The sequence below is a fragment of the Channa argus genome, chromosome 15 (assembly GCF_033026475.1).
Source record: "Channa argus isolate prfri chromosome 15, Channa argus male v1.0, whole genome shotgun sequence".
Taxonomy (NCBI): Eukaryota; Metazoa; Chordata; class Actinopteri; order Anabantiformes; family Channidae; genus Channa; species Channa argus.
The window spans coordinates 10,595,257-10,658,293 of record NC_090211.1 but is presented as its reverse complement, the minus strand read 5'-3'; the positions used below and the strand labels follow the sequence as shown (position 1 = coordinate 10,658,293).

Below are 63,037 nucleotides of genomic sequence, written 5' to 3'. Positions count from 1 at the left end.
ATATAACCCTCTCACCTTTTATGCCACAGGTCTCTCCTGCTTCATGCGCTCCCTAAGTTATCAGCCTCCACCTCTCCCCAGCCAAGAATCAGAGGTTGCCGTTCCATCCCTCAAAACACACATCTGCCGCTAACGAAAAATGTGGAGCGATACCCGGGCTACCTTGCTCAGAAAAATGGCCCCGACATTGGCCCCTTTCCCACTGAAAAGATTATCAACCAGTCCAAAGAAAAATGCAGAAATGTGAGTGTGCATCCAGTGTTTGATGTGTGCCCCCCAGCTGACCCCCCCACCCAGATCACCTGCTCACACAGTGCGTCGGATCATCGACTGGGAAGGTTACGGTGCAGAATAACGAACCTGTGTCCTGCGGGCATTAATCCTGGACACTGACCTTATCTGGGACTTCCACCGTCCCCATCCCAACAAACAAGGTGGTCTCTTATATACTGCTCTCCTGCACTACACAGGTCGCCAGGTCGTCTCAGTAACCCCACGGTAGCAGAGTATTCTAGCCTTAAATCTGAATCTCGTTGAACTTAACTTGTTTCTCACCAATTTGTTGTCCCATTCCAGAACCTCCATCCACCCTGTTTTGTTCCGCTCACCTCTTTGGCTCCTCGTCTCCTCAGATCCCTCCCTCGATTTTTAAAAAAATCTTATCCCTGCTCTAGGGTATCTCTTACTGTGGGTCCATTTAATAATACAACACTCTGGGAGTGTGACAAAATGTCCATGATTTCGGTCCCATCAGGTTTTTCTTACTGTGAGCCTTAAAACTAAAAACCCAGCTAGAGGAGTAAACATTCATGAAATAAAAACAACACTATTTGGACCATTCAACCCCCTCCTTCTCACGGTAGGGAGATGAGTTGAACAGCTTAATGGTCAATGGGAGAAAGGGTCTCCTGTGGCGTTCTGTGGAGCACTTGACTGGGATCAGTCTCTGGCTGAAAGTGTTCCTCTGTGCAGCCAGCACACAGTGAAGTGGGTGGGAGGGACTGTCCAGGATTGAGAGGAGTTTGGACAACATTCTCCTCTCAGTCACAACAGAGGATCCAGCTCCTCCCCCTGAACAGAACCAGCCTTGCTTAAAAGTTTGTCCAGTCTGTTACTGTCTTTTTTTTTTTTTTTTTTGTCCTTTCGGCAAATCCTGTGAGTTGTGCGCATGTTGATTTGGCACAGTTACTGTCTGCCACCTTCATATTGCTGCCCCAGCAAACCACAGCATAGAAAATGGAGCTGGCTATCACAGACTCATAAAACATCCACAGCATGGTGCTGCAGATGGTGATGGACTGTAGGCTCCTTAGAAAACACAGCGTGCTCTGTGTTTTCCTGTAGAGTGATGCTGCATTGACTGACCAGTCCAGTTTATTGTCCAGGTGGAAAACAAACAAACAAACAAACAAACAAACAATCTCTTCCTTTCAACTGTTCCCTTTCAGGGGTTGCCCATGCAAAACATTTCAAGAAATATATATAAACCTATATAACCTTAATCCATATATATAGTTTTGTGTTTTAAATTATTTTTTTTATTTATTTATTTTACATTTATTTTGCATATTTGGCAGATTATTTTGCAGTAGCTGTCTACTCAGTACTTCAGTGCAAAGAGGAGGCCTTCTGTGCCATAGACTGTTGTTGAGCCCACCCAGCTATAAGTGAGAATGAGGACTCTGACAGGATCTCCACTATCAGAGTCCTCATTCTCACTGATGTATGTGTGTTTGTGCGTGTGTGTTTGTGTCCTAATAAAGCTGTAGTGATTTCATTTTAATTGAACTCTGAAGTTTCATCCTTTGAGACTGTGTGTACTATTTATAGGGAACTAAAAGATGCACAAAGACGAGACAAGCAAAACCTCCCCTGACAGCCTGTTGTAAATAAAAGTAGCCTCGCATGGCAAAGATCATTCTACATCAAACAGAAATTACTGAAACTTCTTAAGTGGCTGATGATAAGCCTATTTTTACAAATCACAATTTTAGATAAAATGGTTTCTCTAAAAATAAACATGCATTAAAAGATAAAACATTCTAATATACAATTACAGGTCAGTTATCCATATGTACACAGATTAAAATTCCCATTCGAGTACAGCTTGTTTTAAAAACGTAACTCTTTAGGATGAGCCTATCCCAGCTGTCATTGGGCGAGAGGTGGGGTACACCCTGGACAGGTCTATCTCAGGGCCAACACAGAGAGACTACACAGACCACCATCTACACTCGAGTTCACACCTACGGACAATCTACTTAACATGCATGTTTTTGGACTGTGAAAAACCGTTGTACCCAGAGAAAAGGGGAGAAACATGCAAACTCCACACAGAAAGGCTGCAGCCGTCCTCAGTGATGCACTCAACCACCGCGCTTGCAAATGAAGTCATGTTTTACACATATTTAAAGATTTGGAAGAAGATTTAAATTACTGTTTATGTCAGCTGGGTGTGTTTCAAATACCTGTGTTTAGGTGATTTGGATCACAGGTTGTATTTTTAGAGACTATTTAAAGTCTCCACACGATAATAGGTGGCTTTAACACACACACACACACACACACACACACACACACACACACACACACACACAGTCCTTACTCCCCCCACCCAAATTCAGATATTAGGGTCTCTTCTACTGTTGCTCTCCCCCCCCCCTCTCTCTGTCTCTCTGTCTGTGTGTATCTGTGCGTAGCTCTGCAGAACGAAGCAGCCTCAGAGGTGTCTGACACACTCCAGCATGGCCAGAGGCACCGATTTACTGATGCCGCCACTCTCCAACTATTTACTGTAGTAGAGTGTCCTCTGCAAGGAACCTGAATTCATCCTTGAACTCTAACCGATATTTTCCACCAAAGAAGGGTGCAGAGAAGCGCTGTGATTTTACGCATTAAAGTTGGAGACGGCCTCGTTACCTTTACGCATGGCTGTGTCTCGTCTCTTCGATAAATGCTGCTCGGCTTTTGAGAGCCTGTCAGCGCGACAAGAGCGGAGTAAAAAGTGAGCAACGATGCGGGGGACTGAGCTGTTGCTCGGTTACTTTCTGGTGAAAGTTACGGTGTGCGACGCGGAGGGCGATCTGGGTCAGAGCGTCGATGACTTCATGATAGTTACCGGGTTCAACGACTCAAAGGAAGGTGAGAGTGGACTCACAGAAACCCCGCACATTGAGGACAAGTGCCGCGGCTACTACGACGTGATGGGCCAGTGGGACCCGCCGTTCGTGTGCAGGACGGGCAGCTACCTGTACTGCTGCGGCACCTGTGGCTTTAGGTTCTGCTGCGCGTTTAAAAGCTCACGGCTGGACCAGACCACCTGTAAGAACTACGACACCCCACCATGGATGATGACAGGTAGACCTCCGCCTAAAGTGGACGTGTCACTGGACGCAGCCAAGGATAAAACAAACCTTATTGTATATGTTATATGCGGGGTCGTGGCCATTATGGCACTAATCGGAATTTTCACCAAGCTTGGTTTGGAAAAGACGCACCGTCCTGAAGGAGAGAATATGTCAAGGTAGGTTTTAATTTTGCCAGTGTTAATGTTCATTTATTATCGCTATTATTACACACTTGGTTTGTAAAAACATTTAAATGCTTATCATTCTGTATTGGGTCCTGTGATAAATAACTGCAGGACGTAGGCATTCAATCAAAACCATGTAGCAACAGGTTGCTTTGCGAGTCTAAATAAAACTTTGTTATGAAAAACGTTCAGCAGTATTTCAAGTAGGTGATTTTTAACTAGAATGTCAGAGAATAGTAGGATTCAGTGGTACCACATCCTCACAACCTCGGCCTGCTTAGTAGTTCTGAGTTACATATCCTGCCTGCACAACAGTCACATGGACATGTTGACAGAGACAAAAATGTCTTATGATGTAAAATGGGTTGTCTTATGACTTTAGTTGTCAGACTACTGACAGTGATAGTGGTAAACAGTTATACACATTGGGTCCAAATATCCAAGCAGTGCTGTTAAGTTAAATGGACTTGCTTATAGTGTATGTGATATGTTCAGAATCGTGGGGGTTGGAGTGTGTTCCTGTTGTCATACAACACCCTGGACAGGTCACCAGTCTGTGTCAGGGCCAACACAGAGACCCACACAGACAGACAAACATTCCCACTCACATTCACAAAAATGATTTTTTTCTCCAAATCAGCAACATGTACAACTACAACTGCTTAATTTTGCGTTTAAAATGTGTGTGAACATGTACAAACTGTACCCAAACTGCTTTGTGCAAACATGCCTGTCAGAATCAAACGTGTAGAATTTGTTACAAAGGATGTATTCCTCTCCTGGGGCCTGGAAAACAGATTTTGGGCAAAAAAATCTGTCAATAAACAAAATAGACCAAACAGTGTCTCCTCAGTGCAAACAATACAGCTTTTCTATGGTCTAGGGTAGTCTCTAAAAAAAAAAAAAAAGATCAATGGCTTTCAGCATGTCCCTTCAAGGGCCGCCATAGCGGAACGTGTTCCGCACGTTTATTTGCCATGAGTTTATTTTCAAACAAATTTCAGAAAACCATGAATTACAGCTGTTTTACTATGAATTGAAAAAAAAATACTTCAACATCATTTCAATGTGTTGTGTAGTTAGAGGTACGAGACTTTACCATGCTTAAGAGTAATGCTAAGTGTAGTCAGTGCTGAACTTTTAATCAGGGTGTTTTTTAGAGTGTAGAGATGTTCTGAACAGACTCTGCAAGGCAGTTTGAGAAGCGGGCTGACAAAGAGAGGGGCGAGATGCAATATTGTTTAAATAAGGGAATAATGCCGCACATTTTCAGGCAGTCTCTCCAGGGAGTCATTCATAGTGTTGTACTCAGATGTTCACACGAAAAGGACAGAAATAGCTATTTCAAAAAGACAAATTAGAGCGTGCAGGATGAAGTTCAACTGTAACTCTTATTCACCTCCACTGCAATTAGGATGTAAATCTGACATTGGAAAGGTGTGTACAGTATGTATAAGGGGTTAGGTGGGGGGGTTGATACCAAAGCTATTCGAACACCTGAGAAGCAATTTTGAGAGGATGTATTGGCCATTGTATAATGTCTACTGTGACTCTAAGTGGAACTTTGTGTCATTACATAGTGTCGTCAAAGTTACACCAAATTAGAGTTTTTTTTGGACATTTTTTATCTTTGTTTGGTAGTATTAAGTGATGAGCTGGACAGGAGCTGGAAAAGGTCCCCAGCATGACTCCAACCCGTGAAACTGTAGTTATGTGATGTGAGCTATAACCTACCAGCTACCAGGGTGCTCCAGTTACATCACAAATTTTAGATGCGGATTATGAAAGATGAGGATGTTTAGGAGATAATGAACCATTCTTGGGAGTTTGCATAATTAATGAAAGTAAACTAATTGTTAGAATACCCCTTTAAATCATGGACTCTTGCAGAAACATATGGCCTTTACACCAGAAACAGTGTCTTTTCAGTTCCACTATATGAAATAGGTTTTCTGCCTACAGCATTAAGCCCATTGTTTTACGGCAAAATTAGTTTCATAAACAGGGCAGATAAAAAATGCTGACAAATGATATAATTTATCATTTAGGAGGACTTGTTTGTAAAACCTGGGTGCACTGCTGAGCCTCTGAGATTTTTCTTCATGTTTTCAGGGCTCTTGCACATGTGATCCGCCACCCTGCCACAGAACACACGGACAACATTGGCCTTGGCCAGCCCTATGAGAACATACAAACCAGAGTCACGGTTAACAGCCTCCGTAAGTAGCGTGACGGCAGCAGCACACAGCAAGCTACACACCTACACACACTTCACATGACAGAGCAATGTGTCAAAAAGCCACGTCTAGACACTATATCTGTTCATTAATGCTGCTGACAGCTCCTTTAGCTGACCACAACCTGCCCCTGCACTGCAGCCTCAATGACACCATCACAACCAGTTGTAACAGGCACTCATAAATTCCGAGATTTTTCTATCCTAAATTAGCAGTGGAAGCAGAAGTGGCTGACTGAGGCAATTAGTCCTGCCCTCAGCAATCACTTAACATACACACTAATTATCACCAACAACCTTGAGCTCTCTTTCTTAGCCAATTGTATGTAAGAGCCTCACACATTATATCACACTCTCTTTCACTCATTTATCAGCACCAACACCTACACACACCCACACCGAAACACACAGACTAAAGAGTTCTTAATAATGTTAACCTGCTTACTGTCTTCACAGCTACAGTCAATAAAGGTCTCTCCTTTTCCCTCCCACCATCTTTCTCTCTCACTGCAAGCTGAATAATTATGCTATTATGGAATTGGAAATTCATATTAAAAAAGGTTTTACAGACACAGTCAAGAAGCATTTACATGGTAATCTTCTTAACATCTGAAAACCAGTTTTAGCTAAACATCAGTTTTAAAGATTTCTTATCATTTCATATTCAGTGGTTGTATATTTAGTGAATTGTTTACAGTTCACATCCTTAACAGTAGGAGTTAGAAACCAAGGAATCAATAACATCATTCAGAATTTTAAATATTTCCATTACAATTAAAGAGTACAGCAGGTGAATTCACTGACTGATTTGGAGTAGGCCAGTAAGTAGGCTAGTGAGTGAAAAATACCAGGTGTAATCTGTGGTTGGAATGAAAACCTGCCTACAGTTCACGTAGATGATAGATTTATTTGAAATGATCACATCATACAAAGCCTGGCTTTACTTACACAAACCTTCCAGTGATTTCATTAGGTTACTATTGCTGTTTTTGTAATTTTTCACAATTACATTTAAATTAATCCATCCATTACCTATGCCACTGTCACAACGTTTAGATGCAAAACTAAGGGATGGCATTTTGGTAAATTTCTTACACAATTTAAAACCCTGAAATGCTCTCAAACACTAAGAATTCAGGCAAAGCCTTAATTGGCTAAAGAACTCTGAACATAATCAGACAACGCTGTTAAAGACAGGACAGCCACACTGACAGTCTACAAGTGCTCTTGAACTTGTTGCTAAATGTGGTCTTTTTACATGGTTGTCACTGCAAATTTGTATCTTGCTACTCCCCAATATCCCCATTGACTGTATGAAGCAGTATTACATAAGTACCTGTGCTAACATGTTGTGAGCACATTCACATTGCAAAAACTGTTGAACACACTTGTGACCTGATTTCAAATCCCCTTTTCCTGCATAAACGAGTAAACGAGACACAACTGTCAATGATAAGAGATAAAATAACACCACTGTACCATGCAGTACTAAAAGTTTATGTGCCTTTAAGAAAAAAATACACATATTGCACATTTCAGTTATTATTATTAGTTTGTAAGTGCATTAGTGAGTGCATCTTTCTTTTTATTTTGTGACCTTGGGCAGTAAAATCCAGGGCACAGTCTTACAGGAATGCATGGGGGATAGTCTGTAATTGAGTTGGCAACAGCACATGGATGATTGTTTTCTTGACAGCGACACTTGCAAGGTTATAAGGGGTGAGTGGATATTTCTGTCACGTAGGTCTTTCTTGTCCATGTCCTCCCCAGCTGTAGTCACTGTATATTACAGATAATGGAGCAATGCAGTGATTGAAATGCTCTAGAGGGAGCCCATGCTCTTCTTCTGTTGCCGGTCAGAGATAATAAAAATCTGTCACACTGGGCATTGAGCTCTCATCCTCCTTAAGACATCAGTAATACAGATTCTGTGAGCTGGATTCCTTGGCAGCGGGTACTATCATGTTCATGTTCTGCTGGCCATGTGCATGCATGGGGTAAGTGTGAAGTGTGGCCTCTTTTTACTCCAGGCAGTCAGCCATAGAGAACAAAGTCTCCGCTCACTGCCAGCACTCCACTGGAGCATGACAGTCTGTTTCCTCAGTGCCAGATAGAAATGTATTTCAGCTGCATTACCTCTGACAGCTGCTACCAAATGTAGAGTCTACCTCTGGCTCTATTTTCTACCTGCCATATATTGTGTATAAGGAGCTACTATAATTACAAACTGCTTTAACAGCTACCAGCTTTAAATATTTGAGTAGAGACATATGACTTGTTTTAATTTCACTTTTTTGTAAGTTAAATTGACACCAATAACATTGATTTAGAATCTGTATATAAAGTAAGTTATCGTGAACATAAAATGTATACATTCCCAAGGAAATATAAAATGTAAAAATCTGAATATAAAAATATTATTGCCCACTGCAAAAAGACTTTTTTACTTTATAATGTATGTCTGAATTACCAAGAAATGTTTGATCACATCCATTTAAGTGCAACACAACACAATTTAACACAACTATAAGTCAGTGTTTATGTAGATAAAAGAAATTAGCATTTGAGGTTAGATATTGACTTGGTGGGAATAGATTATTTTCCTCAGTAACTTAAAAGTAGGCTGCCTGTAAATAAGAGCGCCTTTCTCCTTGTACCATTTTATTTTAGGGCATACAGCTCCCAAAATACTCTCTTAAATCTTTGATGAGTTCTAGAGAGGTGTCTTAACCTTAACCTTTATAAGTCTCAAGAAGCGGCCTACATTTTTCCAGCAGCTCACACAAAAGCTGGGACTTTGACAACAGTATGAGCACAATTGACACTCAGTCAACACAATGTCAGATAAGCATTAAAGAGGGAGACAAACAGCTCCACACATCGGAACCTCAGTTTAAATTAAGTTTGGCATACTGAAAGTTGCACAGGATGTTAACAAAAACACAGTCTTTATTGATTATCTGCAGTGAAACCCTTTCCCATCTTATCTATTTTATGTGAAAGTAGACATACTGTATTTCTCGAGAACATTTCCAGATGCAGACAGGCAGAAAAAAAACTCCATGTCTTTTAAAAATACTGGGATATGGAACAGCAGTTATTGATAGTTGTTTGAATTATTTAGTTTCAGTGTTTTGTTTTGTTTTACCTTGACTGGAGCATCAGATAAGTATGACCATAATTCATGACCCAACTCATGAGGACATGAAAATAGTTTGCATGGTTGAATAAGTTTATCTAAAGAGCTGCACAGGGTTAAATTTTATGTATAAACATAAATGTTTTTATTTTTCTTAACATTCATATGTACCAAAGAACACTAGATAACAAGCATTAATAGTGTCTTGTTGTGGCAAATAAACTTAAAGTGACTTAATTCACCGTATTACATGGAAGATGATGATCTATTTTGACTATCAGCTTAAACAAGACCACATTAGGATGGCCCACTTACAATGAGTAGTATGAAAGTAAAACAGGTCAACAAGCTCAGATAGCAGGCGGACAAAAAAAAAACACGGATCGTTTGAGTTTTAGAGAGATTTCCTTACTTTTGCTTTTGTATATATTTAACACTGCCACTGTCCATCAGCTATGACACATTGTGTAAAAAGACAAATATTCAGTGGTCAGCAACTATTCTGCCACAAACAGAATAGGTGCCATCATTCCTGATCTAGTTTTGCTTATTATTATTATTTAATGAGGTTTTAGGAAAACAAAATTATCACTGAATTTAACTGGTCATCTGTACATATTCTCTGTTTTGGTTTTAACAACTACAAGTTGTCAATACAACAAGATTATCAAGGAGCTTGTTACCAAGAGAGGCTTCTCATTATACTACCCACTTGTCAAGGTGTGGTACAGTGAATAGATTGCCCAAGCTGTCCTCTGCATCATTTCTTTAGACAGCATTGATAATTTGAGACTTTCCAAACTAATTAGCACAGTAATAAACTTTCTTGCTGACCAGTGGGGAATAAGAGCCTAATTAACCTATTTTCTGTATGAATGATCTGTTTTTAATCAGACACATTCTAAACCAGGGACTGGTGGACTCCACTGAATTGTAAGTTTCTAAACCATGAAGACTGGCAACTACAAAGTATGAGTTAATTGACAAGTTTGTAATTGTTGTTGCTATTTAATGATGCTGGATTCACAGTGGATTAATACAGGAACCTCATCTTAACCAGGTTTACTATAAATAAATCTGTTACATCATGACAAATAACAGACTGAGTCATGGTCTCTAAAATAACCAAGACTAGGTAAATAAGTAATAAGTGAAAGATCAAACCATACATATCAGTGGATTAAGTGGATCAAGTATCAAACAACGTTGCTTCCTACATCCTACATTTTTATGTAGTCTTCACACTGCTGCCTGTAAATTGGTACATTCCATTAAAATCCCCCAATCTAAAGGAGGAGAAGACACTCTGAACAGCTGTTTGCTCTGTCATGCCAGTAGGCAGGGGGCCAGTCTATCTGTTGTGTACCCCTTAATTTACCAGATGTCTACTGTAGGATTAGTACAGTTTTACAAAGAGCAGTCATGACTCTCCAGCTGGGTCCCTAGAAAAACCTACTTAAAGGAAAGTAACACTACCAAGTTTGAGAGACAATTATTCTATATTCACATCCATCTATCAAGCTGATTTATATCGTGGCAAACAGTAAAAAAAACACTCACTGTGATGGAACTAAGCCAATTTAAATAACATAACAAAACAAAAATCAAACAATGGTAGCAGATGACAAAACAATAAATGAAAGAGACTGTTTATCCAGTTATGATTTCAATCTCTTATTTTTTCCATCTTTGTACGTAGAAATCAATATAATAAATACACATTTGAACATATGAGCTCAATGGAGGATGTATAGAGAATTGGTTGCTGCTAAGAGTTAATTCACATCTTTGCACTTAACAACAGTGTCTGAATTTTTGCATTAAAGTCTTGTGTTTTGTGTTCTTTAGATAGCAACCAGATGAACAATGTGATTCAAACATCAACTTTGATTACCCAGCCTTACCTAGCTGTGGGACAGATAACCAGCCCATATGAACAACAGAAGCCTGTGAAGGATCTCAACAAATATAGCACGCTCAAGGCTGTGGGTAAGACATTTTCACAATGAGCCACACTGATGAAAAAGCACTTAGCATTCAACATTTGATCTAATTACAGAGCTCATTATATCCTCTACAAACTATAATATTTAATTAGAGTTTCTCGTCATCATATTAGGAGGAGCGCCAAGATTCACTGCACAAAAAACAACAGGCTCTGCAATCTTAGTATTTATAATGGCAGGTTTAAAGTTTAGAGGATAGAAAATTCATCTTAAATGTCTTATGAAGCCTCTTATATAATCATTGTAAACTTAAATGTGGTTTATTTTATGTTAAACAGGGCTTGCCACAAAACACAAAAAACATGTTAAAAAAATTACAGTAGCTGTTTCAATGCTGTGCCTGTCCTATTTATTAAAAGCATGAAGCACGAAACCGGAAAAATAATCAACTTTAGAATCATGTATTTATTGGAAGTGTTAGAAATGTACCTTTTTATTTTCAAATAAGACCCCATTCAGAATTAGTCTCCATCACAGCTCTTTGTGACACAAACTTTGTCTGGTTATCTATTGTGCACGAATTACAACAGAGAAGAACTAAAAGCATATTTAAAGAGTGATGTTGTTTGTTATTCGTCTTGTGTTAATTTTGGAACCTCTGTAGTCACTGCATAGACAAGGAGCAGTTGAAAGAAAATACCTAATACCAGCAATATACCACCTTTGTGCTAAATGCTTTTTAATCACCTTTTTGTTTTTAGCATCAACAACACTACACAAAACATGTTTGCAGTGTCAAAAAAATAAGTATTTTACAGTAAATCACAAAATCTAACCATTCAAGCCAATAAGAGAAATGATCATCATCAAAGTGTTGTGTAAAAATACTTTAAGCTCAACATTTGATGCTATTGAGCTCAGTAAAATGGGAGTCTTATTATAGATTCTACATGAACCAATGCTGTGTTTGACAGACCTGGACATGGATGGGGTGGCGTCTATCAGTGAGTGTGTAGTAGGTCCAATCACATAAATTAGCTTGCTCTCGCTGTGATTCAGACGAGCAGCAGAAGCTTTTCCACTGCTAATCCACTGAAGTGCTGTCAAACAAACTGATCATTAGGGGAAATAAAAATAGAACAATTCTTAGCTAATGAGACTGGGGACAGGAGACAATCAGGAGCAATCAAAACACAAATGAGCTGGGGCGTGGTGATGGGAGGCACCTACACTGTAGGGTGATACATGGGAGCTTCTGTTCTGAACTGATGAGGGTTTTACTGCTGTGAAGCATATATGAAGAGCGAACCAGAGCACAGACACAGCCTGCTCCTGATGAAGAGACCACATTAAAGGGTATCTGGGCGACATTTCACTAAAAAGTTAAAAATCAATTCCTAACCCTAACTTTTTTCCTAACCTAGACTTATTTCTAACTTTAACCTTGAAAGCAAGTCTTAAGTCTTAAACTGCATCTTGAAAGGAAATCAGAAAGTGTTGACCTGCAAAATGTCATCACACTACATCTTTTACTCTATTTAATATAATGGCTGACAACAGAAAGTCATAATGCGAAAATTAAGAATTAAACATTTACTGGCTTCCTGTAATAGACTGCTAAATTAGCAAACACAATTTGATTCTATTACTGTCCACATCACTTATCACTTATATTTAAATTCAGTAATATGTGTCTCATTTATAGTGAAATGAGAACTTTGACTACCAATAACATGGCCTATCTATTTAAATTTTACAAGGTATTCAAAAAATATTTTATGGGGAGAGTTGCGTCAGAAAACTGTGCCACATCAAGATGCGGTAAATGATCCGCTGTGGTGACCCTGAACTCATGGGATAAGCCGAAAGGACAAAAATTTAAAAAATATTTTATAATAACAGACCATGAGTTGTGTTGGGCTCAAGTTTTTATCTTTGCAATTTTTTTTTCTGAGTGCAGTTAATTATTGAAAAAACAAATATTGAATATTTGTCTGGATTGAAAACCCAACAACAATTCCTGAATATTTTTTATGTGACGTCTTGGGTATTTTACGCATCTAAAGTGTACATGTAAAGTATTTTCCTATTTTACTTAATGTGTTGATGATGTCTGATAATCATATTAAGTTACACTGACCATCCTCTGCACAATGCAATAACGTATAATGGGAAAAATTATTTTGTTTGTGCATTCGTTAGCAGAGAAAGCTAATGACAGCTTCTACAGCAACCGTCGGCAACTGATTGAGATGACAACCAAGGGCAGTCTTCCCATGGAAGCTGTGGAAATGGAGCCAGAGCCAAGTAATCCTTACAGCCCACCAAGACAGCTGGCTGCAAAACAGAATGGACACAAGTACAAAAGCCCCAAGAGCCACAGCCCTCAGTCACTGTCCTATGGCTCCAGCACTGCTGCCAGCCCAGGGGTGTTAAGATCCTGGGAAGGCAAGGACACACTGGGACTCAGACAGAGCTATGGACCAAAAAAACTCTGCATCATTGAGAAGGAGCTGCACACCACTCGCTATATGCCTCCACAACCATATTTCGTCACCAACAGCAAGACAGAGGTGACAGTATGAAGGATTGTCTAACCACGAGGCCTAAGTTGGGGTCTGGATTCAAGGAAGATAAGAACTCTTGTGAGTGGCACTGCAAGAAAGCAACATCGACATGTGCAGTTGAGCATGTGAGGCACAATGTAAAGAGTGAGTGAAGTGTACCGTCTAAGGATCCGAACCAATCACTGTGCTGCAGCGGGGCACAGAGATAAATATATTGTTATTGATATTGATATAATCAAAGTGCTAAAATAAAATATAAATTAATTATATATGTATATCAGTGAGATGTGACATACGCAGTACAGTTGACAATATACAGATATTAGATGACCTGAGTATCACATTAATATGTCTAAATGAGAAAATACTCCTAATTTTGCTGTAGTTCATCAGTGTTAAGTCTGTATTTATTTGGATGAGAAAATCAATTATTGGAACAAATCAATGCATTAATCCACTAGGTGTTGAATCATCTGCAGTTTCTATATATGAAAATTGACAGAAACATGTTTACTAGCCCAAGGTTTAATTTTCAGTTTAACAATTCTGATAAGTATATCACAAGTGACTGCTAATCATTAAGGACACATTTAGGATAACTGATGTTTTGGGAGCGCACAGTGAATTTTTAGACTTGATAAACGTGAATAAATTAGACCCTAAGCTGTTCCATCCTCTCAATATAAACTCTGAAAAACATGGCTTACATTTACACACATCAACTGCTCACACTCAGAGTAGATCGCCATGACCATCACTGACTTGACCAAAAACTGTATTAATTTAAGACAAAACTGAGACTTACACTAAATATTTTTCAGAAGTAAATGTTTCATATTCATTTCCAAAATGTTATACATTCATTTTGGAGGGATTCATAAGCTTGGTCCCTAAGTCAGTATTTATAAAATATACACTCCAATTCCCCCCAAAAAGTTGGGACGATGTGTATAACATAAATACACACAGAATGCAATGACTTGCAAATCTCATCAACCCATAATTTATCCTCAATAGAACATAAACAACATATCGGATGTTGAAACTGAAACATTTTACCACTTCATGGAAAATATTATATAAAAAATATATATACTTTTCAGACAAAGTCATTGCCAACAAACATCCAATTGATACATATATTTCTATGATAATTAGGAGAAGTAGCAACAGAGTGTTGTATTGGTGTAATAGTGCCTCTCATCAGTACCAGCATGTGTGTGACTTTACTAGAAACTGCTGTAGGTGACCCAGTGTTAGAATGGTCATTGGTCATTGGTCCTATTCTTTGTAGGCCCTTATGCCCAAAACAGATTCATCTTTAGCGCATAGGCGGTGGCTCACAGTTTGCATCAATGTGTGCTAGCTAAGTGATTTTCATCTCAGATTTCACATTAAATGCATCTATTCTGTGCAATATTATAATTCAGCCTGGAGTCTACTTGGGAACATTTTGGTGAATGCAGCTGATCCCAGATAATGTACTTATATCAGGGAGGTTGCTAAAACAGGACATAAGACACACTTCAGAAACACTTCCTAATAAATAGTGTTTTCAGGTGAAGTTGATCATTTGTTGCACTGATTTCCCAGCCAAGTAATAAAAATGGATGATCGCGCCTGCCTGTAAGTCTTACTCATGCGTGTGACTACTTCAAGCAGCCAGGGACAAGGCTGCCTTCAAAACTAATACACAAGTGAGAAGTGGGAGCTGCTTGTGTAAAAGGTGTATTTATATCTTCTCAAGTTCAACTCTTACAAAACATAAAATACTGTATAACAAGGGCAGACATGATACTGATTGTTGTATTTGGGTAGCTATTATTATTCTCAGAGATTTCCAAATATGCCATATGCACTATTTCCCAAAATATGTACATCTAGAGCACCAAACTGCCCTTCCACATAATAAACAACGATTTCAGTGTTTCTTTCACAGTCATGTGAAATCTGTTTTTCACAATATTCAAACTTAATGATTAATTCATTTGAGATCTTTATTGAAGTGAAAAATACTGGTACATGTTTCTGTTTTACTAATGCAAAATGTTATACTTATATCATTGTTATTAAGCTACAGTACAACATTTTATACATAAGACCTACTGTGATACCACCAGTTAAAACATAATTTGTTTACACTATTAATTGTTTGCATTAAAGAATCCAGAAGTGAGAAGCAGCACTAAAATTATATTCTATTAAATTTAAAGAAAACCCCCAGTGACCACAGGGCTAATATATATTTCAATATGATAGTTCTTTGTGTCACTGTCAGCGTTAATTATTAGAATGTATATTTGATTATTTAACTGCTCTAAGTAATGTTATCTGTTTTTGTGTATGATATAAAGTTACACTGGTTACCTCTGTTTTACACTTCACATTCTCTAGTTGTCCTGAATAATTACTGAGCTGAGCATTTCAACATTGTTGTTACATTGTGTTGTAAAATATAATGACTGTGATGCCAGTGTCTCATCGAAACATTCAATCTAAAATGCCACTTTCTTGTACTAAATTATACAAAGTTGCAGCAGAGGTTTGGTTCCTTTGTTGTTTTTGTAAAGCATTTCAGTTCAGGTTAGAAGTATCCATGGTTAATTAAGCATTATTTACGTAACTTTGGGAAAGCTCAATGGATGCCTTTTACTGTAATACAAGGACTCTGCTAAATGTTCTGCAACAAATGTAACTTCTTATATTTTAGATATACCATCCAAATGTACTGTAGCTTGCCTTCTCCAAAGGAAGCTATCATTGGCAGTGAGCAAATGTAGCACAATATCAGCTTCATTGGAACAAGCAGGTAAACAATGTGATTATTTATTGGTTCAACTATGGTAGCTCTGTTTTTATCTAAAGAAAAGCATGCAAGCTGCTAAACAGAGGAAAAAATGCATACGAAAGACTAATTTCCACACTTAAGCTGTCTCTATCTATTTTTGGTGCTTGAACTTTAACGTTTTTCTTTCTTTAAAAATTATGAGCTGGTTCTGCTGGACGACCCCGCCAGCACCGCAGCAGATGGTATCATAAAAACAAAGCACTTCAGTGCAGCCAAAGGACCTTTTCCATAAAATTCACTACATTTTATGGGATTTTCTGTTGTATGTACTCTAGCTGTAAAACACAAAAACTGGTATTATACTGTCTCCATTAAAAAAATCTAATAACTGTCTCTTCTCCAGACTTCTTTAAAGCCACATACTTTTTTGTCCTTGATTGACAGGTCAGTTGAAGTTGATGCCTCCTGTAATGCATTAAGACAATAATTGCAGCTGGCTACAGCATACATTCACACGCAGTCACTGCGTCCAATAACTGGGAACTAAGCACAATGATTTTTCTTAGAGTAGACTTAGTACAGAGGCATTTTTGAAGGGGCTGCCCCTCTCGTTTGAGACAGTCAATTTGAAAAAAATATTTCAGGTGATTAACAACAAATTTCATATGCAATTTATTCAATATTTTACAGCAACATAGCTAGAAGGTTGCGGGTTTACATCCCCGACCAACTGTGGCCTTTGTGGAGTTTGCATGTTCCACCTGTGGTTCTTGGTACTCATTGCTGGTTACTGGTACTGGTTTCCTTACACAATCCAAATACATGCCTGCTAGGTTAATTGGTGAGCCTAAATTGCCTGTAGATGTGAATGTGAGTATGAACGATTGCCTTTCTGTGTAAATCTTTGTGTTGGCCGTGAGATAGACTGGTGACCATTGCAAGATGTTCCTCACCTCTCACCCTATGACAGCTGGGATAGAGTCCTAGCCCCCCGCAACCCTAAACTGGATAAGTGGTTACAAATATTAGATTAATAGATTTATTTTAAAGCAACAAACTCCATTATGTACCATTTGTAGAAAGCATTAGACCCGAGGAGGGCAGCCTACTTACTTTACAGTAATAGCACTCTGAAGGGTAATTTTAGTGCACTTTTTTAATTTATGTTTGCACTTTTTGGAGAATTCAATTTGTTTTACACCTGTTACTACAGACGACTTGTGTTTACACCTGTGCTTTTTATCCGCTGTAAAGTTCAGTGTGAACATGCTTTTGAGAGAACTGTCATTTATATGAAAATGCCAGGAGACATTCTTGTTAATTAGCAAATGATGTTCCCTACCACCAGGGTGGTTCCCCCTGGAAATCAAATCAGCATAATAACCTAATTTTAGTCTCTGGTGTCTACAGCAATGATATACATTACTTTTGAAATATGAAATAATGCAGGATTGGACTGTTCAAACGAACTAATAATAATTAGTGTAGACTTAAAGTGTGATTTTGGATACGTACCTTTCTGCAGGATTTTGGACATATGAGCAACTCTGGAGTAAAAACTTTGCTTTGCCAGAAGCTTCTCTTGGAAGAAATCCCCTCTAGAAATGGAAAAATCATGGCAGTGCATGTTCAAGGTCATTACAAGCATTTATTATCCTTACATTAAACAAATTGCCTTCTACAGACAGACGGGCAATTTAGAGTTTTGAATTTCACCCTTAGCCTTAAAATTGGGAAATCTCTTTCGCTCCATAATTCATTTGTATGTTCAAAAATTAGGTTCAGTATGGATACATTTGGCATTTGCCTTGAAATATTTCTCTCGAAGAACACTAGTGGTGAAGAAACCGGAGCTTTCCAAAGCACTAAATCAATGAGGCAATTGTGTTGTTCAGTGCTTTAAAGCATTTGATACTTTTAAATTGGTGACATCTGCTGGTCAAATTCTTGGTATTACATGCAAGTGGGCAAAATCAATAATGAAACATTTGACCAGAATGTTGATCAGATGTATTTATGCTGCCATTGTTTTTTTTTTGTTGTTGTTTAAAACAGTCTGAATTATGAAGTCAGATCAATTTTAATTAGACTGCAACTCTGAAGGAGCAGAATAATTAGTATATTTGATGTTCAAGCAGCCGGTGGCTCAGTGGGTAGAACATCAGTTTAGGTCTCCCGGTTCAAATCCCAGTACAAGCACCAGGTGTGTCCTTGAGCGAGACACTCTCGCCCTCTCACATGCTTTGGCTGCCTAATGCTTCCCTCGAGGAATGGGCTAAATGCAGAGACTAAATTTCATGTGTATAAACATGTATATTTACTCAATGACAATAAAGAGTTTTTGAGATGATCACTTCTCTGATCAATCGCTATCAAAAACAATGTGACATACAATCAACGAAAAATTACTATGGGAAATATATATCCTATAATACAATGAAATAGAGGTCCAGAAGCATTAACAGCCAGAAAAGGCTCTCATTGCTTGAAATTAATCCATTCTCCAAGCCAGTGCGGAGTACCATAGCCCAGGTCATTGTGCCACTACAAAAGCAAGCAAAGCAGCTTGGAGCAAAATCTGAGAGTTTCTAAAAAGGGGCACACAGGGATTAGAAATGTGGAGCCTTTCTCTCAGAGAGATGCCTCCAGAGCAGACAAAGACATTGAGAAATATTTCCTTTTGCTCAAGGCAGGAAGAAATGTCATCATGGTATTTTGGGACAGGGACTGTTTTCCCCCATTAAAAGTCTGTGATACTATGATTACGTTCACAGAAGCATCGCTGCGAAGGTCTCCAATGTTTTTAGCAGCTTGCATGACAAACATTCTGTCAGTAATCTTTAGTCACTGTGTCCCTGCAAACTGCAATTTGGTTACTATTTTCTGTCTTGTTTATGAAGAGATTTCACTGATGCCTTTGTAATATAGATCATATAAATTGAAAGAAATATTTGAGGTCCACATCATCTGTACTATGTTTAGGGATAGAAGAAAAAACATTGTTTAAGTTTATATTTTAAGATCTTTTACCCCCTCCTGAAATCACAACTGGAGTGCTTTTTTTGCTTTATTCAAGAAATGATTATAGTTAATTTCTACAAGCATTTCACTTATTCTCCTGTCTATCATTTTGAGGAAGTCCAAAAGCATTAGCTCTCTTTTTATAACGCAAGAGCTGAAGAATTTCTGTGTTATTTTGGACATCCATCCAATTATTTAATTTTACCCTCACTCAGGGGTAAAATTCAGCTCTCAATTTACCAGTCAATCTATGTTCCAACCCTCAGCTATAGTCACGAACTTTGGGTTATGACTGAAAGAATAGAATCCAGAGTACAACAGGCCGAAATGAGTTTCCTGCGAAGGGTACTGGGCTAAGCCTTAGAGATAGAGTGTGGAGTTCTGACATCCAAAGGGAGCTCGGAGTAGAGCCGCTGCTCCCTCCTGTTGAAAGGAGTAAGTTGAGGTGGTTCGGGCATTTAATAAGAATGCCAGGAACGCCCAAATGGTAGGAGACCCCGTGGTAGACCCAGAACACATTAAAAGGTATTATAACTCCTATAAGGCCTGGAAACGCCTCGGAATCCCACCAGAGGAGCTGGAAATCATGGCTGGAGGGAAGTATGGCTACAAAGATTTGCTTATCCTGCTGCCACTGCGACCCAACTCAGGATAAGCGGAAGATAATGAATAAATGAATGAATTAATATTCAATCTGTGATGCTTGACAAACATCAGATGCACAGTGCAACATGCAGTGCGGAAAGGTAAACAGAGACTACTAACTTTCTTAATGATGCTCTCCAATATATGTGACATTAAGTGGAAATGCAGGAATAAAACCTGGATGATTTGCAAGAAAAACAAATTTCCCAATCATCCATCCCATCCCATTATTAATGTCATACATCCTGAAAAAGGGTCTTCTTAAAATAAATTACACTGCTGTCATCATTGATTGCTCTTCTAATGACAAAGGTGCAGCAAGTGTGGATAAGAAAATGTGTTATGTTAAACTTGATTAGTGTCACGAAACAATGTTAAAGATAATTTTGCCTTAAAAGATAAAACTATCATTGATGAATAGTTTAAGGAATAATTTTAGTCAGTTGTTAAGCAAATTATCCACGATTTGACTGTGTGAGATATTAATGCCTCTTTCTTTCCTAGTTGGGACAGTGCTTAAGTGTTTCACCTCCTTATTAAACAGCTGAGACATAATTTTGCCGGTGGATCATGAGTCTACAGTGACTATTTTAGTTTCCAAATTTCTTTTCTAATATGGCTTTGGGTTCCACCATCAGACATGATTCACATTTCAAATAAAACTAATTTACCTGTATCAGATCGCTAAAACTGTAACATAGGCCCTCTGAGGCTATGCTGGAAATTGCACAAAAATGATTTGTGGCTCATTAAGTAGGACTTATGCAAAAATATGTATGTTAAGAGTAAATGCAAAGGTGATTGATTCAGAGGATGATGATTCTATAAGCTGGAGCAGAGGTAGCGTAACTAACTCAGCAGCTGAAACTTCATAGTGGATAATAACTCAGATGAGTAACATACTGTCCACAGATACCATGAAAAGCAGAGCTCTTAGTTTGGCCACAGTTAATTGATAAATGTCATGCAAAGAGGGAATGATAGCAGACAGCAAGCTGATAAAATGTAAAATCAGATTGGTTTAATAAAGCCTATTCATTTTCAAATGCCTGGCTTTGAACCTTTTAGGTCCTGAGATATAAAAGCAGGATCCCAAATTATTCTAAAAATCTCTGACTTTAAAAATGATAACGACAACACTAGTCTTTTTCATTGTATGGTTTAAATGTATGTATTTTTACTTTAACTCTTTACTTGTCCAGTAGTCTACAATGTTTTGATTTGAATAAAGGATATCGATACCTACTGTATAGTACATGGACTTAAAAAATGTCATATTATCCATTAACCTAATTCCCCCTTTAGTTTTTGTCCATTCATTGAATTTTGACTCACTAACTGGCATACATTATGTGAATGACTGCACTTGGAAATCTCATTTCTTTCTTTTTTTCCCTAAATGACTTATAAATGCCATTTAAGAACAGCAGCTTTAATGCAAAATTTAAACCCACTTGTCAATCTAGAATCTAAACTTCTAGTCATATCTATTGCATTACTTTCTAAGCGTATAAAGCTTAGTATACAAAAGTATACAAAAAATCATGTTTATGCCTGTATAAACCAGGGTTTCCTCTGTTTTTGTTTATATTGTGTATTGTAAGGTTAGTTAGATTAAAAAGCTTATTTATAAGTGTAATGCTGGTGCATTTGAATATTACCTCTTAAGTTTGTTTCACTAGTTGTGGTAAAAACTATGTATAGTGGGAAAGAACAGACACAGCTATAGGAGCTACAAGCTACAGCTATTGGGGCTACAAGAAACAGCTATTAGAGATTTAAGGTCAGCTATTAGAGCTGACAGAAAGAACGGACTACAAGGTAGTGGGGAGCGCAACAAGGTAGAAGTGAAAGGTTCAGTGTGTAGCTGTGGAGGCACACTTTTTAAAAAAAAAATGACTTTAATACCTTTTTCTCACCAGGAATGTATAAACTCTGGATATCATTTTAAGCAGAACCAAGAAAAAATATGGTTCTTGGTTCAGGTGTTGACTCTTAAAGATCCAAATAAATCTCATGACAGGTCAGTGTTACTGTATAAAATGTGGTTTGTATAATTTCTTCATAAGTTATTAGAAAAGTTCAAAGACTTTATAATAAAACCTTGCCAAATGTACATCTGTGTGCTACAATCATTGTCTAAGAAAAGGAACCATTAAAATACTCCCCTCAGGCACAGTGTTATTTTTTATTGACCTACACTATCCACATTTATTCACTCTACTACCCTAAATTTGGAGCAGGTGCCCTGGGCTACACATTCATAACACACAACCATTTTCATCACTTTGGAAAGACAAAGACATTTTTATTTATTTATTTATTTATTTATTTATGACAAACTTAAGACAAATGGCTTTTAGAATCAAAGGTTTTGAGATATTGCAGTAGATAAACAAGAATTGCAACAAGTATAAAATACCTAAATCCCTATAATCACTGTAAAGCACTTAGGTTTTGCATGAACTGTTGTGATTTCACTGAAAACACATTTCCTTGATAAATAATAACAATAATAATAAAAAAAATAATAAATAATAAAAAAACACAGTAGAATTATCACCTTTCTAACAGTTTCAACTTTAAAACTGAAAAATTATAACCTTGTACCTTGTACAGTTCGTGGCTGAGCAGCTATATTACATAGCATTAGGTTGTACAGGTGTACCTAATGTTTTGGCCAGTGAAGCCTCCTTAAGGGGAAATAAACTGTCACAAAGATGCGGCATGGTCACAATGGAAGCACGAAAGCAATACAAGATCTGTTAGTTGAATTCTAAAAAACAATTTAAGTAGTGGGTTTAAAATCTAATCAAAAGCAAACCACATTGAAATTCTTTGAGGGATGAGCAAAATAATTTCTTTGCCTCACCCAATGTCTTTGTGATAGAAACCCATACTGGTAAATGGTAAATGCTTTTTGCCAGAGCCTTCACAATGTTGCTGCTCATTCACCCATTCGCACACACTCACACACCGATGGCAGTGGCTGCCATGCATCTAACCCACCAGGAGCAACTAGGAGTTCAGTGTCTTGCCTAAGGACACTTCGAAATGTAGGCAGGACCCGGGTTCGAACCACTGACCCTGTGGTCTGTGGACAACTGCCTTTCTAGAACATATACTCTACGTACATAAGTGTGGATTTCAGAGCCAAGTTCGATCTATAAAAACAAACAAGAACTAAACCTTTAGAGAGAAGCATGGAAGAGCACTTTGTAGTAGAAAATTGGAAATGAAAAGGTCACTGTCCTTGCTGACAATCAAAAAGTTATCATCAGCACATGAAAGTGAAATGCCACAGACATTCGAGGATCCGCTGACAAGGAATACTGCCAGTACTGTTCCTGATTCTAGTTTGACAAGTCCACTGATACAGTAGATGAGTTTTCCAGCTTTTTCTCATACTTTCATTACTTATGTTTCAATCCGAATGGCATATGAGGACACAAGTAGAAAACAGAGAGACAGCTAATGTTTTTTTTCTACTTAAGGGCCACACAATGGATAAAGATAAATATCGAGGATTTTCTTGAAGGATGACACAGAGAAGATTATCTTCGATTGTGACAAGATGCCTTAAAAAGTGACAAATTCACTCTTATTCGGAGAACCGATGTGAAGTGCACAAACATGCAGAATCACACAAAAGTTATGTTTCTGTTCGATTTGAGAAGCTGTTTCCTAGCATCGGAGTGCCTCAACTTTTTGAAAACATACAGACAGCACAGCTAAAACACAAGCTCCTGAATTTAGATAATAACTGATCAGCAGCATGAATGAATTATGACATAATTATGACAGGATTAGGATGGAAGTGACTTCGCAAGTGTTACTTGAACTTGTGCTCTACTTTTATAACATTCAGCATTGTGGAGAAGAAACTCAGCAGCTTGACACCTCATATTACACAACGATAATTCATAACATGTCATTAGACTTTGATAGGCACTACTGACATGTATATGTTTGGAGTTTGGTCAATATACATTAAGATGTGGGTTAAACTGCCCTAGATCTTTTCACAGCTGTAGAAAAAATTTTAATCTCGCCCTCTGCAATGCATTTACATGACGTGCAAGCCATCTTAAATGATGAGTCAGTTTTATACCCAGTATGTATCTCATAAAAATGTAGCCTTGTACCTTGTACTGTATGTCTGGGCCTTTTGAGTCCACCCATCATTGTGGGTCTGCCTTTTTTACATGAATATAAAGATACAAGACATCAAAAAGTCTCAGTTGAGAACAGAATAAATAAGAATTTTGCCCTTTAATTTAAATGTCTTACAAACATCATTATAAAAAATGAATAAGAGACCTAAAAAAAGCTATGGAGTTTATAGATTCTTGTGATTCATCAATTACTTTTCATCCTCTGAATGAAATCCAGGTCTCCTCTACAATTTAAAACTTCAGTGTGTGTTCAAGTGTGTGAAGTGTCTCTCACTTGTCCTGTTCCAGCTCTTAGAAAGATGCATTGTTTGGGTGTGTCCATCTGTTTTGGGACTTTACACTTGATGTAATTTAGGCATGACAGAGAGGATAGACAGAAAAAATGACTAGAATGTGTTTTAAATGAATTAAAATTCAGTTAAAAAAGAAAAGAAATATGTTCCTCCATAAATGTGTATACAAAGCATCATCATTACTTACCCCAAGCTTTTTAAACCTCAGGTTTACAACAATAGATTGTATAGGTGTTGTTTCAGATTTTTAACCATATGTTTTGATGTTATGTTGTAATGTTTTGAACCAGCTGTGTGGCACACACAACCAACTGCCACGATCAAATGGCTTAACTAGGTCAGCTGTAAGGATTTGCTCTTGTCACAATGATCACAATCAATTAAGAAACAGTGGCTGAGTTCCAGAACTTTCCAGGTGTAGAGACAAAGCCAATGATTTCTCCTATTCCTAGAAAGCAAGGAGTTGAATATGAGCTCTGAATGTTATTAATAGCCACTGCAGGGGTGTTGAGGGTTGTCAAAGGAAGATAGCAACAGGTTTCAGAGCAGTGCTTAACACAATCACTTAAACATGGAAAAGGTCATTGAACAGCTCTGTCTTAAAGCTGTCTTTCTTTAAAAAAAAAAGAAAAGAAGACATACTGTATTTCTTTCATTTTTTGTTACGATACTTTGACAGCCCAGCAATGTACCAGTGAATGGCAGTCTGATGTGAGCCTGCTGCTAAGTAAAGGTGCTGTTTGTGTGACTACAAAATATTAAAATGTCATTTATTTAACTTACTTGGTTCAAGAAGCTGAAGTGTTGAGCTCTTCACATCTGCAGAGGGACAAAGAAAACAGTTTAGTTAGCATTTAGTTAAGCATTTCTACTTTGTTAATAGCAACAGATAAGAAAATAGTTAAACTTTTGAACCTTGTTAGATGTGTTGGCTCTGTCACACCAAAAGAGCAAGGAAAATGAATTAATTAGTTTGGCCTGTGGTCATCCACAGCTGAATGCACCAGTATGTATGTGCAAAACTATGTATGTCCAATATTTTGCATATCAAGAGGTGCCCACTGTACCAGCACAGGAACATTAAATTGTTAGTAACTTTCTTTCTCTGTCAACTGTAGAATGTACATTTTTGTTCCTGGGGTTCATTTTACTGCATTCAGTTTCTGGATTTGATGTGCTTATCTGAGGTTCAGGTAAAATTCACTTGGGTTTTTCTGTTGTGGCTTTACAAACATCAATGTTTTTTAGTATTGGTAGGTCATACAAACAATGCAACTGCAAAAGATACAAAAACTGGCTGTAACTCATACAAATTTTATCCCATATTTTTTACAATACCTGCATTACCTTTTACAGTATATAATTAAAACAAACAAAAAAGCAAAACAACTGTACTAAAATCATAAGCCTGCATTTAAGGATGGGTTGGTTATTAGGTTTAATATGGGTCATGCCTGGTCTAACCTGGTTGCCTGGCAAATAAAGGTTTAATTGAGATTGAAAGTCAGAAATTGGTTTAGATACGTGTCTCACTCTATACCTAGATAATATACGTTATATACAATAAAAGTTGAGAGCACTTAATTACCTTCTGTGTATTTATTTATTGCAGAGAAGCAGAGTAAAGAAGACAAGATGATGGGTTTCAAATAAACACTGATCAGCATGCTTCCATCTAATTAAGACTGACATGATGCCTTTGAGGCCTTATCACCACTGCTGAGGAGGCACAGTGTTTATCCAGAATTATTTAAAAAAAAAAAGTATCATTCCTGATGCAAGTCACAGCCCAGTCAAACATTTGCAGCCACAGCAGAAGGCTCTGCCACTGACTATTACGACTCCTTTTCTCCACTCAGGAAGCCCACAGCAACTGACAAACCTGGAAACCTTTGTGTCTGGTTGAGTGCTGAGGACTGAGCCAATTAGAGGTGTGACAAACAGAAGCAACATTCATAAAAGAACTCACTATGGCAGCCCTTCAGTATGGCAAATTAGTTTTTCTGAATGTTGTAAAAGAGTGGTGTTTAATTTTACTGTTGGAAAAAAAAACCCCTATTCATTCTGTGAAAGAAAAAAGACAAACTCTCTTCCTCATTTAGGGCAGTCAAAAAGCCTTTTACTTAGAGATACCTGTAGATAGATCTATGCAGAATTCAATTGTTTTTAAAAGCATGTGAGAGCCCTTTTTAGACAAAGGACAAACCAAACTGTTGGGCCCAAAAATACTCTATGGTTGGGCCTAAAAGTGACAATAGACTATTAGCGCTCTCTAGTGGCAAGAGAAAATTAAATTGTCAGTAATTTCTTGACTCAAATGTTTTCAGTGAAATTAAAATTGATCTGTGAATATACAGGTCCCTGCTGTTTATTATTAAACTCAATCATGGTTTATTTAACAATGATTTACACATTTACAAATATTGATTTTAAATGAAAACTTAAATGACATTAAAACTAAGGAACACATTTTAATTAATAAATGTGTAGACTTTTTACATATGTAGAACCAACACTATTCTAATACACCAATAAAAAAATGTAAGTGAAGTAACTGATTTGTTACTAAATCTACCAAATGTAACCCTAAGGCCACCAGATGCAAGGTTGTGCTGTGAATCACGTAGCCTGCATGCCTGATAACATCTGGTCTACTTAAACTATCGAAGTGGATAGATTTGAGTGGCAGACATTGCAAACTTAGAGGATACGTCCAACACAATCAATTTTCTTCACACTATAATCCGAGTCAATAAAAGAGTCAATCAATGAAATTCATGTGCACGCACAGTGTTATCTGGATTCGGTTGTCCTCTAGAGCATGACCAGTTCATGGTTGTCTGAAAGAACTCAGATACCAAGAAGAAGAGTAAACAAAAAGTTAGTCATTAAAATCATGATGTTATTAGGAAATAGACCTCTGAAACTGGCTCATATTTGCTGTCAAATGACTGGTGACTGCACCAGAAATACTGCCATTGTACAGACAGGTCCAAACATTTTAATATAAACTATAATAAGCAGTTACAGCCAGGGGGTTAGTTAAAATAATAGCAAAGCGAAAAGACAAATGTCTGTAGCACCGTATATCAGTTAAAAATAAATAAACTCAGTGTCAGGCACCCACTTTAGTAAACACCAATGGTCATTTAGATATAATTATTTATTAGTTTGACAATACAATATGTGTGAAATATGTTAGATTAAATGAGTTACATTTATAATATTGTATTTGATAGGTGACATTAACACATTACAAAAGGAATGAAAAGTATTCAGATTTTACAGACAAGACAAAAGCACAGTTATTACAATCCCTGGGTTATGAGTTTTTACATATTTATAGTTAATATTAGCTTTATATTTTGGAAAGATCTATGAAAAACCTTAGTGTAACCTTACTGAAAACATCCAGCACATGGAAATGAATGGGTTAATTGTGCACCTTCAGTGTGTCTGAGGGGGCCTAGGAGACTTTCCATTCAGTATACAAATCTATTGCACAAGGTTCATTCATTCAGTATTTCACAGCCTGTCCACCTTAAATCGAGAGTGCTCAGATTTAAGGTAAGCAATATAATTTTAGCCTTAAAACATGTCAATGTTTAAAATTTAATTTAAAAAACAAACAAACATAGATTGTTAACAGCATTTTTATAATTTGATGCTAATTTTCCATCCACAGCTGGTATGCAAACCATTGTGCTGTTGGTGCTGTGGGTACTGGGAACATCCTTGGTGTTGCCAGACCCTGACACAGCAGGAGAGAAGCCGACTGAAGAACCTATTCCATGTTCTAAGGGATGCACCTGCCTACACGATGACTACAGCTTGGAGCTCAACATGTACTGCAGTGCTCGCAACTTCACACAAATCCCAGCTGACATGCCGACATCTACTCACTCTCTCTGGCTGGATGGCAACTCGTTCACCTCCCTCCCAGCAGCATCTTTTAAGGATCTTACCAACCTGGATTTTTTGAATCTGCAGAGTGGCCAGCTGGTGACACTTGACCCACAGGCTTTCAAAGGACTTAAGTCGCTAGCGCACATTCACCTTGAACGAAATCATCTCCGTGCGCTTCCAGGCACAATTTTTCTGAATACACCAACCCTTGCTTCACTTAGTCTGCACAACAATAAGCTTACGCGTATTGAAGAAAGACTGTTTGCTGGACTCTCACACATGTGGCTTCTCAACCTTGGGTGGAATTCAATAGCAGTTTTACCTGAGACAGTTTTCCAGGACCTGCAAGGTCTACGAGAGCTTGTTCTTGCAGGCAATAGACTTGCTTACTTGCAGCCACAGCTCTTCCAAAATCTTGCTGAGCTTAAGGAGTTGGATCTAACGGGAAATTCTCTCAAGGTCATTAAAGTAAATGTTTTTGGTAAACTCACAAAACTGCAAAAGCTTTATCTGGCCCAGAATCACATTGGGAACGTGGTACCCAGAGCCTTTGTAGGCATGAGGTCACTCAGATGGCTGGATCTCACAAACAACAGACTGACTACTCTACATGATGAAGCGTTCTTGGGCCTGCACAGTCTTCACGTGCTGCGCCTCTCCAACAACTCTATCAATTCAATTAGGCCTCGAACTTTCCGTGACCTGCAGTATTTAGAAGAACTACGACTCAGTTACAACAAGATCCGAACCCTGGGAGAGAGGATATTTGAAGGGCTCGGTCATCTGGAGGTCTTAGAGTTAGACCACAATCAAGTGCAGGAAGCACAAATGGGTAGTTTCACGGGCCTCTCTCATGTGGCTGTCATCAACCTGTCTGGAAGTTGCTTCCACAGTCTACCAGACCAAGTGTTCAAAGGCCTGTCCAAGCTTCACAGCCTTCACCTGGACAGAGGCTGCTTAACAAGAATAACAGCGCAATCATTTACTGGACTATCAGGTCTGCGGAGGCTTTTCTTGCAGCACAACAACATCTCTGTTGTGGAACACCAGAGCTTTGCGGATCTGGTGGGCCTACTGGGACTGGACTTGAGTTTTAACAAGTTGGAGGTTCTTACAACCCACACATTCTATGGTCTCAAGAATTTGGAGTACCTGCTATTGTCCAACAATGAATGTCAACAGTTCTTGCAGAATGGCACAAAACAGCTCCTTCCAAGGATGCGTTACCTGGACTTGAGATCTAATGCCTTGACAAACATCATCCCAGATTTCCCAGAAAATATGGAAAAACTTTTACTGTCTAGGAACAGATGGAAATGTGACTGCAGCGCGCTCGCACTCAGAAACTACAGCTTGAGGAATCCATCGGTGATTCCACGACAAGTGGAGACCCATGCAGAGGGTGAAGAGCCTGACACGACTATCACCATTTACAACAATATTACTTGTATCAGCCCACAAGATCTAGCTGGTCAGGACCTACGGGATGTTGACAATGAATTCTTCCAAAGCTGCTAAGCAAACATACATCTTTTTCCAGGGAATTGTCTGGTAAATAGTAAAGAATATCACAAAATTGTGACTTGCAAATTTTCCAAAAAATTTAAATCATTTAGTTTCTGCATTCAAAATTAACTGTGATTTAGGTTCTTCTTAAAGTAGCTAATAGATACAAATTTATCTCCATATGAAAATGAATTTTGTTTTATATATCACCAATGAAAGGACCAGCCAACGTTATTTCTTTTGCTTTCAGTCTTAGAATAGAAGAATGCGATAAGAGTTGGTAAATTCTCACTTCACGATGGAACAAATCCACATTACATGTTGACATAATGCCATTCATACTTATATTAAAGCATAAGATGACTGTATGTGCATAACATTTTAAATATTTGATGGGATAGTTGATTTCAAAAATGATGCAAGGCAATGTACAGCACTTTCATGTATATTTTAAAAAGTAAAAAAGATTTAAATTTAATTTTCTTCTGTAAGCCTTGCTCTGAGCCTTACGCTCTTGTTCACTTCAATTAAACTGAAATAAAAAAATCCCCAGGACATCCCTTTATACTTCACAGTTCACCATCAATTATAAGTTAGATGCGTGTACTTCTGATGTCACTTAAAAATGTGTTTTGCAAGTGCAATTATTAAAACATGTATGTATTAACGTTTTTGTTTCATGTGGTTAAAGCCGGTAATTAGCTTACAACGTCCGAGGAACAAGCCACAGAAACTACCACGTAACGTATGAATACAACAAGTGCTGGCTTCCCAACGCAGCACCAGCAAAACTTAAGGAAGTTTAGCACAGTCGTCTAAGTCAGCTGACATTGTGCATGTCAGCAGCGGAGAATTAATATAGCTTAGCATTTCAATCACCCAGAATGCTAACGTGCTCATATAGGAAATGAAATAGAGTATTTACTGATGCTTATACACTATATTGTATCTCTGCAGCCCGCTGAGCTGAACCCACCGCACACGTTGCTCGCTGTCTTAACCTACAGCAGAAGTCCTGGCGAGTAACGGAAGCGTTTCTCCAAGCGTGACGTTAAAACGCTTTCCCTGTGTATTTATGCGGCTTCAGCCGACATTTCTTGCGGCACCTGAAGGCAACATTGGCCACGTGTTTTACGTAGACGCTTTCGGTTGCCACTGGCAACCACACAGCGACGCGTAGCCTAAAAGTGGACATTTACATTTTGATGCGCTTGTTAAGCTTGACTTTTGACAAGTGGAAATGGATTTGAATGCCTCTTCGACGTGGAATTCGATTTTGGAGCAAGTGAAACCCCATATTCCGACCATCGGACTGGACTCATCAACAGTAGGTTGTCTTTCTTAGGCTAATGTCTGATAACTGACAGCAGCACCTCAACAACGCAAACTGTTAACGCTATGTGCAAATCTAAATGACGTGTAACTGATATTAGACACTAAATGTTTAATATTTCTCCCATTGTCTTCTCTCAGTCTGAGAATGAAGAGATTGTCACCGTATATCAAAGGCCAGCTGGACTTTCCCTGCAGACTCTCGAAGACCATGACAGTTTTTCAATAGACAGTGCTGATTTGGAGGTTAGTTGACTAACAGTTACCTTTTTTTTTTTTTTTTTTTGCTTTCTGAGTGTTAATGACCCAAATATATAGTCCTATGATTGCTAATTATATGTGTGTTTGTGTGTTTTCCCATTTTTCCCAACCAGGAGCTGTTGAAACCAATAGCACAGACCTGCCTGCCAGAGGAGACTTGTAGCCTGAGTGTGAATTTGGATGATGATGAAACTCTTGAAAGCCCTAAACAACACTATGACGATAATGTTAAGGTTGGTTATATCAATCTCAACTACGGTTTTGGAGAGCGTAAAGCACAGTAGGATTATCATACGCTGAATGTTTACTTTCTTTACCTGATACAATATTAAGGCAGATGCATGTATGAGCGCTTCTGTAGAGTTCAATGGAACCAAGCCACATCTCCCTGTAAAGGGAACTGTGGACAGTACAAAACTGTATGAAGATTTCCCTGTTCTCTCATTTGCGGTAAGTTTAAAATAGTAACAAAAGGAAATCTAATCTTTCCCAGTTGTTCTTGAGATGCCAGTAAATGTTCTCTAGGTGCTATGCCTGTTATCTGAAGATCTTTATGCCTTCCTGTATTCAGAGGCTTGAACAGTGGGATCTGGATGATGTCCTCCAAAATCTGAAAAAGGATGAGCTGTCTCTCCAGTGTGTGTCGGCCAACACTGTGAAACCACATGCAAGTAAGTAATTATACCACACATCTGTGCTGATCCTATAGTGACTATAATGACTAATAATGTGAATAATTGCATTTTACTTTGCTATGTTGTAATTTGACACATTTATTCTTGTAGACGATGACAAGAACAAGTATATAATGGAGAGACTAGCTGCTTTCTGTAAAAGTCAGTCATCTGTGTCCAAGCCAGTGAAAAGTCCAGATCCCATCAGGTAAGTCATATCACTGCTAAGACATTGTAACCAGATTTGTAATATAACAACCGTCACTTGATTCCTGCAGGAAGAGTAATCTGCAGAGCGTATTATTGGAAAAAATGGCAGCAGATTTGAAGCAGAACCACCAGGATTGTCCCACTGTTTTTATTGACTTGCGATGCCCCGATCCTCCAATAAAACCAAAAAGAATACCCCCAAATCTTTCATCAAAGTCTGTATCACCAGCCAAACACAGTACTCAACAGGGAGTTCCATCTGAGAAAAAACCCAATCCCAAAGTGCACACTGCATTACAGATTGATAACAGGTAAATATATTCTGCATTAGAGACATTTGTCAGGCATCGGCCCAGTACATTTTGTTTCAGTGCATATTGCCATTTGTCTGCTTACAGGGAATTGACTGTAAAGAGTATGCTGCTTCAGAAAATAAGGCAGATAAAAATAAATGGAAATAAACTCCTTAATAAATATACAAACCCTCCAGATTCAGTAGTAGGGGAGGGAATACTAGGGAATGAAATGAAACAATCAGAAGAAAAGCCACTTCAACCCACTGAACCTTCTTCTGGACATAACACAAAAAATCTGCGGGAGGATGAACAATCTTCCGGTTTGCAGTCTGAGACCCGAAAACCAAAAATGGAAAATCTACAAACTATTCAGCAAAGTTCAGTGAGAGAACCAAAGCAGCAGAGGTATGAATTCTTTTTTTGTATTCATTCAGCACATCATCAACAATAAACAAATACCTTGACCATGAGAGTGAATGTGTTAGAGACCAACAGAGAAAGAAACTGAAGCAGACATTACAGCATAAAAAACACCAGAAAATTGTCAAGCAACTGGAAATGCATCGACCAACCAAATCTGTCCATCAAAAACAGCCAGCTGCAGAAAGGACCGATGTTCTTTGTGATTTAGTAGGTTTTGGGGAATTAAAAGATAAATATATTCACAGGACTTTGAAACTTGCCTACACTTATTATAAATTATTGTTTTTTTGTTTTTAGGAAGCATCTCATCTACAGTCTATCAGTATGCTACCAGAAAATATTAAACGTAATGGCTGCTTGCTGCTGATTGTCAACCTTTCCAGTCCTGGTATGGTTGGAGATAGAGCTCATGGAAAGAGAAAACATCTTTATTCAGCTGCAACAAAATCACACATCTACAACACTTTAGTCGCTTGGTTTCTCTCTTTGGTTAGTGGCTTTTTCTCTCCTAACGCATCAGAGTTTGTTGACTGTATACCTGACCAAGTCACTTGTTCATGTGTTATTAGGTTAAGCCAGACCCACACCAGGATAAAGAAAAGCATGTTGCAAATGTCCCATTCTGGATTGCAGGACTTCAGCAGTTGTGGACAGAGGATGGACTGGCTTTGCATGTTTTAGCCGTTGCTCGTCACTGTTATACACTAAGGGTGAACAGCAAACAAACAAAAGGCTTTAAAATATCTAAAGATTATGATCATACTGATGCCGTTCTTTTTGTTTGTTTTGTAGAAAAGGGACAAAGACATCCATGCACCTTTCTATAACCATGCCTGCAGATTCCTCTCTGAGACCACACTCACTCAAATTGCCCACTGGCTACCGGAGCTTCAAATCTTGCTGGATGAACGAGGCTTTTCCCCACTCATCCACTTGCCTTCTCTCACTTTAAATTATTTTGTCTCTGCCACTTCCAACAAAAAGGTGCTTTGCAACAGAGTAATTAGTAGTTAATTTATCTTAGGTGATTTTAACATTTTTACCACTTTTGTTTTTTTTTTTGACTTGGTTTTACTCTCAGGTTATGGAGAGGACATTCTGTCTCAGTCCAGGGTTTTACTGGCAGACCGTGGAAACTCAGGAGTGGGTTTGCAACATGAGAGAGACATCACAAGAGCTACACACAGAGGTGAGCATGTCCTTTAAATGTCTACTTTGTAGAACCATTTACTCTTTTTTTCCACAGCTTTTGTTGTGTTCAAAAGAATCACTTAATCCGCAAAGGTGGAGTAACTTATTACTGTATGCTTCTGTTATTGTTATTGTAGGTGTCATATGCTCTGGGATGCAATGGTCTCTTCCTGCATCCACTAATAACACACTACACCCTCCAGCTTGTTAGTCATGCAGGACTCGATGTTTGTGGTCTGCGGCTCCTTTATCCACAACAGAGGTTCCTGACTGACTGTGCTGGTAGGACATAACTAAAGCCATCTGTTCATGACCAATAACTCTCTTTTTGCTTCATTGGTCTGGCATACGTCCTGGATCTAAACATCCTGGCTAGGACCCTTGTCAGTATCTCTGTCAATTAAAAATGAAAAACTCTCCCTTTGGTTCATAGGTGGTGCAGCAGATACCTGGAAAGATGATGAAACTTGCCAGCCTGTCTTTGTCCTAGCTGTTCGGGGCCCTCATGCTTTTTCAACGTTGCAGCATTTAACTAGCTCCTTATATCCTTTACTGCACAAGAGGACAGATACAACTTCTGTCAGCCCCCTCCAATGCAAAAATCAAAGAACTCCTCTCTTCTACTCATCTCAACTGGCCAGTCAAGTCCACATGGAGCTGTGCTTGTGGTTTGCAGGAAGACTTACAGGAGAAAGCATACAAAATCACAGCGAACCTCCAAATAGGTTTATTGTTTAAACTCTAAAAGTCGCTTTACAGCCATATGTTTCTCTGCCTCCAATGCCTTTAATGAGTGTAGCTATTTAAAATGAACTTTAGATAAATACGAAGTGCTTCTAAATTTAGATGTTTTGAAATTGTGTGGGATATACTCAACTGATTGTTGAGTGGGATGCAAGAGTGAGGTGCGAGAACCTGAGAAGACTGAGAAGCTACTTATTTAAACTGACATTTCTAAGATTTTATTTTAATACTATTCTAATACTTATCAGGATTCAAGGAGAGGTATTTAGCACATATACTGGAGTACTATGGTTAGTCCCTTTTATTAGTGTGAGACTTTTCATACGTTCACCCTACCTTTTGTTTTTAGAGTACTTTTGAGTGATGGAGAAAGAGGCAGCCTATTCAATTTAAGCAGTTCATCTGCGTTTCTTTGTGCTACAACTAAAGGTACTGTATCTTAGCAAGCCAAAACTCTCACAAGGGGGGGAAAATGGCTCGTGTCCACAATTTATTTTTCAGCTTTCATCTTTATTGTCCAGAAGGATAATTTGTTTACAGCAAGGATAAAAGATTTTTCTTCCCTTTCTCTCCTGCTTAGCTGATGTACTCCTCGTGGTGTCACCCGCTGTGCCTTCATGTTGTTACGGCCAAGTTTTGGCCATATGTGACCGTAGAGGCTTCAGTCTGAAGGGGCTGCAAATGTTGCAGCTTCAAAGCAAAGGGGCTGTACTACTCAGACTCACTACCCAGCAGGTAGAACTACAGAATATTCCATCATACGTCAATGTTTCAGAAGGACGTGCGGGAATATTATTAGCTTGCCTTATGATTGAGTGTATTACCACAATTTATATATATTACAATGTTTTTGTGCTTTTTTGAGGGAAAAGTCATAATGTTAGTGGTAGGTTTGTAGAAGAGAGGCTCAAGAGAAATTGAGTCTAATTTTGTGTGTATTTTTCCTAGGTAACAGTGTTCTGTTGTTCACCCACTGTCACCCTGAGTAAGAGGGAGCTGGAGCTTCCTTCTCAATGTTTGGTCTTGTTACTGAGGAAGGAAAATGCAATTCACCACAGTGTTGGTCTGCCAGCAGGTCTTGTCTCATTTTCTATTTAAGGCAAAAATATATTTCAATAAAATAAATAAGAAATTTCTTTGCCATTAAAGTGACCCTTTTTGTCCTGTTGTTTTAGCTCTAGTTAGAGAACTTAAAACTCAAAAGCTTCTGGGTTGCATCAACTCCAGACATGATGGTATTCAGACAGTAGAGGCGCACTTCTGTTTCCACACTGTGCCTTACAGCAGTAAACTGTACAATATGTTTGGTAAGCAATGTATGGTCTATGCCATTAAACACTCCAACGTCTCCTGTTGCCATATGCATTATCTTGCGTGTGTTGTATTTTTAGTTAAGTGTATGTGGACAGTACCTGATCCTTCTGCCGTGATCCTGTCAAGGCAAAAGTGTATATCCGACTATGACATGGAGCAGGTGGTAATTTTGACCCTGTGTGGGAAGGATATGGGCCATGGCCTGAGCCTACTACATCAAATGCTAACAGAAGGGCCAGAAGGTGGGTGAAGTGGGTGAAGGGTGTATTTCTGAGAGCACAGCCTGTTCTGGATTTTGGAACTGGGGGTGGCAGTAAACAAACAAAATACACAGTTGAACACTCACACTTCAAAGTGAGTGATTTCACCTGAATTAGCTTACTTTGCCCTCTTCTTTTTTCATTTGCAATGTGTTTTTATTTGATATTCAAGGTGATGGCGCAAGATTCAAGCTGCTTGGCCTAAAATGGCTGCCTGTGTTGACCCAACTACAGGCTCAGGAGCTCAGTCCTTATGAGGTGGGAGAGCAGCATTTCCACAACAGCCTGGACAATCTGATGTCCTTCCCTGCCCTAGTGTGTGCTCTTAGAGGAAAAGATACTTTTGGTTCTCTGAGGAAGCTCATAGAACACAATTACCCTAGTAACCTGAGTGTTCTGATGTCACCCACACCTCAAGTGGCCTTCAGACAAGCATCCCTTTTCTTTGATCATGGGACGATTCATGGTAAATGATATAACATGCAAACACCATACCCAAAATCCAATCCTGTGAAGGCAGCTGCAGTTTTAAGTTCTTGAGTCTATGACAGTTTATCACAGCATTGATAAAAAATAAGTAGATAATCTTATATTAACTTATACCATATGTTCATATTTATTTTTATACAGTACATACTGAGTATTTATTTTATACTTTCTGTATATATATTCTATACCTTGACATTCACCGGGATGTAAGTTACTTTTTGTGCATTCTGTTCCATCGTTGATCATATAATCAAAGGCCTTGTAGTGAGACAGTTGTATCATCTAAACATCCTAAATATTATACAGTTGTGTTATCATTGATATAACTTTGTGTTTAGATCTACAGATGTTGCTGACAGTGTGCCTGTTCAAGCCAGGAGTTTGGAATCACGCTCTGCATATAATATTCCAAAAACTCCAGGAGAGTGGCCTTACGGTGGTGGGCATGCGAGTAGTGGCCCTAGACAAACATGAGGCAGCTTCACTGCTCCCCACAGATAGTGTAAGTGAAAATGTCGAATTGAAAAATGAGTTTGAATTCATGCAAACTGTCCACTTTACAGTTAGTGTTTCTTTTTGCATTCAGGACCCTTCAGAGTTGGAGGCCCATATTGAGTATCTGTGCTCTGGTTCTTCAGTGGCTTTCTGTCTGCAGGGAGAAAATGCTGTGAAGAGGCTCCTGTACTTGTTGGGCCAAGAGGACTTGTCCCTATGGACTCATTGTTATGATAGAGCCCATTTATTTAATGGCATATATGGTCAGTGTGCCTCTGCATACTTTTACAGAATTGCTATGTATGTCACTGTATTTTTAAAATGTCAATAATTATTGTTTTAGGATCAGGATCATATGAGAAAGCAACTGGGGATGTGAAGAGATTTTTCCCAGATGGTCTGTGCTGTACTGAGAGCAGCATAATGAGACAGGAGCAGGTACTGTGACTGTCAAATACAAAACTGCACTGTTTAAATCACATGGGTTGATCTTCCAACAAATAAAGACTTGGAGAAATTCTTTGTTTGTTCTGGGTTTGCTGTTTCAGATATTCAGCATATGCTCAGACCCTTTGGCCTCTGTGGAGCGTGAACAAATCTGCACACTGGTGTCTTTGGCCCAGAAAAGTCTCCAACCTTTAATGGCGTCAGGACCAAACAGGGGTTTGGTTTTATTTTTTATTTATTTATTAGTAAATTTTGTTTAACACAGTGCTGCAGAAATAGGTTATTGAAGAAAGCATGTATAGGCATTATACTGAACTCAATTTAAAGTCAAAGTATTTAATTTTGCATAGTCTAATCACTTATTAAAGCAAAATAGGTCCCTAAATTATTTAATCATTTATTTAGACTTTGCAGAGATTGTCTAGGAAAGGGCATTGAAATATGACTCAGTTCCAGATGAACTTTGTAAATTGTGCAAAAGACAAATGCCCTGTTTTGCTTGTTCACTGGTATCAGGGTTCCTGATACACAGTGCTCTCTGGCAGACAACCTGTTTGTTGATACCTTTAAGTGATCAACTGCTCAGCCAAGTGCCATCTCAGCTGGAAATGCTGCTGAGGTCAGGCTGCCATCTGGTGGCAGGGAGGATGACCGTACTGGATCATGAGCAAAGGCAACACATCGCTGAAATACTTAAAGTGTCGTCTAGTGGAAATGACAAGGTGAGCAGCTTAGCTTTCTTACAAGTTCTGAAGGAACTTGTAATTTAACTAGAATTCTTGAAATAAAAAATTATCTTGTGTTCTTAAACGATTACTCAGCTTTACATGGCCTCGTGTCTCATCATGGCTCTGCAAGGAGAAAAGATTGTGACCAACATTAACTTAATCCTTCAAGGGTATGGAAAAAGACAAACATAATTTGCAGAGTTTTATAATATTTTACATGAATAACTTTTCCTTTTTGCCTCTACATTTAATTTATACACTAGCATTGACAAGGAGAGGGCAGACCTAAAAAAAATGAGGGAATCGATTATTTACCCACAATGTGAGAAAGAGGTAAATTCAGCTTTTTGCTTTAAGCATATTTTAAGATTTGAAAATCAGGTTTTAGTTGCTTTGTGAAAGTAACTAGTAAGCTTTATTTTATATTAATATTATGTTGACAGCCAACAATTTCCTTTTCATCTCTTCTCCTACAGGCCAAGCAGCTGATATGCTACCTGTTTGATTCCTTCACTCCTGAAAACTCCTGTGACATTATTATGCCAAAAAATTCAAATGTGTAAGACACTTTCCAGACATCAGTAGGCATTTTCTGCCGGCTCTAAAAATGAATAATGCTAACTGATAGTTTTGTAGTTTTTTTCCAATTAATATAAATATTTGTTCACACTGCTGTAATGCAATAAATGTTCCCTTCCCTCACCAGGTGTCAGATTTACTTTAATACACAATCAGTTTTTAGCAACTTTATTCTGAGACAGAAAGTATTCACACATTTGAGATGGAAAATTATTTTAATTTTCAAGATGATAAAAATAATTTGTGAACTCTGTAAACCATTGCATAACTGTAGTGTAACAATTTAACAAGTGTCAACAAACTAGTAATACACTACAGAAAATATGCGACACAATCCTTAATATAGAAAAGAAAAAAATGTAACTAAGACTTGCACCTATTCGTGTTTACGCAAACATTAATGTAAAAATATTAATATACCAACAGAATAATTTCTACGATTATCAGTAGATAACTTCCTACAGCTTGTCACAAAATAAGGGACATATTATAAATCTAGCTTTTGTAAATAATGTCTAAATTTACTGACAATCCATGAAATGTGGTTTCCTCAGATATAACACATTCTGCATTAAATCACTGTATTACCCTGAGAAAAATACATTTCTTAAGTTTTCTCAATATGCTGAGAAATAGAAACTTGAAAACTTGCATTTGTTTTATTTCTAATAAATTTTATTGAATAGCAGTTCACAACTAGATGCTACATCATAATGAATTAACTGCGCTCCATAATATCCAGTGACCTATTCATTGAATATCTAATTTAGAACAATACATTCAATATTTCAGGGCTTCAATGTTATAACAATAACATTTCTACTGAAATTTTCTAACTCATGGAACAACTGGTTCCACATTCAGATCATTTATTTTTGACATTTGTTGTACTAGTATTTTACTTAATTTCAACAGCTCCATACATCATACTCATATACATGTACAAGATTGCATAAATCTTCAGGCTCCATTTTTATAATATAATAACAAAAAGACAACACAACAACTAACAATAATGCAAAATAGTTTAAACTATCCAATGCAGAGCATAATGATACATCTATTACAGTTAATTTACAAGATTCCTCCTATTTGATGCTTTCCCTTGCAAACAATTACATTTTGATGCTAAATGACAAATTGAGACCAAGTATTCAATGGTAACGTATTGCTGTATATTTTTGTGAATGGTATGGCATATACAGACTAAAATTATATCAGTCAATTAGAACATTTGCTTCATCTTGCCAGATTGGTAAAGCAAATCTCACTGTATCAGCTTTTTTCTTTGTGGCTCAATTGGCCTGAATGCAATGGATCATTTAGCAGTCGCATTGTGGTCCACAAAAATCACTGTAAGGCACTGGAATTTTGATTGTAATTAAACATTTAACATTTGTCATCTGAGTAAGACCAAACATGTCATATTTTATTTATACCAATCAACATTATATAATTATGGAAAAGGCACAGTTGTACTTCAAAGAGTAATTGGTCCATCAGACAGATAATTTAACAAATCTGAAGAAATGTAAGCTGTGCTTACCAAGTATTTTTCTTGTTAGAAAACTTGAATTAGGGAAAGTAGACCACTAGACAGGCCAAGGACCAACAACAAATTACCACAATAACTCAGTTTTAATAATTTCTGTATCTGCCGTTGATGCTTGTCACAATCATCATCTGTCCCTTGTAATTTCACAAATATCAAAACCCAATTTGGATCATTTAAAAATTAGAAAAAAAAAAGAAAAAAAGAAAAAAGAAGCACCTCACACTCAATGTAGGCGAATTATAACATTATAACAGCATATGACTAACCATCTATTTTCAAAGTGATTGAGATTATGTAGTTAAGCAAAAATCAATAAACAAGATTCACTTCAAAACAGTACTGTAGTGAAGTTTATATGGCCACTTTAGAAGCACAAATGTCATTCACTTTTGACATTCCTTCACTGTTTAGACAACAATTAACTGACGTTAAAATCCTCGCTTAAGGTCAGCGTGTGCTAGCAAGTATTGCACAAATCTGCCATAAACGTCAATGTATACTTAACACAAAATCAATTGTACAAATACACATTTTGTAAGTATATGACCCATGCATTTTTGATCACTTCGGTATCAGCTCACTATAGCCAAGTTTAGACAGAAAAAGAAGCCATTAATTACTGTTAAACATGATCATCTATTTAAGGTACTAGGTGATTACTAAAACAAACTAACAAAAACCAAAACTATTTAGGTTTCTTAATGAAATTGAATGATGAAATGTAATACACAAAAACAACAGTACAGGTCTTTGGTAAAACTGCAAAAAACAAATGGGCTCAAGTCCATTTATGTTGTAAGGAAAAGCCATTGGCATAGTCCTGTTTTTATTCACCAGGAGCATACTGTACATGTCCCACTGAATTTAATATTAAAGCAAAAATTAACCCCAAAACAGAATTCTTGCCACTTGCAATGCTAAATTTTGTCTCACTGTCATAGACGCCATTTAGCTCTGGGAAAGACTTGGACCTGTTCGTAACTTTTAACAATAATCTGAATTATGTTAAAGGGGAAATTTTCCCTTTAGAATACATATTTGGACGGCTACTGTAACACCACTTTGGTTGATTTCAGATTTTTACACTAGACATCAATTATTTAGTTAGCTTCACAGGCAAAACAAAACAGACCAAAGGACCCTGTGAAATTAGCTGCACCTTACACTGCTATCCAGTGTACAGGGAAAATAAGTCTAACAGGAAACAACATTTACCTAGAAATTCAAATAAGGGACAATCTACAGCAGTACAGGTCTGTGACATCATTCTAAGAGATTTAATAAAGTACTGAAATTAAAATGGATTTACAATTGAATAATTAAATCAAATTTAGTCAAGTTGATGCAGAAGACAGATTATTTCATAGTTTCTGAAATCTGAGCCATGGATGCACAACGACATTCAAACATCTAGATGTATAACATGAAACTACATTAATACCTTTTTCAGTAGCAGCGAAGCTTGCAGAAGTTGTTAAGCTTTTACTACACTAAAAATAATTCAATACAAATATTCTGGCAGTGTGACACAGTGCGAACTTTTTTTTTCCTTTTTTGTAGCTGGTTAATATTTCGCATAACATGCAATACCAGAAGAGCTTAGCCTGCCTTTTATGCTGTAATATAATTATGAAAATGCTAAAATACCATAACCTTTGTTGATATTTTTCCTCTGAGTTGCTTAATTGTCATTTATGAGAATGTAAACAATGCATTTCCCCTATTTATAAGTAGCAAAAGGTGTACCTGGACATACATGATTTTCTATTGAATTTAAAGCAAGAATAGGAAACAAAAAAAAAAAAAAAAAAAAAAAAAAAAAAAAAAAACACAGTATAAGGTCAATTCCATTTGAGGAACCTAAGCACTAAACCTATGTAAAATCCAACTTACAAATTAACCACAGAATTCTTCATTTCACTGTAGAATTATTACAATAAAATTAATTAAAGTTACTGAACTGTTTAAAAAGCATTTTATATGTTGCTATACAAATGCATGTGTCCATGTTTGCATACTCCCAAATGTGAAATTGAAAAAACCTAATTTTGAAAACTGAAGCTGCACTGAAAGAGCACCACGACCAAGGAATGAGTGGGAGCATATCTAAAAGGGAGATGGGTGGTTCATTTCTAAGGTTGAAGTCAGGACACAGTCACCAATGATGTTCATTTCCCATTATCTTCCACAGAAATACTTAATGTGATGAATGGCCCAAAAACACTAGCATATGCGCATATTTTATTGTGTGTGTGTGTTTGTTTTTTTTTATATATATATATATATATATATATATATATATATATATATATATATATATATAGAGCGCAAAACTTTAACAAGACACATTTTGCAGAGAACTGTGCACAAGCTTCTACATTTTTGCTCTGACAATACGAATAACTTCAACTAATCAAGGCACTTTAGAGTTCGAGGCCGATATGTTCTAGACAAGGTCAAGAGGCTAGATTCCTACAAAAAATTACCATTTCAGGCTTTTAGCAAATACATGCTTCTCTAATGGCTAGGCTATATAAATCTCTACAAAGAAAACAGACTGCCTGAAAAACAGCCTTAACATGTAGCATGTGCCTTACTGATATTACAGCTGCTGGTTATGCCTAAAATGCATTTTAAATCTGCACTTATTTGATTTAAATTTTATAAATCTAACTATGAAAGTAGAAACTATTAAGTACTTTTCTATGAAATCTTAATACCTAGAACCATGCCATGATTTAACAATAAGAAACATGAAATATTCAAATTATGTTTCACAGTACACACAAAAGCTTCAAATATTAGCTTATATAAAAAAACAAAACAAAAACAAAAACAAAAGTATACCTATAAAGCAGCTTAATGCAAATTACTATATACCCTTTAATAAAGTCCCAGGTCAACAAAGTGCTTTAATAAGAAATCAGAATTCTTCAGAAAGTTGGTCAAATTAATGATGCTTGACTGATTATTAAAAGATTAAAATGTGAAGTTGCTTTACTTAAAGAGGAACACTGCACTCAGCATTTATACAGTTTTGTTTTCTTTGTTATTCTAATTTAATGCTGATCACTTATAAACACTGGCCTGGTTTTGTGTTTGTGTCTGTGTGTGGAAATTGTTTACAAATTAGCATAATACATTTCTATTACTGGACAATACTTAATACTCAAATATTGGTACGTTTTCATTTTTCATGTCAGTTTTTAGACACACATCAGATTCTATACAAGGCAAACACGCCATCCATTTCAGTGGGGCAATTTCCTAAATTAATAATTTGATTTAGAAACATTCCTCTTTATTTAAAGAAATATTACCTTTTGAGTTTTGCCCATTTTATGTTTTACGTAACCAAACTAGCTTAAAAATGACCTCAACATTTTAGCCAAGTTACGAAGGGGTTTTTGTTGTACTAGATTTGGCACTAGTTACTGCAATGAACCATCATCAATGGCTTTGTCATTAATTACACATATTTTTCTATGTCAGAATGACTGAAAAATATAATGTCAAAACAGCATGTGACAGACAAATGTATTTTTTAAAAACAATTTTATATTTATTTGGGGTTAAGACAAAATATTAATGTTATATTAGCTTTATACACATTTCGACACTTTACTCTGGAAGGTTTGGGTTGATCTGGACAGGTGAACGCCTAAGCGCTACTTCACAAAATGAAGTTCAATACTAAATATTACCCAATTACAAATAGAAACCCATGAGGGCAAAAATACAAACTTATTAATGCCTTCATTGCATTAAGCCTTTAAACTGTGTATTTTAATCACTAATTTTGTATTTACTATAAGAACAATAGCTCAGTTGTGGCAAGCAATGCATTATGTGCATAGCCAAACTTTGCAGTGTAAAATGATTGATGACATCTGGGCACAACATATATTTCCTAATAAGTGTATGAATCATGAGTGAAGTTTTTTATTTTAAGCACATGGCTATTCAGACAGAAAGCGATTGGGTTGACCAAGGTAACTTTAAAATAAAATGAGCAAAAACTATAATGATTGAATACCATGTACATTATCTGATTTATAATACTATTTGTTTAGTCAGTCAAACATCATTTTATTTTAAATTAATTCAATCACCGTTTGAAGCATACATTACTATTTAGAAAGTGTAATATATATATCTTAGTAGTTTTTTCAAAGGGCTAATTTTTTAAATAGTACCTTGAGTAAGTGTACATCACCACTTTACTATTTTTGTCCTACAGTAGGGGCATTCTGTTTTACTAGGTGCACAGTTCTCACATAGTACATAATGTTGGCAAGGCTGCAAAACAATACAACGATCATGCTTTTGGCAAACTATACATTTCTTTGACTGAAGCTGATATATTACCTGTTGGGGAAGAAAAGAATGTATATCAGCTACAACTTAGAAAAATACATTTCATGCAAACTTTTTAAATAAGCATGCTTGATGACAAACCGCAGATGCAGGTGATAGCCTGATAAATCATTTAAAACCTAGGATGCTACAAATGAAATGCTGTGTGAGATCTAGTCTTTCTTACCCCATTTATAAGGTCTAGATCATTACGCAGCTGACTCTGGATGGAGTGAAGCTTTGACAATGGAAGCTGGTCCAGCTCTCCATAGCTACGTAGAAGAGGTGTTCCAGGGGTGCGACAAAGCACATCAAAGTCCCCTTGGAGCCCTTTCAGCTTGCGCTCTGTTTCCTCCCATTTCTGTTCTGCCAGCTGTCGCTCTGCCTCAGCCGTTTTTGCTTGTTCCTTTGCTTCACGAGCATCTTTCTGGCAAGTTTCACAGGCCTGAAACAAAAAGTGTTATGATGCAAAAAAATAATAAAAAACTAATAAAAAATAGGTCTGATATGCTATAACATACTACAATAAGACTTTATAACACTGACTTGTTTGACCTGATGCCACGCATCCTCCCACTGTTTGATCTTCCTCTTGGCCTCATCCAGCTCTCTAAAAAGGCGGGTCAGATCAGCACTGCTGGCTGTGGATGTTAGGCTGCTGAAAACTGGAGAGGGACTTGGTGAAAAGCTGCCACTTACGAAGTCCCAAATGTTGCTAGCTCCTCCATTCAAACCTAGAATCAAAACCAAGAACAAACATGAAATTTAAGCCACGGGTCTCCACAGAATTGTCTGTAGTCTGATTATTAAAACTTATCATCTATTCTAAATTACTTATTTTAAAAGCAGTGTTTTGTTTTGTTTTCAATAAAGTGTTTTACATACCTCGCAGCTTTAAATAATGCTATGGACCTAGACTAAACATTGAAGTTAAGTTAAACAATCTGCTCAATACATAAAGATAAGTATATTCTTAAACAATAGTAGTATAGTACATGTCGAAGAATCCTATTGACAGACGCAACATTGTGCTTTCTAGTTCAGTTAGAACAAAGTGTCTGATGCTACCAGCTTACCTAGAGAGTTCTGGGAGGAGGAGGTGGGTGTTCCCAGGAGGCCATGCTCTTGCTTGGCCAACATATTTGAAGTTTGATTTTGCTGAGAAACCGCCCCAGCAAGCAGGGACTGCGATAACGACTGGGAGAGGGAGCTTAGTGGGGAGGTGGAGAGTGATGACGAAGAATTGAAAGAGGATGATCGTGCCAGGGAACCAGGAATGTTAACAGGAGCAGATCCACCTAGCACCCTTTTACCTGAGGATACAAAGACAATTACACTTTAATGCTTTTAAAATTAAAAGCACATTAGGAAAAGAACTTTTGTAATTAAATTATGTACTTTAGCAAAATAGATATCCTTACTTGTCAATCCTACACTGTTGTCTTGCTCCTCAAACTCCTTATCAAGAGATGCAACATTAATGTCGCTGAAGTTGAGATCCAGAGCGGATCCTAAGGGAAAACAAAAATCATCTGACTGCCCTTTGACAACTAAATACTGACTGATAATCGGCTTAAAACTTTACTGTTGTTTTAACATACACTTACCTATGACAGACTCCACTGTGTTGCTTCCTGGATAAAAAGGAGTGGCTTTTGCATTCATAGTTGATAAGGTGGTCGGTGAAGAACTGTCTGACCCAATACTAGAGGCCAAGCTCGATGTTATACTGGAGGTAAAGCTTGATGCCAAAGGGTTTACCGCAGAGAATACAGTATTTTGTGTCTAAAAGGAAGCCCCAGAAAGGAGATTAATTCTTTTCCTTAGGCGGTTGTCTAGATTTTGTAATTTACTACACTATAAACAAATTAATTACATCCAAATATTGCCATTGACCACAGCTATTTAAATACAAACCTGTTTTTCTTGGTCCATTAATTTTTGATCCAGCTGCCCCTTGTTCTTAATCTATAAAAAAAAAAAATTGAGAAACATCAGATTTCAGCGGGAAAAAACAAAATCAAAATTTTTCATTTGTAGACAGACTCCTTAACCTTGATTCACTCTCTGATGTACAGTAAATGTGATTTTGGAGAAGTGTTACCTTCTGCAGAATTACAGTAGTTATTTTTACTTTGATAACTCAAAGAAATGGTTTTTGATCACAGTACATCCTCAGTGATAAATATGGATATACTGCACTGTGAACTGGTGGCACTGCTCTTATTAAAACATCAAAAGCAGTGAAAACAAAGTAAGAAACCTTGGAATTAAAATATTGCAGGTTTAAAACATTTGCCTCCCAGATGCATATTTCAGGATCTATTTACTGTATAGTGTTACGGGTATCAAATCTCCACAATTTTAAATCCATTAAACAATTGAGTTAACACATGAAATTGCCTAAAACAAGGAATACACGTGGTACAAAGTGATACAATTATGAATGACATGGCAAACAATGAATGAGAAAAAACAAACTGACTTCAAAAGAATGATGATAAAATAATAATCAGGCCCTATACTGACTGTCTTTTGCATTCCTCCTGAAGCTAAAGAGAGCAGTCTGTGTACCTGATCCTCACGTTCAAAGCCCGGAGCTTTGGGATAGTTAGACGTCAGAGATGAGACACTGGATGTGGTGGACTCTGAACATAAACTACTATTAGTTAAGGATTTGGGCCTGCTGATGGATCCCACTGGGGATAACAAACTGTCACTTCCTGTGCTTGGCGTTACAGTTGAGCTATTAGAACATGAAACCTGAGAAAGAGAAGTGATAATGATCTTAATAAAAATGATGATAAAAAAAAAAAAAACTTCTCTGAATGGACTATGGTAATGGTTTCTAGACATGAAAATCTATCAGTTTTTTCTTTTGATATCTGATAAATCATATATTCTTTTTAAAACAAGGAGGTAATGAATAGTAAAAAAGGAAGATAGCAATGATGACAAAACAATGTATAAAAAAAAAAAACATCCTAAGTAAATTCATCTGACCAAATTCCTATAGAAGGACCAATTTAAAAGTGAAATTATACACTTCCTACTTGTCCATTGCTACTGGTTGCAGTAGTGGTGGAGTTTCCCCCACTGTTCCACTCATTGACTGGACACTCTGAATACTGCTGAGAGCCCAGCTGGGACTGTGAACTCGACTGTATTGCTGAGAGTAAGCTTGTGGTCTCTTCTGTAGAGGGAATTCCTGGAAAGACATTAAAGGATGAATCTCAAACTGCAAGTAGTTGGTTACACTCCAACCAACCTGTTGGCTTGGTTTGAGCGTGTAAAAGAGTATTTCATGTTCACAATTGACCACTTACTTTCTACATGTGCAAATGCACAAAACGGTCCTCTGGGACAGTATCCAGTTTGTCGCATATCATTGCATTTGGTAGATTTGTAGATCTTGGAGAGTGAAAAACAAATCACAAGCAATTGACATACACAGTGAAGATGCCTGACCTTGTTAAAAAAAAAAAAACTAACTGACTAAAGTGTTACATCAGTGAACTGACAATGTCAATAAAACTTAATTATTACAGAGCTCATTTGTCAAAACTTAAAGAGTACTAACACGTTTATTATAGCTATGGTGACCCCCCCCCCCCCAATGAATATTTTAGGGACAACTAAACTGACTCACTTCTGGGTGAAACTGCTGTTCAGTACGAGAGTGACAATACTGGCAACTGTCTCCACTGTCACACTTCGAGGGCTCGCCCCATTCATCCCCATGTTTCACATTTGGGCAAGGCGTCGACCTGTAGTGATTTTCACATGGTCAAAATTAAAAATACACAGCAATTACAGAACTTATTTATTTGTTTTTACTGATTCTGACAAACATCTTACCTATATTTGAACTTCCGAGGATTTCGCCTTCGATCTCGACTGTTGTGGTAATGGGGGCAAGCATAGCCTTGTCTGCATAGTCTTGGGGGTTTAGTACATTGATCTGTTTTATAATTGGCTAAAACAAAATTGGTGTCTGGAAAAAAAAGGCACAAACTATGGTCATTTTAATTTCACTGTATGAGAGATTTATTCATTTATGATGAATTGTGGTTTATTTGGCACAAAGAGCATTGCCACTGAACTGCTCACCTTGCCACCGTGGGTCTTCTGTCAGTGTTTTCTCAATCATTGCTTGGCTTGCTAATACACCAGGCTGCAAATCAGGAATACCTTCCCCAGATCCCAACTGTCCATTCTGAAGAGCTTCTTGTGCTTGGATTTCTCTGTCCACAATTGTGTGGAGAAAAAAAAACATAAGTTTAATTCTTTAATTCCCTATTCCTAAAGACATTAATATAAAGTCAACAATCTTCAACTTATTATTATGTAAAAAGAAAAAATTGGGTGAAGGTTGTTTGAAATTATTATTTTTAGTGTAACGGATGATTAGCTCACCAGTCTCTTTCAAATAACCAATCACAGACTAATGATTAAATGAACTACAACTTTCCATTACATGATATGATATATCAGTTATAGGGAGGAAATCAGGTATTGTAATGAGGATTGTCAATTTAACAATCTAAGTAAACATTTTGCACAGGAAACCCTTCGAGTAAAGTCTTGGCATCAGCTGGTATCAGCTACTCAGATTCTTTCAGCAGCGCAGAGCTGAATGGAACATGTTTATCTAGTATCAGGTGTTTACAATTTTCTAGAAATGCATCGCGCCGAGCCCTAAATATCAAGGTACAAAAACTATGAGACTGACAATCTATTAAACCAGTACAATTCTGTATTATATAGAATTCTGTTTACATTAGTATGTCTAAACAGGTTTATTTGTTTGTTTCATTGTGAGGCTTGTGGGTGAAATGTTTGGCAGGAAAAAGAGAGGCCACTATTTGCTTTGTATATCACCTGATATCATAGACTGGAGGTCGCAGATCATGTGGCCCATGAGCAAAAGCACAGTGAAGGCCATTCTTCACACAATGCCCTCTAGTATCTGTTTCATGGATACAAGTGCCAGTTTTGTAGTAGCGTAGATGGTACTTCCGCTCTGTGTCACCAGTGGTCCGGTGTAAATAAGGACAGCTAAGGCAGTAAGGATACAAAAAATAAAAATAAATAAATAAACTAATAATAATAATAATAATAATAATAATAATACATCACGTGATACCTAATAAACTGAATACAAATCATTTAGCATATCACTGAAAATAATCCACAGAAGGGCAGCCTTAAAGTTAATTTTGTCCAATTTAACACGATATGGTGCTAATATTATAATCCTAATTGAAACTCAAAATGTTATTTTAAATTGCAAAAGTAAGATGTCAATGCAGGTAGTGTATTTGATATGATGTAATTTGTAAAGGCATGAAACAAGCCATTGCAACATTTATCAGATAGTTGTAAATCTTGTAATAAAAGCACTAATTTTAGCAATACAATGTGATCAAATAAAGTCAATTAATGTCAATGTGGTCAAACAAACGGAACAGACACGGTTCTATGAGGAACTGACATGCTTGGGAATGTTAAAACTTGAGATGAAAATGTTTGTGCATCAAATCACATGCTACCAATAGCTCAAATTAACCGTATCACCAATAAATATATGACACTGTCATGTAGCCTGTTTCAAAGACAAAGCGGTGCACTCCCATCACCTTAACGATGGGTTCAATTAGAACTGTCCAAGTTGCCACCTACTCTACATAGAGAGAGTAATGTGGTTCAACAGCACACTTCAGATAGAGGAAGTAAGTAATGCAGACTGCTCAACAAACAACTATCAATCAAATCCCATTTCCTCAAATTCCAACATAACATCTGTTCTTCGGAGTGTACTCTTCGCACAAAGCATACGCAACACTTTTGCACATTATCTTTAGAAGACACATTTTGGAAACACATGTTCAGCCGTTTCTTTGTAAAAACCTTCTTTGTCCGTGTTATGCACCACAAAAAAAGCGCTACAGTTTGTTTCAGTCACTGTCAAATCCTCTCTTCCTAATGAACATGTCACTGCCCAATGTTATTTAGAGACAGCTAAAAGAAAACAGCAACGCTTATTTGCTACGTGTGTCATATCAAGTGCATTCAATGTTGTATCGGTGCTGGTTTGTTACAAGCTCCGATCTGTTCAGAAAGCTCCCAGCCTTGTCAGCAAAACATGTGTTTTCAGCTGCATCATAACACTGACACTGTCGTGAAGCTGGAGGGTGTGCTTACGGAATTTGGGACTTACTCATCTCCATCTGGGCAAATGCCTGTGGTCTCGTCGTATTTGGTGCAGTATACGTCGGGGCTGTAGTTAAACGTTCCGTCTCTTCTTCTTATGGGTCGTCTTCGCCGCTGGTTGAGAAAATGCCAGTTAAAGCACGTAAAGGGTCTGTGCTGCGTACACTTGTGCTGGAGGAACAACGGGCACTGCTCTGTCCTGAACTCCTTCAAGTATCTGAAACAACGAGGAAAAATAAAAATGCACCAACAGGAGCTGAGTTTTAATGTGATGTTTGACCAAGAGATGCGTCGAAGGCAACTAAAAACTTGAGAGACTGCGCGGTGCCGTGTTGTGCTGCTAGTGGTGTAGGCTACTCTATTATCGTGGGTCGCTAACGTTAGCTCGAGATACACAAAGAAAGCCACGCACGTATTCTGACGTAAGACTATTTAATCGTGTCAAACGTACGTCTAGAAATGTGCGTAGTAAGAGGGAACTCAAAATAAGGCCGAGCTATTTACAAGCAGACTGGTTAGCGAGTTCCTGGCTAGTCGTTTAGCAGACCAAACTGACGGTTTAATGTTCAACGAATTATTCCAAACAATTCACCAACTCTGCAAAACGACTGTAAACTATTTCGTGGCCGAATGGATACAAAATATAGAGATTTAAGATGTCCGTCTTCCCCACATTGGGGCCGCTGTCGCTAGCGTACAGTCGCTGTTGGCTATGTAACGTTAGGTAGTCACAAAGCCAGGAAAAGCACCATGTTTCAACGCACACACAGCAGTTGAGGAATGCAAGAAATGCAAAGGCGCACGGGTGCATGTGCAAGTAAAATTTTCGTCAACGAGCAATTTTGTAATCTTTCTGCAGCAGCTTTACTTACGTATAGTGGGTAGGTTTCTCGGTTTGAGGAGACGCATTGGCCGCCGTTTTCGAAACCGACGGCATTTTCAGTAAAAACAATGAATTGCGCATGCGCTCGGATCTGTTGCTCGCGTGCATGCACGTCCGCCTGCACACTAGTGCACTGCAAACAGTGCTCGGTTTGGGGGGGAAGGGGGGGCTGCAAAAGTGAAACGATGACACACCTCTGGGACTGTTTACGTGTGATGTAGCCTATTCCCTGGCAGTCTGGGTATATAAATCGTAAATATATATTTAAAATCAATTTCTACATGCAGTGAACTGCTTATATATTACAATAAATCCTACATTTATTGAAATTGTTTATTGAAATGCCAATTTTTTACGTTAGAACGTCTGCTGTTTTTATCTTCCAATATTATTGTTCAAAGGTTTGCCGTCTTGTTCACAGGGCCAAGAATATAATGCTCATGAAGAAATGGTTTTGGCCTAAAATGAATATTAAAATATATTTTCAAAGCAGGCCCATTTCTGACAGTTTTCATATTCTCATATTCTCATTTATAAAAGCAATTCTGTCTCTGACTTCAAATCTCTGTTCAGTAATGTAGCAGTCGCAAGCAGAGGGCAAATTTCAGTAAAAACTAAACTAGACCACGGCTTAAACAAGAAGTGAAATGTGTTTTACTTGTTACATTCACTTAATAGATACAGTGAACTGTATATGTGTGTTCATTACCAATACAAATGTCATCAGCTCTTTTTTTATTGTGGGCAAGTTGCTTTATTTGGGTCATTATTGGCTGACATGTGGCCATGCTGTGGCTCGGATTTGGCAAACAAGCTTCAAGAATTAAGATTCACATCTCTTTATTTATTCCATAGGGAAATTGTGTTGCCTTGCTACAGCTGCTATCCATGTAAAAAGTAGAAAAGAATGGAAAGAACTTCCACCGGACCAAGATAATAAACAAGTACAAGTGCAAACTACTGATCAATAAGTGAGAAAAATGCCAGCTAGAGGAGTAAACATAAATGAAATAAAAACAATACAAATTGTCCATTTGGACCAGTCAGTCCCCCTCCTTCTCACGGCAAGGGGATGAGTTGAACAGTTTAATGGCCACTGGGAGAAAGGATCTCCTGTGGCACTTGACTGTGATCAGTCTTTGGCCGAATGTGCTCCTCTGTGCAGCACACAGTGGAGCGGGTGAGAGGGAAGTTTGGACAATATTCTCCTCTCAGCCACAACACGCAGTAGTTATTAGTTATTATTATTATTATTATATACTAATTATTATTAGTTTGTCCAGTCTGTTACTGTCTGCCACCTTCATACTGCTGCCCCAGCAAACCACAGTATAGAAGATGGCACTGGCTACCACAGAATCATGAAACATCCACAGCATGGTGCTGCAGATGCTGATGGACCTTAGTCTCCTTAGGAATTCCATCCTGCTCTGTGTTTTCCTGTATATTGATGCTGCATTAACTGACCAGTCCAATTCATTGTCCAGGTGGACACCCAGGTATTTGGACCTCGAAACTACTTCCACCCCCTCTCCCCGTATGGAAAGAGGAATGGCAAGAGTCCTGCACCTTCTTAAGTTCACCACCCATTCCTTTGATCTACTAATGTTGAGCTGGAGATGACTGTGCTCACACCAGTTAACAAATTGTCCAGAACTGATCGATACTCCGTGATATCTCCATCCTGGATACATCTAACAACCAAAGAGTCATCAGAAAACATCTGAAGGTGCCAGGACTCTGAGTTGTACCTGAAGTCAGAGTGAAATACAGGGTGAAGAGAAAGGGAGATAGAACTGTCCCACGTTACAGTGTAAGACAAAGAGTTCTGCAGATGGACATATTGGGGTCGGTCAGTGAGGTAGTCCAAAATCCAGGAAACCATAGGGGTATCAACGAGCACGCTCTTTAATTTCTCCCCCAGCAGGACAGGCTGGATTGTGTTAAAAACACTGGAGAAGAAGAACATAATCCTTAGAGACTCCCCAGGCTTGTCCAGGTGGGTGTAGATGCGGTGTGGCAGGTGGAACACCCGCCACCCCCAGCTGAGGCTGATTAGCAAACTGGAAAGGGTCAAGAAATGGTTTGACCAAGGGCAGGAGGAAGTCCAGGACCAGTCTCTCCAGCACTTGGTAGTTTATAGCCACAGGTCTGTAGTCACTGGGGACACTGGGACACATTCAGTACTGTCACCAGGCATGATGTTTTCCGTCCCACAGGCACGCTCTCCAGCTGCAGGCTCTGGTTGAAGATGTGCTGAATGATGCCACATAGCTGTGGAGCTCAGGCTTTCAGTACCCTAGGGCTGGCTCCATCAGGACCTGCAGCCTTTGTGGGGCAAAGCCTGCATAGCTCTTTCCTCACCTGATGGTCATTGATGCAAAGGCAGGAGTGGTGTTCGAGTCCTGCAGGGGCAAGACGTAAGCACCTGTGTTGAAGCTCCTTGGGGGCTGGATAAGAGGCACATCAGATCTATTGAAAAAGGTGTTAAAATCATTAGCTCTATCCACACTCCCCTTTGTGCTCTGGCTGGCCTCATTATTATGCCTATTTTATTTATTTTTTATCCTTTCGGATAATTTAATGCCAGATGCCCTTCCTGACACAACCCTCCCCAATTTCTACCAGGGTAGACCTGGACTGCGCAGCTGGGGATGGGAATGTGCTGTTGGGGTTTCAGTGTCTTACCCAGAGATTTTTTATACATTAATAAGTCTCTATTATGCCTTATTATACATTATATTAGCAATACACAGGGTGATGGGGTTTGCCTCATTATTACTAAAGCATGTCAGGTTCCTGTCAATCCATTTTCATTCTTTCTGTATCTGGAGCCTGTTCTGTTCACCTCTTTTTGCACTGGTAGGGATTTTAATTTACAAATGTAATTATATGTCTAATCCATTATTCAGCGGCCGAGGTCCAATGCCTGCAGTGTCTAGTAATTATGCATATACCCTGATATAGCTTGTTGTAATTACTTTGACATACCCCACCCCAACTCAGCTTAACTTTCTGGTGAAAACATGATCATCTTTCATTGTTTTCTGCATATTTTAAGGTGTTTAAGTGCAGATTGACACATATATCATAAATCAGACTACACACTTTTTTTTTCAAGAGTTAGATGGCATCTGCTCTCTTATCATGAAAGTTATCATTATCACATTCATATTTTATATTTCCATTGCAGGATTTGATTCTTGTTTACCTAATAAAGTGTTCACTTTATGTTTTTAGCATTTGATGTCTTTTTGTATAACTGCAGGGAAAAAAGGAACAATGGAGTAAATGTACCCACATTTCTGCAGAACTACTGTGTATTTAATGATTTACCAGCAACATTTCCATTTATTTTAGCCACTGAAACCTCCACAGTTTGTCCCTAGATTTAGTCGTGTGACCACTGTGCCTCTTAAAGTGCTAATTCTAAATTTTCCTCACAAGCTCTTTGCATCATCCACATGAAGTATTGTGGATACAAACAAGAGGAAAAGTCACACCCTTTTCCTTCTGTGACGTCAGTCTCAACAAACCTTTACCCTTAGTCAGTAGTCTCAGCTGTACACACAGACCACTGTCAAGCTCTTCTCACAGCGTCTCAGATTGTGTACTTGTGTTTGTTACCTAGTTAGGGCCAACAAAAGACCTATTTGAGGGTTAGTTATGATTGGGTTAGGGGAAAGGTCAAGGTTAGGAATGTGGTAGGAAAAATAAAAAAATACAAATCTGTGTGTGTGTGTGTGTGTGTGTGTCTCTATTCTATTGTCCACAGGGTTGCTTGTTTATATCAATGAACTTGACAGCCCTCATTGCATTATTACTCGCCTGTCTTTCTGTCTTTGTACCTTTTGTGGCTTTGGTAGGACCAGCTTGTGTTTACAGAAGATTCTAGTCTTCACTCAATGAAATTCACAAAATACAAACATACTTATATACTTGACAAGTTTAAGCTACAGTTAAACCTGCCTTTTTCAGGGTTAATGGTTTAAAAGGTAAAACTGTGAGAAGTAGAACATGCTGGATGTTTTTTTTTTAATGGGATGTGACATAAAATGTGCAATGGAAACATCATGCAAAAGAATATTTAGTAACATGTACCGCGAGTTTAACATTTTTGCAGCCCTCTAATAAACAATCACTCAAACAATCCTCAGCGCTCTTTTCCCAGGCTGCGGGGACTATTACAGCTGGAATAACATTTCTTGGTTTGGACTCCTGGTTTTCCCAGCCACTGCATTATCTCTGGCTGCCTGATACAGAAAGACAAAATGAGCCCACCACAGACTGGCAGAACTAAAGAACAATCCTTATTCCAGGTCTAATCAAGTGCACTGTACTCAGTTAGACCATAATAAAAAATACACTTTTCTATTTTAAACCACATATAAAATAAAGCTCTAAAAATATTTAAATATTGCAACATTACAGAGAACTTTTAAGTTGTAATAACAGATAAAGAAAGAGGCAGAGGTGTTAAATTGCAAGTACTTGGACTTTGGTCCACTACAAGTATAAGTACCTCTTTTACTTTAAATTTAAAGTATTAAGTACGTGCCTTAAGATTAGCATACAATCGAACAGGATTTTAGTATTGGAGTGAATGTAGTTACTTACCACCTCTATGCAGAGGCTGTAAAAGTTTTGGCAGGTTCCCTGGAAGCTAAATTATAAAACATTCCATTGGGAAACAAAAAAAAAAAAAAAATAGTCTTGCACCAATGTGCCTTACATAAATTGTGATATGTTAATGAGCATCTTGGTCTGTGATAACATTTTAACCTAATTGCACTTAATGATTTACTCAAAGAGAGTGTGATCTTAGATCTTATTTGATATTAGTGTTAATTTTAGTATTAATTGATATCATTATTGAATAGGATATAAAAATACGATAAAATTGAATTGATGATAGCTGGAGAGAAAAGACAACAGCAGCTTAAATATGTTTTAAATTAAAATATGAATGTCAAAGGCCCATTACTTTTATCTGATGTTGGTCATTGCTTTTTATCGGTGTAATTTATTTTTAGACATGTAAGAACAAAAGAAGCTTCATATTGTCATCACTGAAAGATGTGTTTACCCAGTTCTATCCCCTCCTGGCAAAACAACACCTGCCTCTTTGCTCTGCCCTAGTGCTAACAGGAACTGACAAGTGGTGTAATAACCATCTCTAATTCCTACATTGACTACAATATATGTGAGAGATTAAGCACTAAAAATGGTATGTTCTCAACTACTTGCTTGAGTGTGACCAAAACATTCAGTGTGACAAGTATAAAAAAAGCACACAGCTTAATAATGTATTTATTAAGCCTGTAACACATGTACAGAATGTAGGTTTTATTGTTTCACTTCAACTGTTTCACTTTTAAGTTTTAAAAAAAGATTGTCATTAGAATCAACAACTTCCAATTAATGCTCCAAGAAAATGTCACATTTTCTTCATTACTAAAATTCAAATAATGACTGTGTACCAGTACATATGATATTTCCTTTTAACAGAAGGAAATAATTTTTTACTGAAAAGCACTTAGACACTGCTACTGTGTTGTCTTAAATGGGGCAGTGAAAAGCCAGTTAATGCAATATCTGACATCCTCAATTTTGTTCCCTAACCGCGATGCCCTCAACGCAAGGCTGCCGTGGCACTCCCACCCCCAAAAATCATATTGGCTGGTTCGATCCTGCTACTCTCAGATCATGTGGTGCATGTTTCTTATTATTACAAATATATAACTTTTAGCACAAGCAGAAAAGATCAAATTTAAGGGGAAATTATTATCAATAATAATTCATTGTTTAATTTGAAGGTGTATTCATTTTTTCTCATACAGCAATTTTCAATTAGTAGCAACCTCTGCCCATCTGTTGATTACTTTTTGTTTATGACTACTTTTTTTATGGTTGTAACAGTAGTATTTCATATCAGAATACAACTAGTACAAGTTCCACATTTGGCATCTATTACAATAAATATGTAATACCAAATGTCTCTAAAGCAGTATTGTAAATTTGAGATTCACATATTCTTTTTTGCACATGTGAACCCCTTTTTTTAATGTGTGCTCCGCCACATCCCTGTCTTTAAAAATTCTAGACCGGCCCCTGTATGACCTGAATTTTTGTTGGTTCATATTATGTTTTCTGATGGACCAATAACAGTGGTTCTTTTGTCATTGTTTCATTAGGGTAGGTGATGTGACTTTCTGAGTAATGATCATCTTTAGTTTTTAAATTGTCTAAGTACATGTAGTTACATGCACACCTGAAAGGACCCCACACGTGAAGTTGAATGTTTATACTGATCAGATTTCTTGTGACACAGTGTTCGTTCTATTTCCTCATGTTGTCAGAAACACCCAGAAATGTTCTGGAAACTTTAAATTATAGCTAATAAAATGTAAAACCTTTCATTATTACCTTTTGTACACAAAAGCTGTTCTTTTCTTAGACTCATCTGTTCATTCATAGTGTATTCTGACATTTTGCTTCTCACTTTATTTATTGTTTATTGTATTCAAATGTTTGCAGAAATGAAACACCAAATACACCTAAAGAAAATCCAAAACGCAGATAAACATAAAATTGCTTTAAGTGCTGTATGTGCAGTGCTATCTACTTAAAAAATACACACATCCAGTCATTTTCATCCTTCATACAATATGGATTCTTGGTCCTTTTTTTCTTTTCTGTTTGTTCAGAAAGTGAGCTGGTTAACCGAGACACTGGTACAACTATGAGGCAAAGCTGAGTAAGAGTTGATGAAAGCTGAGGTAATATTTCACACTGGGTGATATATCACTTTGATATGAAGCATGTTTTAGACTCAGTTTTGTTACAATTGTCTCTCTTCATGGTTGTCACACCTCTGACACTTCACTCCTGACAGGGATGTGTAAATCAAGACTGTGGTGGCAAAAACGGTTGATGACGGACCAACTGGCCTTCTGTTTGATGAAAAGACGCAGCTTGTCCTGGAAGGTTTCTCCTAGGAAGCTGTAGATGATGGGATTGAGGCAACTGTTGGAGAAAGCTGCCAAGTTGACAACATGGCCTGTCAGTGGGTAGTCATGCCATAGGGTCATAGCAGTTCGCTGCAATGGGTCAGCCGTACCCTGCAACAGCTGGATGCTTATGAAGACATTCTCTGGCAGCCAGCAAATGAAAAAGACGAGAACCACCACCACGATCATGCGCAAGGCCTTCTGCCGTCGTGGCCACAACCCACGGTGCTTCTGGGCCCTCATGAGAACACGACCAATCAGAGAGTAGCATAGACCAATGATAGAGAAGGGAACCAAAAAGCCAATGGTTACTTCCAGCCACTGAATCTCAAAGACGTTAGCAAAGCAGAAGTGAACCTCTCCCCTGTGTTGGGTCTGCACAATAGTGAAGGGGAGAAGGGTGGCCAGGATAGAGGCCATCCAGATGAGGCCACAGCTGAGCTTGGCATGCTGCATAGTCCTCAATGAGCTGCTGCTCATGGAGCTAGCCAAAGCTATGTACCGGTCGAAGCTCATCCAGGTGAGAAAGAAGATGCTGCTGTACATATTGATCTGCAGGAAAAGGGACATAAAGGTGCAGAGGACAGCGTAGTCATAGTATTTCTCATTCAGATTGAAGACCTCAATGAGTGAATCTGCCACCAGGATGAGGTCAGCTATAGCCAGGTTAACAAAGTAAAGGTCAGGGATGGTCATCTTCTCTCTGTGGTTTAGGTTCACCACCAAGATCAAGATATTACCAATAAATCCAATAGGGAAGAGGAGGATGGTGTACATGCAAGATAGGAAGAGACCTATAACGTAAGATTGGTATTTGTCTGGCTTCTCAATCAAATCTGTTGTGTTGTACTTATATGAGGTGTTCAGTTGTTCCGTGTTGTTGACATATATCCAGACCAAAGATGTTTTCTGCACTTCCATGCTGACTGTGCTTGGACTTGTATGAATCATTGGCCACATGTAAGTCACCTGTAGCTGCTACATTATTAGACTGTGGTAGTTCCCAGTTATGTCTCTTTGAATGGTAAATCATCTATGCTTAGTTGCCATGCTGACAGAAATCAGTTGAGTAAAGCAAAACATTTATGCCTTGTTTGACCCCATGTTGACATCAAAGTTCATCTACCAACAGATTCCAGACACAAAACAGAACACCACCTCGTGCCGTAAAAATCGACGTGGGCCTTTGTAACCTGATGACTCACATCTTCCACACTGTTTAACTGTCGAACTGAGATTAAAGGGTGGCTTTCTTTCTCCTCTTTTGAGTCATCTGATTCGAGTGCTGCTTTGTCTCTCCAAGTCCATGTGCATCTTTATTCAGTGAGACATGGCCAGAGGTTCTTTTGCTGTGACACCTGAGCTGTGGAGAGGAGAGAGAAAAAAAAAATCTGAACATGAAAGACAATTAGGCACAGAGACAAAAAAAGCAATCTTATTGTGTGCATTCAAAGTAGAACACAAAATCAATACTTGTTAGACTTATTACAAATGATTTGAACATGAAGTATGAAAATGACATTTGTTCACAAAGGTGGGTTTTTAAGGGGTCTTAAATGCCAGACAACTAAATAAGGACATTAACATTCAAGTTTACGACTTAAACAGATGCATTGAAATCCTGCTTAAAAATCTCCAACCAGTCTGAGCTCACTCGAACCAGTTTGCACATGCTCCATGACTATTAATTGGTGACAAAACAAAGTTTGCTTTTAACATTTAACAAACTCCTGTGTTTTGATGGCTCCAGTCAAACACATTACGCTCAATTTCCAATGCATATAAAACATAAAATCTACGTTTTAATTTTTACTGTAAGCTTTTACATTACAAATTATCTCCAAAAATGCTAACCGATGGGAATTTGGTTGCACTTGCTGGAAGTTTTTAAAGTCAGGGATTTACCTTCATGGAGTTATTAATACCTTGAGGACTGATCCCTGGAGAGTTGTTAACACCTAAAGGGTTGACAATTAAGTTGTTAATGACCTGGATAGCTGACAATCTGATACACTGTCAATGATACACTGTCATACACTCCAAGCTGGTAGGGTTTTATTATTTTATTATATACACACTAAGACTATAAACATGTTCTAAGCATGTACATTGTACAATTATTATTTTTGATAACTTGAGGAAACTATAAAGTATAATACATTCAAATACGTCAACTAAAACGTAACAAAAAAATAAAAAATAAATAAAGTCTACAAAAAAACAAAAACCATAAGACATTAAACAAAACAAACTATGAAATTATTATTAATAATAATAATAACAATATTATAATTATTATTAATAATAAAATGATCCGCCCATTTTCTTCTTCTTCTTCTTCTTCTTCTTCTTCTTCTTCTTCTTCTTATTATTATTATTATTATTATTATTAATAATAATAATAATAATAATAATAATGATAATCATACAATAAATAAGTGCATAATAAAGCCTGATATGCACTTATTTATTGAAGAGTAAATTATAAAACAATTAACAGCAATGACCTTAACTCATCCATCTAAGTCATGACACATTTTTAGTTTATTCATATTTAAGCCATAGCTATTATCTAAAATGGCAAATGGCCTGCAGTAATATAGCACATTTCTACCTTATTACTACCCAAAGCACTTTTTTAGTATTGTTTCTCTGTCACATTTTATAATTACTTTTATTAAATAATGTTTTCAAAAATTAGCATGAATCCTATTTTCAGTAATACCATCAGTGTATATTCAAATACAATTAAACACAGTTTACTTTGTTTTGAGCATGATTTGATCTGCCCATTTTCTACTAAAACCAGTAAGGCCTAGGATTATGTAAAAGTGTTCTCTGAGAAACTACTATAAATCAGACCAGACATGAAGCGGCACAAGATAAAAAGCTGGTATATGACATAATATACAACTCATTATGTAACTGGATTCACAAGCGGTGAGGGAACACTAAATCTACACGGACATGGAACAAGAACCATATTAGCTGTAAATTAATAACTACATGCAGTATAGTTAGAGTCACCTAAAAATCCACAGTTCTGTTCTTGTTTTTAAGCTGCTACTTCACATTTACAAAGAACACAATCCATAATAACGAAAAAACAGCACTTACTTTTTAAAATTTAGGATTTGTTGCTCCTCTATGCTTGTCCAGTACAAGTGTCAGAGAGCCAGAGGTTTCTAAATTCCCTGTTCTGGCTTCTCATGTGTACCACCTGCTGTTTGGCCCAGCCCTATCTACAGAGGAGAGGAGAGCAGAGGAGATGAGAGGAGAGGAGAGGAGAGAAGAAGAAGAGAGGAGAGAAGGAGAGGAGAGAAGGAGAGGAGAGGAGAATGGGAGAGGATGATCTGCCACCCATGGTGTGTCACCATGCTTCATCAAGTTCTCTTTTCCTTTTTACGCAGTTTGCAATTCCAGGTACCAGCTGAGGATTTAAAAAGATCCAGGGACGAAACTGGCTGAGTACTGATTTTAACACAAAGGAAAGTTTGGACAGCAAATAAGTAGAATGTGAAGTTTGCCTCAACCTGGTTGTGTTGTTATGGAAACCACTTTTATTTTGTACAGTATTTGTTCACCTGGGTTGTCGGTCTTTTAGGCTTAAGGGCAGTGTAAACACTGGTTGTAACCTTCATTAGCTTTTCCATGTTTGCAAAATAGTTTGTCTTCTGATCTATATTCATTATTGATTCACACACAAAACCCTCCTTATTTAATGTTCTCAATACTACAGTTGCATACAGATAAGGCTTAAAACTCTGAGCCTTCACTTCTAATAGGGTGGAAACAGAACAGACTCTTTGCTCCTGGGTAACAT

The 63,037-nt window shown here is 37.7% G+C and overlaps 5 protein-coding genes across 16 annotated transcripts; 3 read left to right on the top strand and 2 right to left on the bottom strand.

Moving 5' to 3' along the window:
- The first annotated feature begins 2,689 nt into the window (after positions 1–2,689).
- Positions 2,690–16,599, top strand: shisa9b (shisa family member 9b). Of its 2 annotated transcripts, XM_067478301.1 has the most exons (4): positions 2,691–3,523; positions 5,645–5,751; positions 10,756–10,896; positions 13,056–16,599. In XM_067478301.1, exons 1-4 carry the CDS (start codon positions 3,015–3,017, stop codon positions 13,436–13,438), a joined length of 1,140 nt encoding a protein of 379 aa, XP_067334402.1. In that variant the 5' UTR covers positions 2,691–3,014; the 3' UTR covers positions 13,439–16,599. The 2 variants fall into 2 exon arrangements, with proteins under 2 accessions (XP_067334403.1, XP_067334402.1); XM_067478302.1 differs by lacking the exon at positions 10,756–10,896 and having other exon boundaries at positions 2,690–3,523.
- An 11,156-nt stretch (positions 16,600–27,755) lies between these two features.
- igfals (insulin-like growth factor binding protein, acid labile subunit) lies at positions 27,756–30,421 on the top strand. The gene is made up of 2 exons (XM_067476441.1): positions 27,756–27,909; positions 28,028–30,421. The coding sequence occupies exon 2, from the start codon at positions 28,033–28,035 to the stop codon at positions 29,764–29,766; it is 1,734 nt and encodes a 577-aa protein (XP_067332542.1). The 5' UTR covers positions 27,756–27,909; positions 28,028–28,032; the 3' UTR covers positions 29,767–30,421.
- A 138-nt stretch (positions 30,422–30,559) lies between these two features.
- LOC137099498 (dynein axonemal assembly factor 8) lies at positions 30,560–39,320 on the top strand. Of its 4 annotated transcripts, XM_067476430.1 has the most exons (29): positions 30,560–31,081; positions 31,228–31,332; positions 31,461–31,580; positions 31,681–31,797; positions 31,919–32,018; positions 32,133–32,229; positions 32,300–32,542; positions 32,630–32,932; positions 33,013–33,157; positions 33,248–33,439; positions 33,520–33,660; positions 33,743–33,934; positions 34,032–34,139; positions 34,279–34,423; positions 34,575–34,866; positions 35,235–35,314; positions 35,466–35,620; positions 35,834–35,960; positions 36,061–36,192; positions 36,277–36,441; positions 36,632–36,925; positions 37,287–37,450; positions 37,535–37,706; positions 37,787–37,881; positions 37,992–38,106; positions 38,407–38,612; positions 38,712–38,788; positions 38,882–38,951; positions 39,095–39,320. In XM_067476430.1, the coding sequence occupies exons 1-29, from the start codon at positions 30,995–30,997 to the stop codon at positions 39,179–39,181; spliced, it is 4,326 nt and encodes a 1,441-aa protein (XP_067332531.1). In that variant the 5' UTR covers positions 30,560–30,994; the 3' UTR covers positions 39,182–39,320. The 4 variants fall into 4 exon arrangements, with proteins under 4 accessions (XP_067332531.1, XP_067332532.1, XP_067332533.1 ...); XM_067476431.1 differs by lacking the exon at positions 31,681–31,797; XM_067476432.1 differs by lacking the exon at positions 36,277–36,441.
- Positions 39,321–43,033: 3,713 nt separating this feature from the next.
- unkl (unk like zinc finger) lies at positions 43,034–52,347 on the bottom strand. Of its 6 annotated transcripts, none has more exons than XM_067476440.1 (16): positions 52,194–52,347; positions 51,313–51,538; positions 49,990–50,166; positions 49,219–49,352; positions 48,967–49,102; positions 48,758–48,875; positions 48,435–48,519; positions 48,153–48,316; positions 47,683–47,871; positions 47,026–47,076; positions 46,716–46,893; positions 46,530–46,619; positions 46,185–46,421; positions 45,655–45,842; positions 45,296–45,553; positions 43,034–45,120 (listed from the first exon to the last, which is right to left on the bottom strand). In XM_067476440.1, the coding sequence occupies exons 2-16, from the start codon at positions 51,336–51,338 to the stop codon at positions 44,965–44,967; spliced, it is 2,187 nt and encodes a 728-aa protein (XP_067332541.1). In that variant the 5' UTR covers positions 51,339–51,538; positions 52,194–52,347; the 3' UTR covers positions 43,034–44,964. The 6 variants fall into 6 exon arrangements, with proteins under 6 accessions (XP_067332541.1, XP_067332535.1, XP_067332536.1 ...); XM_067476434.1 differs by having other exon boundaries at positions 51,329–51,538; XM_067476435.1 differs by having other exon boundaries at positions 48,162–48,316; positions 51,329–51,538.
- A 5,180-nt stretch (positions 52,348–57,527) lies between these two features.
- gper1 (G protein-coupled estrogen receptor 1) lies at positions 57,528–62,704 on the bottom strand. 3 transcript variants are annotated; one of them, XM_067478437.1, is made up of 3 exons: positions 62,332–62,704; positions 61,120–61,172; positions 57,528–60,577 (listed from the first exon to the last, which is right to left on the bottom strand). In XM_067478437.1, exon 3 carries the CDS (start codon positions 60,172–60,174, stop codon positions 59,071–59,073), a length of 1,104 nt encoding a protein of 367 aa, XP_067334538.1. In that variant the 5' UTR covers positions 60,175–60,577; positions 61,120–61,172; positions 62,332–62,704; the 3' UTR covers positions 57,528–59,070. The 3 variants fall into 3 exon arrangements, with proteins under 3 accessions (XP_067334538.1, XP_067334541.1, XP_067334540.1); XM_067478440.1 differs by having other exon boundaries at positions 61,140–61,172; XM_067478439.1 differs by lacking the exon at positions 61,120–61,172.
- Between the last annotated feature and the right edge of the window lie 333 nt (positions 62,705–63,037).

What these genes read in the sequence shown, in the direction of transcription:
- gper1 (XM_067478437.1), bottom strand. Translation starts at nt 60,174, where the DNA reads ATGTGGCCAATGATTCATACAAGTCCAAGCACAGTCAGCATGGAAGTG.
- igfals (XM_067476441.1), top strand. Translation starts at nt 28,033, where the DNA reads ATGCAAACCATTGTGCTGTTGGTGCTGTGGGTACTGGGAACATCCTTG.
- unkl (XM_067476434.1), bottom strand. Translation starts at nt 52,312, where the DNA reads ATGCACGCGAGCAACAGATCCGAGCGCATGCGCAATTCATTGTTTTTA. An exon ending in AACAGCAGTTTCACCCAGAA is followed by an intron (nt 48,520 to 48,757) that starts GTGAGTCAGTTT and finishes TCACTCTCCAAG; the next exon opens with ATCTACAAATCTACCAAATG. An exon ending in GCTTTGAACGTGAGGATCAG is followed by an intron (nt 47,077 to 47,682) that starts GTACACAGACTG and finishes TTTTTTTTATAG; the next exon opens with ATTAAGAACAAGGGGCAGCT.
- shisa9b (XM_067478301.1), top strand. Translation starts at nt 3,015, where the DNA reads ATGCGGGGGACTGAGCTGTTGCTCGGTTACTTTCTGGTGAAAGTTACG. An exon ending in GAAGGAGAGAATATGTCAAG is followed by an intron (nt 3,524 to 5,644) that starts GTAGGTTTTAAT and finishes TCATGTTTTCAG; the next exon opens with GGCTCTTGCACATGTGATCC. An exon ending in AGTCACGGTTAACAGCCTCC is followed by an intron (nt 5,752 to 10,755) that starts GTAAGTAGCGTG and finishes TGTGTTCTTTAG; the next exon opens with ATAGCAACCAGATGAACAAT.
- LOC137099498 (XM_067476430.1), top strand. Translation starts at nt 30,995, where the DNA reads ATGGATTTGAATGCCTCTTCGACGTGGAATTCGATTTTGGAGCAAGTG. An exon ending in GCTAACAGAAGGGCCAGAAG is followed by an intron (nt 36,442 to 36,631) that starts GTGGGTGAAGTG and finishes TTGATATTCAAG; the next exon opens with GTGATGGCGCAAGATTCAAG. An exon ending in TTTATTTAATGGCATATATG is followed by an intron (nt 37,707 to 37,786) that starts GTCAGTGTGCCT and finishes TTATTGTTTTAG; the next exon opens with GATCAGGATCATATGAGAAA.